This window comes from Conger conger, chromosome 5 (genome assembly GCF_963514075.1).
Source record: "Conger conger chromosome 5, fConCon1.1, whole genome shotgun sequence".
Lineage (NCBI taxonomy): Eukaryota > Metazoa > Chordata > Actinopteri > Anguilliformes > Congridae > Conger > Conger conger.
In genome coordinates, this window is record NC_083764.1 from 20,480,016 (window position 1) to 20,552,104 (window position 72,089).

General features: G+C 42.5%; 3 protein-coding genes across 3 annotated transcripts in view; all 3 read right to left on the reverse strand.

Moving 5' to 3' along the window:
• Positions 1-701: 701 nt before the first annotated feature.
• Positions 702-1,661, reverse strand: LOC133128815 (SAFB-like transcription modulator). The gene is made up of 2 exons (XM_061242623.1): positions 1,607-1,661; positions 702-1,036 (listed from the first exon to the last, which is right to left on the reverse strand). The coding sequence occupies exons 1-2, from the start codon at positions 1,659-1,661 to the stop codon at positions 702-704; spliced, it is 390 nt and encodes a 129-aa protein (XP_061098607.1).
• A 17,330-nt stretch (positions 1,662-18,991) lies between these two features.
• LOC133128816 (apolipoprotein B-100-like) lies at positions 18,992-45,471 on the reverse strand. Its single transcript, XM_061242624.1, has 30 exons — positions 45,417-45,471; positions 45,053-45,097; positions 44,439-44,551; positions 44,159-44,304; positions 43,850-43,997; positions 43,413-43,565; positions 43,038-43,162; positions 42,550-42,635; positions 41,911-42,361; positions 41,630-41,744; positions 41,380-41,526; positions 40,903-41,114; positions 40,607-40,805; positions 40,293-40,469; positions 39,951-40,154; positions 39,563-39,727; positions 39,239-39,441; positions 38,957-39,133; positions 38,122-38,249; positions 37,817-38,018; positions 37,532-37,704; positions 37,149-37,312; positions 36,910-37,019; positions 36,346-36,704; positions 30,604-36,066; positions 30,391-30,502; positions 29,727-29,883; positions 28,658-29,443; positions 28,289-28,521; positions 18,992-19,280 (listed from the first exon to the last, which is right to left on the reverse strand). The coding sequence occupies exons 1-30, from the start codon at positions 45,469-45,471 to the stop codon at positions 18,992-18,994; spliced, it is 11,097 nt and encodes a 3,698-aa protein (XP_061098608.1).
• Positions 45,472-48,719: 3,248 nt separating this feature from the next.
• Positions 48,720-72,089, reverse strand: part of LOC133128817 (apolipoprotein B-100-like) — a 32,292-nt gene continuing 8,922 nt past the window's right edge. The window contains exons 24-31 of the mRNA XM_061242625.1: positions 71,873-72,089; positions 66,131-71,593; positions 65,918-66,029; positions 65,254-65,410; positions 64,185-64,970; positions 63,798-64,048; positions 51,637-51,767; positions 48,720-48,985 (exon numbers count right to left, since the gene is read on the reverse strand). The exon at positions 71,873-72,089 is cut by the window's right edge and continues 142 nt beyond it. Coding sequence (XP_061098609.1) covers positions 48,720-48,985; positions 51,637-51,767; positions 63,798-64,048; positions 64,185-64,970; positions 65,254-65,410; positions 65,918-66,029; positions 66,131-71,593; positions 71,873-72,089 — 7,383 coding nt within the window. The remainder of the gene's footprint in view (positions 48,986-51,636; positions 51,768-63,797; positions 64,049-64,184; positions 64,971-65,253; positions 65,411-65,917; positions 66,030-66,130; positions 71,594-71,872) is intronic.

A 72,089-nucleotide genomic window follows, 5' to 3' on the forward strand; every position in this document is an offset into this window, starting at 1 on the left:
GAAAAGTGCAAGTTCCCCGCCTTTACGTTTGCCACTTTGTTTTGAGTCCCTGTCCGCTCTCACGTGTGTAATGCCGGCTAGCTCCACGTTAGTGTCCGGAATGTTGCTAGTTAGCCAGGTCTCCATGAAGCACATCAAGCTACATTCCTTGTACAACTTAACATTCTTCACCAGGGCAGCCAGCTCGTCAGTCTTGTTTGCCAGTGAGTTTACGTTCCCCATCACAAACGAAGGAATGGACGGCTTGAACCTCCACCTCCTCTCCATGTGCCTAGCCTTGATCTTGGCTCCAGCTCTGCTTCCTCAGAAATGTAGCCGCTTTACTTCCTCCGGTATATGATGGACTGTACCGGCGTGTCCTGTTGTCCTCAGTGAAAGCAGTTGTTCCCTTGAGTAAATGAAGTTTTTACTGCCGCGATGATGTTGAATAGTAGCCATATCCATAAGATAGAAGATTGCATATGTGCATACGCGATGTGCATAATGATAAAAAAGTTACAAAAGGAAAAAAGTTTTAAAAGACTAAAACTGACGGAGCTACAGAAAAGGCTGCCACTCTCGTTGGCGCCTGCGCAATAATGTTCTGCCAACAAACCGTTCTGCCATCATCAGGCAGTCTAAAATTTAAAAAAGGAAATATATTTTAAAAAGTTTTGTTTTCCTCATGTCTTTGCAAACTGTTTGGACATCTGCCGTGACCTCTAGAACCTCCTTGGGGCCCCCTTGAAGGGCTTGAATCCTCCGCTGCCTCCTGAGAGGGAGCTGTTGGTGATCTGCACTATGCGGTTTATCCCAGACGAGGAATGGCTGGAGTGCTGATCCATCATGCTGCCCCTGCACTCTCCGAGCCTGCGGCTGTCGCTGTAGTCCCCGCCCTGGGACCCCGGGCCATGCCAGTCCTTGCGGGGGCCCGTGTCCCTGCTGTGCCGCTCCACCACCACCTGCCAGCCCGTGCTGAAATGCTGTTCCCCTATCACCAGGGGCCGGCCCCCGTCTCGACCGCTGAAGCTGGACCTCCCCCGGCTGCCTGTATCACCTTACACAGTGATATTACATGAATTACATATTACTTATTATGCCAAGAGAGAAATGCAAAATATCGGATTCATCATCGGAAAGAATTTAGAAATGCAGCCTTTCTGTAATTTCGCCTGTACACACTAATATAGCTATGATTGTCAGGTAATTAAAATGAAAAAGGTTGTATTATGCCATTCTTCACATTACAGACGCATGAAAGAAAAATAATGAAATACTGTATTACAAACTACAATGAGAATAGCCACAAACAGATAAAAACAGAAATAAATACAGGAATAAATATTTTCCTGACGGTATAATAAACTTTCCTGCTTTTTACTGTGAACGAGAAGAGAAGGAATTTGACCGGGTGAGTCATGTGTGCTTGGAGAGAGTGCTAGGGAAAATGAACATTCCTGGCTCCCTCCTGCGCTGGACAAAATCTGTGTGACAGACACAACGGGCAGAGTGGTTGACAATCAGCAGCCCTCTGCCCAGTTCGATGTCAGGCAGGGGTGCCCTCTAGCATCTCTCCTGTACGTCATCTACCTGGAACCGTTCCTCCCGGCCATCAGGGCCAATCCACCTGGAGCTAGGGGGGAACGGCTAAAAGTGATGGCGTACATAGACGACATTGCCATCGTCGCCACAGATAGTCGTTCTATCGCTTGTGCTACCAAGGTGTTGGACGACTTCTGTGTGGCCATAGTCCTACTCATTCTGCTGTATGTGGGGAGGGTGTTTCCCCCAGACAAAGCCACTGGGAAGTTAATCACCCGGATGGCTTTCCGCTTTGTCTGGGGGAGTACCATGGAAAAGCTGAAATGCGTCACCCTCCTCAAGGAGGAGCGGAATGGTGGGCGGGGGGTCCCAGACATCGTAAACATCATTATGGTGCAGGGTCTGGCCACCCTTGTCCAGAACGCAGGGAAGGTCGGTAAGGCCAGGTAATATGCCACCCCCTTCCTCAGGGCAATGGGCTTGGGTGTGCTGGACCTCACCATACCCTATAGCTGGGACCCCCCCTATGTCTACCGAGCCCTAAAGGACTTTGCCTACAGGACAGGTCTGCCCAGGGCTGGCCCAACCTTGTGGAGCTACAAAATTATCATGGCTTATTTAAGATCTGGCCAAATTGTAATGCTCCCGTGGGGGTGGCCAGACCTGGACCCGCAAGTCATCTGGGCAAATGTGACACATAAATGTCTTACCAACAAACAAAAAGACATTGCCTGGATGTCAGCCTATAGGTGTCTCCCCACCAGGACATTTATGTACCGCCGGCACTTAGCCCTGACTGAATGCTGCCCCCACGGATGCACTGACTCAGAACACATCCACCATCTGTTCTGGGAGTGCTCCGTAGCGAGGCGGGTCTGGGGCCTTGTTTGTTCCTCTGTCTCCCTAAGCAGGTTCCTGCCAAGGTCCTCCCTGATGGCTGAGGGCATCCTCTACGGTCCGCCGGGTGAATGCAAGACCACCCAGCTCCAGCGTCAGTGGAGGATCATCAACACCGTGAAGCAGGTCCTGTGGGAGACGAGGAACATGAAGGTCTACCAGAAAACATCTGTAGACCTGGTCACTCTACGGAGGAGGGTCCAAAACCTCCTCCAGGACGGCATTCTGGTGGACATGCACAGTAACAAAAACCTGGCTAGAGAGAAGTGGGGGGTGGACCATTGGAAAGAGTTCATCATATAGTCCACCCCCCAAGGGACACAGAAGGGACATAGCCTCTCGGGACAGTAAACCTGAGCAAAATTGACTTTTTTCTTTACTATTTTTCAGTCTTTTAAATCCACCTTTGTTTCTTTGGATTAGATATTTGATTTTGCTAAATTTTGTAAAGTTTTTCTTATTTTGTAATCATTTTGAAATCACTTATTCTTAAAGTTTGTTTTCATTCATTTGATGTCTTTGTTTCATTAGTTTAATTGTCTGCTTAAATTATTATTATGTGTTATTGAGTGTGTTTTAAAAAAAGAAAAATGTAACCACATTTTTACTGAGAACGGTTGATCCGCTTCTTCACTGGGATAAAGGTAATTTTCCCATTCAAATTCAGAATTTACTAACAGTAAGAACATCAGACATTCAAAGGATAACTCACATGGCACAAGACCACACATGAACATGTTTTTGATGAAACACAGCCACACCTCCACCACAACCCTGAGATATAAGAAAGATCTGGGGGGTGTGGTATCATTTAGAACACAATAATCATCAGGCTTTAACCATGTTTCAGTCAACATACTATCAGTATCTCTGGAGGTAATACAATCATTGCAGATCAAATATTTGTTGTTCAGTGATCTGACATTCAACAACCGAATGAGGAGTTTCCATGAGAATGCGGTTACAGGGGTTAATTCTAGACAGAGGGTGTGTTTTTACCCTCCTGCGGTAGGAAATTATAGTAGATATAATGGCTGTTGGAGTAGGATTTGAGTTTCCTACCACATAGACACGTCAGGCTTTGAGGCAGACATCTATGTTTTCAGACAACATCCAAACCCCCTGCGATATGGGTGAAGGAAGAACAGCCTCTGTTGGGCCTTTTTAAGGATGCAGTCACGGTTGATCTCCCACTTCAGGTAATGGAATATTGTAGAACCCAGGAACATGAGGGACTCCACAGCCGACACAGGGCTGTAGTGTATGGTAAGGGCCGGTAGTGCTCGGTGATAACTCCTGAAATCCCTGATCATCTGCTTTGTTTTTAACGTGTTCAGCTCCAGGTTTTTAAAGCAGACTCATCAGCATCTCAGGTAAGACTGATGACCGTTGCTTCCTCTGCAAATTTCAGGGGTTTCACAGAGTGCAGTATACCTAAGTGAAAAAATTGTATACTCAAGTGTATTGAAAATACATATTAAAGGAGCACTGTCACGCTTGTTTCAGTCAAGCTTATTTGGATTAAATGGTTAAATGTGCAGGCATTTGTAAAATCACCATCAGTGTAGTCCAGTGACGTCACCATCCAGGCGATCACATGACACTCACACGCAAATACGGTAACATTAGCATACAAATATCATGGAACCTAGCTGGCCTGAGTGATATAGAAAAATACACGTCATTATTTTGTACTTCAGTGTACTTAAAATAAGTGTACTAAATCACATATACAGTGCACTCCATATGCATTTGGACAGGTATACTTTCTGTTCTTTTGGCTCTGTAATCCAGCACATTGGATTTGAAATGAAACAATGAAAAGATTAAAGTGCAGACTGTCCCCTTTAATTAGCAGGTATATACATCCATATCGGGTGATACGTGTAGGAATCACATTACTTTTTATAGACACCTGCCCCAACATTTTAGGGGACCAACAGTAATTGGATGGTCCCCTTCTCATCTGCCTCTGAATAATCAGGTGTATTAATCGCTTTACTCTTAATGCAGGTATAAGAAAGCTTTCAGTATCTAGTCTTGATTCTAGGCTTTTTATTGCCTTTGGAGTCAGTTATTGCCATTGGTCAACATGAGGCCCAAAGTTGTGCCAATGACAGTCAAGGAAGCCATTACGAGGCTGAAAAATAATAAGAAAAAAAAAGTTGGACCTCACAATTTAGTCAAACTTGTTCCCGAGTCAACAGTGTCTTGAGCAAAACCTGTGAAACCCCAGGTTTAATATGCACATTGCCTGTAGACTTCTCTGCATGTGTGTCAACCAAGACCCAGTTTGTTAAAAAAATAAAATAAAATTTGACCATCATCAAATCACTTGACTAATGTTAATTTTATTTCTGGTGAATACTGAGATGTAGGCCTACTGGTATATTATATTGTATTATCATTATACACTCAGTGAGCACTTTATTAGGTATTTATTAGACTTATTAGACTACTGCTGTAGCCTATCCACTTCGAGTTATGGTGCATTGTGTGTTCAGAGATGCTCTTCTGCATACCACTGGTGTAATGTGTGGTCATTTGCATTACTGTCACCTTCCTGTCAACTTTGACCAGTCTGGCCATTCTCCTCTGGTGCACCATTCTTTGTAAATACTTGTATGCGTCAAAGTCACTTACATCACATTTTTTTCCCATTCTGATGGTTGATGTGAACATTAACTAAAGCTTGTATCTACATGATTGTATGCATTGCAATGCTGCCACAAAATTAGATCATTAGATAATTGCATGAATACGTAGGTGTAATAAAGTGCTCGGTGAGTGTAAGTAAACATATCATCTCATTAAATATGAACTGTTTATAGACAAGTAGCATTTTTAATCATGAAAAAAATGGTTTAGGCAAGTGGTTTTAATGTTGTGGCTGATTGGTGTATTCCCAGGTGGGTGGCTGCCAGTGTCCCAGGTCTGCACGAACCTGCTGCATCAAGCTGCTGAACACAAATGGATGTGAGAAAAAAGTTGTCCAGATGTGGGCGTATCTCATGTAAGGCAGTTCGATTTCACTGTAGCCGTGGTTTCCACCCTTTGCACTTGCATTGGTTTCAAAAGCACTAATGCCGGTGCTCTGGTTTGGGCAGCATGCGCCAGTGAGCAACCAGCCACAGAAAATGAATGAGTGATGTCACAAGCACTTCATCCATATTTTTATAAGATATATGGTGTAAACACAAGCCACAAGAAAAGAAATCCTGCATAGGATGCCTTTAACCTTTGACTCCATGGAATGCTACCGCTGCATATCTACTTTGTGCCCCATATTGTAAACTTCATTATGCAGCAGCTACCACTTCACACTTCATTTTAGCCATAACCCAGCCTCACCCAGCCTGCTAAGCACTTGTCTAAGTATACTGCAGCCATGAGGATGCCCTGTTAGAGGCCCTCCATTGTTTGCTGAAACATGGCCGGAGCCAAAAAGACCCCAAAAGGCAAGTAGTTGTAAGTGAAGAGGCCTTTGTGAGCATTCACCGTGATACACTTTTTGGACTTCATCCACCAAAAATATGTGCATATACACAACTCGTGCAGTCTAATTGAGCCATCAATTTTTTAAATTGTAACCACTAGAGCAGGGGTGTTAAACTCCAGTCCTGGGGGACCACAGTGTCTGCTGGTTTTGGTGTGTTTCAGCACAAGAGATACATTTCAAAGTATTTAATTGGCTAAAGAGTCCACACAGAGGCCTTGCTCTCAAGGCCTTAATTGGCTGCTGATTGAAAGGAAACAACAGACACCTGTAGACACAGCAGCCCTCCAGGACTGGAGTTTGACAACCCTGCACTAGAGAGCGTTTGACTGGTGTGAGCAGCTCCTTCAACAGTCTGTCTCAATATTGGGGCACATAGCAAAATGAACAGATTATGGGCTGAAAAATCTGGGTTGTAAGGAGAGCAGGGATGGAGGACCAGATGTGACCGAGAAGGGAATCTTAAAAAGTTACCCACAAGACATGTGGTAGCCACTAATATGATCTAGGGGTCTCCCACGGAACGTGGGGAACCACTAGAGGAGAAAGTGAAAACTCTCTGGCGAAACACCAGCCGAAACTAAACCGTAAAATGGTTGAAGAGAGTATGTATAGACTAAACGAGGTACTCCTGAAGATGGAAGAGTATCTATAGAACAGACTTGAACATGGTTATTCCAATCAGACAGAAGATAACCCTGAGAAATTCTCTACCTCTAGCTCCTCACACACTGGAGGGCGTCAGGAAGAGGTGAGAGAGAATTTCAGGAGAGCTGATGCAGCTGCCAGAATATGGGGCAAAATGCAAGAACCCGACAAGGGCGAAGTCAGCAGTCAAACCATACTTTTGGTCCTGCGGGATGTTTCTGAATGTCTACAATATTAAAATATCCAGTCTTCCAGGCTGTCTTTAACCGACTAGGTGTCTGAAGAGAGATGCAACACTCAATCCCAGACCGGAAGGACAATGAGGCTTAAATAGAGTGGAGCCCACCTAGAGATAATAGGTCATTAGTCTAGTAATTAGTCTGCATGCAGATGCCTATTAACATGCGCAGCAATCCGCACGTGAGACAATAACAATGTAATAACGCCCTCTAGTGGCTCAAAAAATTTACTGCCTGGAAAATAAGGTGAGGAACACTGACAGTGGCATCAGGTGCGACATGGATGGTGACATCCATGATAAAATTTACTTTGGCTTCCTTGGGACTATTTTGGTAGGAAAGTAATTAATTATTGCCTATGTCTGTAACCTTCGTTGTTTTAAAGGTTGTTGAACAATGTCTTTAAATTAGACATGGATTTGTGTTGTAATTTAACAAATTCCTAGTTGTGAGTTGTGCATTTTGATGAAGCTTGAATGAATCACCTCAAAGAATTGATATTTTTGATAATAATTTCCAAATTCCAAAAAAAGCATTTTACTTATTCCTCGCTTCCCCGACACTATCTTTCCATAGACATTGAAATTTAGCAATCGATAATAAGATAAAGACACTGTCACCTTTGTGTGAGGGTATTTACATCCATATTGGGTGACATATGTAGGAATTACATCCCTTTTATACAGCCCTCTGTTTTAGGGGAACCTGAAGTAATTGGACAGCTGGCTTCTCAGCTATTTCTGATTATTTTGGTGTATTAATTCACTTCCTTAATGAATGTATAAGAAAATGTTCATTATCTTGTCTTGATTCTAGGCTTCTGGTTGCTTTTGGAGTTTGTCAACATGAGAACCAGAGTTGTGCCAATTACAGTAAAGGAAGCTAATATTAGGGTAAAAATAAGAAAACAGCCAGGGACAAAGGCCAACCAATACAATGCCAAAAACAACTGTTTGAAACATTACAAAGAAAGAGAGTACTGGTGAGCTCAGTAATTGCAAAGGGAGACCTTTTCAATAAAATTTCATACACTCAAGTTTCGTACACGTACTAAGAAATGATGAGCATAAACATCACGTGACTGGACAAGTTTCCATGACCAAAAGCAAAGTAAAACAAGTAAAGTACTGCTAAATCTTTCTAGTACCAGTGAATCAATGCAGGAATTTCAAACATACATCAATAGAAAATAGCTGTTCGGGCGCGACCGAGCTGAAAGGAAAGCTGAAAGCTACCGTTCAGGGTTTTGTTTTCTTTGCCTTTATTATTTTAATTTGTTATCGTTACCTGGATCTGATGAGGGTGAAAGAAAAATACTTTTAGTTTGTTTATCAGTCACATGTTCTCGCTCTCTCTTTCACTCCTCATGGGCAAATCAATCTACGGCGGCCCCTTCGGTACTCCTCGGAGTGTCTTTTGAGCTAGCCATCAATGTGTTGTTTTCATATAATGTGAGAGAACCTCGCAAATCTGTCTATTTTAAGGAAAAACGGTGTCCAGACATTTTTGAGGGACTTATTTTCCCAGAATCCAATGCACTGTCTGTATGGAGACCATAGATGTAAACATGTTTTGATTTGTTAGGAATTTGCATTACCCCCGCAAACTGCAGTGGTTACTGGATGTATTGCAGTTTATTAAGCCTCTTAGGAATCCATTCAAAACTAAGAATTTTTCCTGGCAAAAATTATCATATTTTGGACAGATCTACCTGGAAAAATTTCACACCAAAGTAATTGCTCTCCGGGGAAAAGGCGTATACTCTGGGGCCATGAAAGCCCTGGACATCATGAGTAAGTGCATTTATTCTGTGTCTACTGCAACTTCTCTAGCTTCGTTTCAATATTCAGCAATGTGATGTGTAGTGGCATAGCCAGGATTCTAAAACTGGGTGTCCTCGCACAATCGATATTAGCATACTGTATGTATGTTCGAGGAAAAAGGCAGAAATAACTGAGCTAAACAGACCAACTCCAAGAGCAAGTGTATTTCGTACGATCATATAGGTAAATAAGTGTGCTGTATTGCAACTTCTCTCTGTATTTGTCTGAATATCCAGTAATACATGTTTGTTCCGAATGTTCTGAATTTATGAACTATTCTAACCATTACACCTGAAAATAATACCTCTGAAGACGTGCATGCTCTGCAGGATGGACATTGGGAAAAATACAGGAAGTGCAAAGAGTGTGATGCCCCCTTGTGCTTGTAGCTAAATAGGAACTGTTTTAAAAACTGGCATTTGTGTGGTGATTTCAATAAATTACTGAATCAAAAAATGCATTTGTTTCTGTCTTCTAAATTGCTCACTGAGTATTACTTTGTGGAAAGGCTTTGTCTTAGAGGTAGGGAGGGGTCAGGCCAGGTGTGAAAAGCCTACTTACCTGGCAGGACCGCATACCACGTAAATATTCAATAGCCGTTAGCCCTCCCATTGTCAACTGGTGCTGAAAAATAGTAGTGACAACACTAGGCTTTTGTAATTTCTTTTATATTAGTAATTGGATTTGCTACAATATTTTGTCATGTCCTGATACCCAAGACCTAGATTAACAAATTTAAGTGAAATCAAAAAAATTCCTTACAATAGATTAGTATGTGTTTTTGCAGCATTTGTGCATATATTCAAAACTACTATTTACAATTTGTGTGATTCTAGAGCAATTTACAACCAACATATGATTCTGACCTACTTACTGTTGCAATAATATTGTGGCTGAGTTTGTGCTGAAAACGAAGATATGAAACACTTTGGAATCACTTTATATAAAGTTGATTAAAATGACTCAAATTTCAGAGCATGGCACAGTCAACAGTTTTCCTCATTTTGCCCACAGACCCCAGAGAGTTAAAAGTGAATAACTAAATAACAGGAATCACCAGAAACAATCTACATTGACAAAATGTACTACCTTCCCTCTTGCAAAAATAAAGTCCTTGTCCACAAAGTTGTGACCGCATCCTCCGTCCTTACAAATTTCTTAAATAGAATTTTTAATCCTGGATCATTTATGTCTAAAATCAGCTCTGTAGCATAGCTTGTTGGAAGCACATGGCTGTGTGTTTACAATGGGTCTTCCTGTCCGCAGCCAGTGTCTTTACATTCGCAAGAGAGAAGTGAGGAAAATAACAGCATGCAGTAGTTTTACTGATCTAATCTTAATTTTACACATTCGCGACTGCTTTATTTATTACTACTAAACAAATGAAGCAGGCCAATTCTTCATCACGGATAATTGAATCCAATTGCTCATACAATATTTGGATTTGGAAAAGTAAATAATCGTTACCAGTACCCCTCTGAAACGGATACTTGGATAATTCCTACTAGTTAGTGAGCTTTTTTATAGATTGCTGCAATTTTAATGTAGCTAGCTAGATAGTGAGCTTACTTGTTGTGTCCTAAGATTTTTGCCTGTGATCTGAAGTGGTCTGAACACACTGTAATGTGTAAGCACGTCTCAAAATCCTTAATGTCTAGGCATTTTTCACCTATGTTTTATTTGAATTTGAATTTGAATTTGAATTTATTTGTTTATAATGTCGTGGACAGTCCCCATTAATTAACTGTAAATGGAGCAGCTTTAGCCTATATGACTAATTTCCAGCTGTAGTCCCCGGCCAGTTGACAATAGGCTCCCTAAAATACATTAGTTAAAAAAATAATAAAATTACAGTTGCAGCAAGCACAAACAAATGGAGCAAGACATACAAACATATCAAGCACAATTGGAGCAAGCACAAACATGCGGGGATTTAATTAGTCAACACCTCCGTTTCGGGTTCTTCCTGTTAGTTAATCTAATAGTTGGTCTACTATAACATTAAATGCCTATATGGTGCACCCTGTTGGCTTATTACTGTTGCTACTACATGCATGTATAACACAGAATTCCATTTTAGCAACAGTATCTGCTGTACTGCAATCTGAACTGTTGGTATTGCACAAAGTAGGATTACTGCGCTGAATAAACCTATAACGCCCCAAATACTTCAAATCATTAATGGGGGCACAATGGATAGAGTGAGCTTTCTACTTGTGTCAGACATACTGCATTCTCCATGCATTAATGACCATGTCAATGAAAACATTTTTATCTCTTGAACTGAAATAAGCCTGTGAATTGTAACCTTAGTGGTTGGTAGCCTAGCCAGCTAGTTTAGGCTGACTGTACAGTAGTGTGGGTAGGGTTGCCACGTGTTCTGGTTTTCCCGGGATTGTTCTCTTTTTTGTGCGACTGCCCCGGAAAATGTAGGGGAAAATTCACAGAACGAAAGATCTCCCTCCTAAAATCATGATAACCAATCACAAGTCAAAATCAGACTCCGCCTTAGTGAGCAGGCTGGTTCCTCCAAAACTCTCGACGATGTGTGCTAAAAGTTTATCAATATATCTGTATTAAAGTATGATATGTACCCTGTATAGTTTCAAACTGATTAACTGCTAAATTGTGCTAGGATTACACAGTGAGCCCAGCCAGCTGGCAGGGGGGGGGGCCCGTCTTGAACTGTGTAGACCAAACTGTCAAGGACACGGGCAGAACGAGATATGACTGTACAGCTGATTTCTCCAGGACTCTCTGTGTTTTATGCCAGGAGTGTATCTATTTGACCTAGAACATTAATTATAGCTGAGCTTATGAAAACGCAAGAAACCACAGTGAAAACAGTTGAAATGAGAGCAAAGAATGCTACGTACATTTATTCCCTTAGAAGAGAATAATTAATCAAATGTTTAGTATGTCTGTAGATTAGAAAAGTATATTAGAAGTGAATATTAATGAAATGTTTAGTTTGTCTGTATATTTTCAATGATTACTGCTGCTTAGTTCGTCTTATAAAAGCGAAAGATACAGAGTGACGTGTATGGATGACGTGTTAGAGGGAGGGCATCCAGAACTTTCTGAGGTCTGGTAGTTTGCCAAGAGCAGGTGCGGGGTGAAGTGAGGACACGTAGTTGGCAGAATGCCCTGAACTTTGTACAGAGTTGGCAGAGCATAAGGACCGTTGGCAATTTGCCACAATGACGTTGTGGGAGGAGCGTTGGGAGGAGTTACGATAAGAAAAGTGTGGGTGATTTGCCAGAATGCGGTTTGAGGAGGAGTTGTAGGTGGAGTAACTGTGTATAAAATGGGTGTACAAATGCCAGTCGGGGTTCAGTTCTGGAGAGCTGATCCGGCTTTATGCACGTGTGCTAATAAAGTCTGATTTTCCTGAAGATCTTGCTGCCTGGTGTCGTCTTTTCCCTCGCGAAGATGTTTTTCGACAAATTGAAGATTTGGACTCTGTCGTTTCCTAGACACGACAAAAAGTATAGAATTGTCCCGTTTTTGTCCCGGAATCTTCTACTGCTATTCTGTTTTTTCTGTTTTTTAGACATCCAATCCCGTGTCTGTAAACTGGTAAAAATGAGTAAAACACAGCGACGTTTGGACATATGCCTATACTTCTTTATAATTGGTAGCAGAAATACGAAAGTTTACCTTATCACCTAGCAACTGCTGCACAGGCTGTCAGTCTGGCGCGTGCATTCACTTCAACACCCCACCGTGGGAGAGTTCAGCTAGCTACTAGCCTAGAGGTAATTGCCTAATACTTCTGATTTATTTTGTCGGTTTTTTTATAAAATGGGTGGAGAGACGGACAAGGAGGACGAGAGAACAAAATCAGACAAGCAACTAGCAGCTGTACTTATCAAAAAAACAATATACAACGCACAACTCAAAAAGAGAGCACTTTTCTGAATGGATAATGGCCTGTCAAATGTCCTGGTTTTTCACAAACCAAATGTGGCAACCCTAAGTGTGGGTGGTGGATAGTCACCCAAAATAGTAAGGTATGGGGCAGTTTTGTTCCAAAGTTACTTATTTTGAAACGTACCGATGATCCATGCGAGCCCAGTGTATTGGATGAGGTGTATTGCCTCCATTGCCTCTGTGTGTGGCTGTTGGTCACAAGTGTTTGTGATTTGCAAGGTATGTTATTTGAGTGATTTTGATATGCATTCTTTTATGTAACAAACTGTGATAATTTTGTTGCTTAAAAGTCCCGTCCTTTAAACAGGTTCCAGGTTATGCCATGCCCACTACGTCAGGCTTGCTTCCGAGTACGAGTAACAAGTAATAGATAATTTAGTTGGTTTAATGGATACAGAAACGGATACGAGTAATGCAGTACTCGCTCACCTAATAACCACAGTTGGTTGTCAATTTAAACCTGTTTCACAGACTGCCTATATCTGGATGTGTGATGTGGTCAGTGTCTATCACCTCAAAATGGCCAAGGTCAACAAGTAAAGCATGGTACTAACAGGTTCGATTTTCACCAGGGGTGATGTTGGGTTTGCTTCATCAAATATTCTGGCCAGCAGCCGCCACTGTTCCAGTGTCATACAAATATGAACGGTATGTACTTTAGAAAAAGCTGTAGAACCCAAGTTTGGCATATACTGTAGTTGCTGGTGGTTGTGAAATGATTCATAATTTCACTATGCATTGGTTAAAGGCCTCAGGATTCTAGCTAGGTTTTCCGATAGCATAATGTAGATGTGGTCACAAAGTCATCGCTTCCTATGATTTCAAATGCCATTTTTTTCATAAAAATATCTAGAACTCAGTTTCTTTTATTTATTGAAGTAAATGCTTAACACTTACTATTCATTACAAAATTAAAAAGTTAGACTATGTTACTAAACCAAAATTACTGGGTTTCAACACTAATTCCATTTACAAATTATATAAAAAGTTAGAATTATCATTATTAATCACAGATGCAGATAGGAGATTCTCCATACAAAGCTGCATTTAGTCCCTCAGAGACTTGAAACTTGAAACTCGGACTCAGACTTGAGACTCGGAACACCTAGTGATTATAGTTCCTACCAGAGAAAAATATAAGTATTTTTCTCAAATGTTCAAATGTGTTTGTGAACGGAAACAAACAAAAAATGTGTGTGTATGTTGATAAATACCAATCAATCGTAAACAGAAAGCGTGTGCCCAAAATGTATAATTAGCATAAACAGACGCGCATAGAATACCTTATAAGGACCTCGGAAATCAATTCCAAGCCATTGAAATAGATGGCAGAGAAAAGATGAAAATGTCATTTTAATATACTGTTTAGCCTACACATGATCAGATTAAATATTAGTAATTAGCCTACTTTTGTTTATATAGGCTACATAAATTATGTATGCACCACATAGAACTGGAATAAAAACAGTGTAAAACAGAAATGGTTTGACATAAAACTGGAAGCAAAGTTATACAATTATAGGAGAGACGTTACTGTCTGGGATTATCAAGGAGCACCATGTTCTGGAAGTAAACCATGCTTTAATGTTCTATTATCCATCCATCCATTCATCCATCATCACCCGCTTATCCGGAGTCAGGTCGCGGTGGCAGTAGGCAAAGCCAGGTATTCTAGGCGTCCCTCTCCCCAGCAACGCATTCTAGCTCCTCCTGGGGGATCCCGAGGCGTTCCCAGGCCAGGAGAGATATAATCTCTCCAGCGGGCTCTGGGTCTCCCTCGGGGTCTCCGCCCAGTTGGACGAGCCCAGAAAACCTCCAAAGGGAGGCGCCCGGGAGGCATCCTGATCAGATGCCCGAACCACCTCAATTGGCTCCTTTCGACGCAAAGGAGCAGCGGCTCTACTCTGAGCTCCCTCTGGATGTCCGAGCTCCTCACCCTATCGCTAAGGCTGAGCCCGGCCACCCTATGGAGGAAGCTAATTTCGGCCGCTTGTATACACAATCTCGTTCTTTCAGTCACTACCCAAAGCTTGTGAGCATATGTCAGGGTTGGGACGTAGATCGACCAGTAAATCGAGAGCTTCGCCTTCCGGCTCAGCTCCCTCTTCACCACGACGGACGGTCCGGTGCAACGCCCGCATTACTGCTGACGCTGCACCGATCCGCCTGTCGATCTCAGGTTCCCTTCTACCCTCACTTGTGAACAAGACCCCGAGATACTTGAACTCCTTCACTTGGGGCAAAGACTCGTTCCCAACCCGGAGGGAGCAATCCACCGTTTTCCAGGAGAGAACCATGGCCTCCGACTTGGAGGTGCTGACTCTCATCCCGGCCACTTCACACTCGGCTGCAAACCGCTCCAGTGCGTGCTGAAGGTCATCGTCCGATGAAGCCAGCAGAACCACATCATCCGCAAAAAGCAGAGATGTGATTCTGAGGTCACCAAACCGCACACTCTCCTCACCTCGGCTGCGCCTTGAGATCCTGACCATGAATACCACAAACAGGACCGGTGACAAGGGGCAACCTTGGCGGAGTCCAAAACCCACAGGAAACGTGCTTGACTTTGTGCCGAGAATGCGGACACAGCTCTCACTTTGGTTATACAGGGACCGGATGGCTCGTAACAACGGCCCCGGTACCCCATACTCCCGCAGTACACCCCACAGGGTTCCCCGGGGGACACGGTCAAAAGCGTTCTCCAAGTCCACAAAGCACATGTGGACTGGATGGGCAAACTCCCATGACCCCGCCAGCAACCCTGCCAAGGTAAAGAGCTGGTCCACTGTTCCACGACCAGGACGGGAGCCACATTGCCAACCGAAAGTCCTTCTCTATAGCCTCCCCGAACTCCTCCCATACCCGGGTTTTTGCTTCAGCGACTGCCGAAGCCGCAGCCCTTCTGGCCACCTGGTACCTGTCTGCTGCTTCAGGGAACCCCCGGGCCAGCCAAGCCCAAAAGGCCTCCTTCTTCAGCTTGACGGCCTCCCTCACCACTGGTGTCCACCAGTGGGTTCTTGGGTTGCCGCCCCGACAGGCACCGATGACCTTCTGGCCACAGCTCCTGCTTGCCGCCTCTGCAATGGAGGCTTTGAACATGGCCCACTCGGACTCCATGTCCCCAGCTTCCCCCGGGATGCGTGAGAAGTTCCTCCGAAGGTTGAAGACCTTGCGAACAGGGGCCTCTGCCAGATGTTCCCAGTTCACCCTCACTACACGTTTGGGTTTACCGGGTCTGTCCGGCAGCCTCCCCAGCCACTTGATCCAACTCCAGGTGGTGATCAGTTGACAGCTCTGCTCCTCTCTTCACCCGAGTGTCCAAGACATCATCCAAGACAGTCGATCATCGATCTTTGGCCTAAGGTGCTCTGGTACCAAGTACACTTATATGCTACCCTATGCTCGAACATGGTGTTTGTTATCGACAATCCATGACCAGCACAGAAGTCCAATAACAAAACACCGCTTGGGTTCAGATCAGACAGGCCGTTCCTCCAAATCACCCCCCTCCAGGTTTCTCCGTCATTGCCCACGTGAGCGTTGAAGTCGCCCAGCAGAACTATGGAGTCTCCGGGTGGCACCCTTTCCAGGATGCCGCCCAGTGACTCCAAGAAGGCCAGATACGTTTGGTGCATAAGCACAAATGACAGTCAGAGCTTTCCCCCCAGCGACACGTAGTCGCAGAGAGGCGACCCTCTCGTTCCCCAGGTGGAACTCCAACACAGTGGCGCTCAGCCGGTGGCTTGTGAGTATCCCCACACCCGCCTGGCGCCTCTCACCTTGAGCAACTCCAGAAAAGAACAGAGTCCAGCCCCTCTCCAGGAGTTGTTCCGGAACCAGTACTGTGCGTGGAAGTGAGCCCAACTATATCTAGTTGGTACTGCTCCGCCTCCCACACTAGCTCCGGTTCCTTCACCACCAGAGAGGTGATGTTCCACGTCCCCAGAACCAGTCTGCGATGCCGAGGATTAGCACGGCCGGATCCCTGCCTTTGCCTACGGCCCATTGGGCAAAGCACCCGACTCCGATGCCGACCCCTGCAGGTGGTGAGCCCACAGGGCGGCGACCCCACGCGATCAGTTCAGGCTGTGCCCGGCCGGGCCCCATGGGATAAGGCCCGGCCACCAGACACTCGCCGACGAGCTCCCCTCCCGGGTCTGGCTCCAGCAGGGGGCCCCGGTTTCCCTTTTCCGGGCGAGGTAACTGGGTCATTGTGTGGCCGTATCATGGAATCTTCATGCTTCTATTAAAGCAATACATTTAAACATAATGTAAAGAGAGTCTAATGTGCCTTCACGTCATATCGGAATGACAGAATTACCACCTTCCGATTGGGAAAAATTGTTCACATGAACCTCGGAAATTAAATGCGAGGCAAAAAACTTGAAAATTTGATTCTTAATTGACAATGTGTGTTAACATGCAGACAATCACGTGGTCAAAAATAACCTTTCAGACAGCCTCTGACCTTAATGTCTCTGCTTCTCCTGTTAGGGGGTAGCTAGCACATTCTGTCTTACAGCAAGGTCAACAAGGGGTATTCAGAAGACAAAATACTGATAAATGTTAGTGGCCAGCTTCATGTCTTTTTGTTTTGATAAAGCCACCCCTTCTGGAAAAGTGTGTATAAGAGTCTTACTACATCTGATTCAAATCAGAAAGCTAGTAAGCTTTCTCACTTTCTGTTATTTCTTTGCAAATAAGTACTAAAGTTAAACTCAAGTATAGCTATCGTTGTTTTTACTGGGATCTGTTTCATCAGACGATGCTCACCTGTGTTAAAAAGGGCATTTTTCCCGTGCCATTGCTATAGAATGATGTTTGAACGTGAACTCGCCATTATTGTTCGTTGTTTCTTCTGTGAGCCTCAGCAATCAGCTTGGTATCTGAATATGCGCTTCTACCAAAGTAGGCTACACCATGCCCCAAATCTTATAATAGGCTAAAGTAATGTAAAGAGAGGCCAGACATATAAATGACGGCCTTAGCAGGCTATGTCTTATTTATAACTTTTTACTTGTTTTATGGAATTTATATTAAACCCCACTTAAGCATGAATTAATCAGGATTACTGGAATTAAACTTCACCCATTTTAATGTTGAATCCTGTTGTGTTTTTATATGATATGAATAATTATAACATTCAATTGGCTTATTGAAATAATTTTGCCACTCAAAATAAAATATAAATGAATGGAATAATAAACATACAAAGGACACTTTACAACCGTTCATTTCTGCTGTGGTAACCCGCTGGGTGAGAGAGAGAGGGAGAGAGAGCAACACGGGTCAAGTAATTCAGTGCCGACAAGTTAGAGTTGGAGTGAACAGAAATTCTTTATTTTCTGTAGTGGTTTTCTGTAGTCATTTTCTGTAGGCGCCTTCAGAGCGCATAACAAATGTCCAGAACAGAAAAGTTATTCCTTTTTTCCTCTGTACTTAAACAAAAATTTGGTGGATTAACTACTGCCGCCTCTCCCTTCCCAGGCTTAAAAAAATAAGAATAACAAAAAAAAGGACCAGAATTCAAGCGACAGCGTCCGGCCGTCTTTGTCTGGGGCGGGAGCGTTCAATCTCCGCATTTCCCTGGCCTCAGTCAGGACCCTTTCTGCTATTCCCACCCGGCTAAACAGTAGGAAAAGCTCCTTTGTGACGCTTTTCCCTGTCGCGGCCCGTAATGGCACGGCCTCAGGGTAGCGGGTAGTCCACTATCACCAGTATGTAGCGACGGCCAGACTTGGGTAGAGGTCCCACTATGTCCATGGCGATCCTGCGGAATGGCACGTCTATAATGGGGAGAGTTATTAGTGGGTAGCGATACGTTACCTTTGGGCTGTGAAGTTGGCACACCGCGCACTGCTGGCAGTAGTCCTCCACGGCTCTCTTGACGCCCGGCCAGTAAAATCGGGACAGGATTTGTTCCTGCATCTTCTCGCGCCCCAGGTGCGCCCCCAACAGGTGGGTGTGGGCTAGATACAGTACTTTGGAGGTGTAGGTATGGGGTACAAGGAGCTGAGCTACTTCCTCATCGTTAATCTTACAGGAACGATAGAGAAAGCCATTCTGTACTTTGAAATAAGGTAAGGCCGGCCTACTCACCACGCCTGGTGGGATGCCCTCAATGTAGGCCGCGGTTTTCCAGGCCTGGGAGAGAGGTCTTGCAGCTGGGCGGAGCCAAAATCTGTTAGGGCCCTTTCTGACCCTGGCTGAAACTCAGAAAATTCCCCGATGCTACCACTTTTGGCCACCAGGGGTTGCGGTGGGTTCGGCCCCTCCGGGGCTGTGTCCGTGGTCCCCGTGGGGGGTTGCAATGTCAGTCTTCTCCATGCTTGGGGTGGGGTCTCCTCCCCGGCACTATCCCTGGAAGGGGCTACCCAAACTGGGTGTGGTTCCCGGGGTCCCTTACGGTGGGGTCAGGGGGTGGCGGCTGGCCTCTACGGGGTCGGCCTCTCACTCCAGTAATTGAGGAAGAGGGGACAGTCTCGTCCCAACAGCACCGCCACCGGTACGTTTTCAACCACCCCCACCTTTCCAGTGAATTGCCCCCTAGGGGTGGTGATGGTTACTTCAGTGGTGGGGTAGTGTCGCACATCACCATGGATAAATGTGACTGCTATGGCTTTGCCCCGTCTCTCTCCTGCTAGGGCAGGCCTCACCAGGGTAATGGCGCTCCCGGAGTCCAGTAGGGCCTCAGCGTCTTGGCCCCCAATCCGGATGGGCAGCCTTGGGGCAGCAGTGCCCTTGTGGGCCCAGCACGTGGTAAGGTAGTGGCAGGGTCGGCCAATCTCTGGTGCCGTGGCCATGGACTCCTCCCTACCGGGACAGTCCTCCTTCCATCTTGGTCTGGTTCGAGGCTTAGGTCGGACCGCAGCTGGGGGTCTTCGAGGGCTGTCGGTTCTGGTCATCCTGACCATCTTGTCGTGAGCCACGGACCCCTTGCCGAGCTCAGACCTCACGTTCCCACGAGCAGTACCTCACCATGAGGTGTCTCGGGGACGAACTCAAGTTCTACTGAACTTCCAGCCCAGTCTCAAAGTGAAGGGTGTGATGCAAATCTGGTAATCGATGTCCTGTATTCAATGTATTCCTCTAAAGACTCTTTATCACATATGATTATAGTAAGATATACTTTATTATAATCAATCAAAAGAATAGAGTTATACAGATTACAGTGTACATATCATCTTTTGCAGTTTGCTAATCACATGCAAGTTACATATACCCCTTTAGCTCTTTCTAATTTACCTTTCCACCATGATGTTTAAAAATCAAGGTACACCCCTCCAATATCCATCCTCTTTGGCCTTAGCCTTATCCTATAGCTCCCCCTTCTGGACGTTTAAAAAGAAACTATTTCTAGAATATTATATTTATCTAACTATGATAACTTCTCTACATTTTTCTACCTTATATAGTACCTTAATGAGAAATTAAAGATATTAAAATAAAAGGAAACTTATAATGTGTTACTTTTCCTACTTCTACAAGTAATATAGATTATAATTACCACTCCAGCTTGGTTATAGTTGTTCTGCGTGGCTCTTTCTTCAACAGCTCGTAGATATCTTCTGAAGCCAAATTCTAAGATCCTGCTCTAAGGTCTAAAAGCTTATTCCTTATATATCTTTTTTGCATACAAAAGTGTACCTTTTTTGATAAGAAAGGTCGCCAATATTTCAAGCGGGAAGACATTTATCTCTTATGTAACTTGTTTTTTAATGATCATATTAATTATTTCTGTTTTTCCAATTGTCATTTTCTCATACCTCAAAAGAAATGTCCCCAATATTTTATTTCATGGGCCCCTCTGGTTTGGGAATTTCCACCATCTTAATATACGAGTGGAAAAACACTAGCCCTTATGTTGTTTTTAATGAACCTATTCATCACTGGTGTCTGTGTCAGTTTCATAATCTCTCCTTGACTTCCTCCAAACTTTGATCTCATGCAAGCCAGACGTTAAAACCTGCCACCATCTCAACACCCTCTTCAGGTGCCCCTTTTTGTGGCGCCTTAAGGGATCTACAAAGGACATCCAGCTAATAGCTGAGTGTAATTCATCATTTAACTCCTCTACAGTCAGTCCTTTGAATCTATCCGATAAATTATTTGTGTTATAATCAGGAAGGCCCTTGAAGCCTCTTAATCTTCTTTCGGTATTGACATCCTTTCCATTTTCCTTATCTCTTTTACATTTTTCAATCTCCTCCTGCTCTTTGATCTCCCAATTATCTTCATTGTCTTTCTCATCCTGTTGCTTTAACCAGGCCTCGTGCTCCTCCCCTGTAGGAGCCAGCCCACACGTGTCAACCAAGTATGTTATCACATCTATCGTCTCCTTGAATGCAAAACTCCCTGGGTCTCCAATTTTCCGTTCTGCGTGTTCAGCATCTTCCATGGTCATGCTAGAACACATTCTACGCATGGCCTCAGTCAGGCCTTTAGCCTTGCTCTCTAAAACCCTGAATCTAAGTCCTCTGACTTCAGACTCCTCAGTATCCATATACGGTTGTACATTTATCTTGTACCATATACTTCTCCTCTTACGGGAGCTTTTACTCCTACCCCATTGGCGTGTGCGAGGGGTTAACAATGCATTCCTGCCTAACCCATCTTCTGTCAATCTCTCATCAGGCGGCCTAGGGCCGGGTCCTCGACAATCTCCTGTGCCATCTGGTGGTTCTTGAGGAAATTGACGAGGGAATCAATGGTACCTGGTCAAGTAGGGGCGGCCTGTCGCCATCTATCAGCCAGCAGTAGTCATGGGCTTCGGCCGAGGGTAGGCCTCAGTAGGCTTTCTGGGCCTCACCACTGAGGAATGGCGCAAGGATGTGTCGAGGACCCGGCCCTAGGGCCCCCTGATGAGAGATTGACGGGGGATGGGTTAGAAAGGAATGCATTGTTAACCCCTCGCACACGCCATCGAGGTGGTAGTAAGAACGCCCGTAAGAAGAAAAATATGTGGTTCAGAGAATGAGCAGCCATACTTGTCAGTAGAGGAGTCTGAAGTCGGGGGACTTAGATTTAGGGTTTTAAGGAGCAAGGTTCAAGTTCTGACTGAGAATACCCCAACCCTACAGGGGAGGGGCACAATGCCTGGCTAAAGAAAAACAAAAATAAGGAAAACGGAAGGGATGTCAATACCGAAAGAAAATGAATGATTAATGGCGGATGATTTACACTCAGCTATTGGCTGGATGTCCTTTGTAGATCCCTTAAGGCGCCACAAAAAGGGGCACCTGAAGAGGGTGTTGAGATGGTGGCAGGCTTTAACGTCTGGCTTGCATGAGATCAAAGTTTGGAGGAAGTCAAGGAGAGATTATGAAACTGACACAGACACCAGTGATGAATAGGTTCATTAAAAACAACATAAGGGCTAGTGTTTTTCCACTCGTATATTAAGATGGTGGAAATTCCCAAACCAGAGGGGCCCATGAAATAAAATATTGGGGACATTTCTTTTGAGGTATGAGAAAATGACAATTGGAAAAACAGAAATAATTAATATGATCATTAAAAAACAGGTTATATAAAAGATAAATGTCTTCCCGCTTGACATAATGGGGGCATTTCTTATCAAAAAAGGTACACTTTTGTATGCAAAAAAGATATATAAGGGATAAGCTTTTAGACCTTAGAGCAGGATCCCAGAATTTGGCTTCAGAAGATATCTACGAGCTGGTGAAGAAAGAGCCACGCAGAACAATTATAACCAAGCTGGAGTGGTAATTATAATCTATATTACTTGTAGAAGTAGGAAAAGTAACATATTATAAGTTTACTTTTAAATATCTTTTATTTCTCATTAGGGTACTATATAAAGTAGAAAAATGTAGAGAAATTATCATATTTAGATAAATATAATATTATAGGAATAGTTTCTTTTTAAACGTCAAGAAGGGGGAGCTATAGGATAAGGCTAAGGCCAAAGAGGATGGATATAGGAAGGGTGTACCTTGATTTTTAAACATCGTGGTGGAAAGGTAATTTAGAAAGAGCTAAGAGGGGTATATGTAACTTGCATGTGATTAGCAAACTGCAAAAGATGATATGTACACTGTAATCTGTATAACTCTATTCTTTTGATTGATTATAATAAAGTATATCTTACTATAATCATATGTGATAAAGATTCTTTAGAGGAATACATTGAATACAGGACATCGATTAGCAGATTTTCATCACACCCTTCACTTCGAGACTGGGCTGGAAGTTCAGTAGAACTTACCAGGGCTCCAGGACGTTCGGAGTACTTCAGTTCGTCCCCGAGACACCTCATTGTGAGGTACTGCTCGTGGGAACGTGAGGTCTGAGCTCGGCAAGGGGTCCGTGGCTCACGACAGATGGAGCCCCAGGCATCTTGGGGCCATTTTTCCAGATGTGCCGTCCGCTCAAACATCTCTAGGGTGCCTCAACCTAGTCATCCGGAGTTTGTTTGAGCAGCACATCCTTTGGGGCTCTGTGGCGTGGCGCCAGACTAGTTTTCTGGCACAGTTCGGCCACGGCCTTCTGCAGGGCGCCTTGGGAGCACAGTAGGGCCTCCATGTTCAGGGGGTGCTGAAATTACTCTTGCATCGGGGCTCTCTCTCTGTAGCTTGGTTCAGAGTGCCCGCATTCTCCACCATATGTGGTAACCCAGTGGGTGAGAGAGAGAGGGAGAGAGAGCAACACGGGTCAAATAATTCAGCGCCGACAAGTTAGAGTTGGGATGAACAGAAATTCTTTATTTTCTGTAGTGGTTGTCTGTAGTCATTTTCTGTGGGCGCCTTCAAAGCGCATAACAAATGTCCGGAACAGAAAAGTAATTCCTTTTTTCTTGTGTACTTAAACAAAAATTTGGCGGATTAACAACTGCCGCCTCTCCCTTCCTGGGCTTAAAAAATAAAAGAGGCCAAAAAATAAGAATAACAAAAACAAAAGGACCGGAATTCAAGCGACAGCGTTCGCCCATCTTTGTCTGGGGCAGGGCCGTTCAATCTCCGCGTTTCCCAGGCCTCGGTCGTCCTCCTTCCAAGACCGGTCGCCCTCCTTGGGTAATTCTGTCTATGATTAGAAATATAGAGGTTAGCTGGCTTATAGCCGGAGAGATATGCTCACGTGAGTCCGGGATTTAGGTTTCGTTCGTTGGGTCTCTTCCGCAAGCACAGGGCTCTCTCTTTGTCCTCCCCGGAATTCCTCCACGTTTTTCTGAGTGCGGGTTCGCTCGTCTTTAGGCAGGTTTCTTGGAATGCACTAGCTTCGAGTCTCTCCGCCTCCGTCGTAAGCCCCGCTCAGTTCTCCAGCTCTGCTTTTTGTAGGGCGGTGCTCTCTTCCTCTAACTCGGCCCAGCTGCGCCTGTTCATTTAGAAATTATTAGTTGTGTGTGTGGTTGCGTTCCACACGCGCCTCGCCCCGGTGGTGTTGGCCTTGGTACTGACTCTCCCCCGGGCTCTCTCCAAGGTGCGGCCCTATTGAGATACGAAACAGGGAAATATTCGCTGTCAATCAATTCCCCCAGCTCCTGGTGCCGGCGCACTGGCCGTTCCACTCCAGTGGTGTACCGATCCCGGATCGGGCCACAACATCGCGCACAGTACGAACAGCTGAGACCACTTGTGAAGTTCTTTCAGCTCCTATGAAAGAACTGACATCCAAAAACTTTGATGAATCCCGCATTATTTGTGGAAATGCATTTCCGATGGATTTACAGTGAATTTCGTTCAGCTCACATTTGATAAATGAGGCCCACTATGTTCCGAACAGAAAAACGGGGAAGTTAACCCTTACAAAATAAACTGGTGAGTAGATGGGATCATTTTGGAAGCTAAAATATCACAGAGTTTAATGCGCTTAGAATGTTTCCTCTTTTAGCAAAATTTAGAAAAAGGAAGACCACGACTGGTGGTTGGGACATGTCCCCTGTGCTGGCACTAGCAGGGTGACATCCAACTTATTTCACATCCAACAAAAAAATTACAAAGGAAATAAAACCTCTGGAGGATAACAAGGAAATAACTAGGCATAATTATTTCTACATAACTACGTACAGAGTGTTACCAATATTGTGGACAGCACTTTGTGACCGGACATCCAAATGAGGAGTTCAACAGCATAATGTAAGGCTTGCTGTCAGCTTGAAGACATGGTATCTGATTTCCAGCAGAGTTAGCTCACTATGTTCCGAACAGGGCAACGACCAGTGCAACGGATTATTTCCAGATCAGTATTTGTTTTTGTGTTTGTAAAGTCTACGAGTCACATACACGATCCATTTCAGCATATAATGACATGGTAATGGTGATCCACTGTGACATTGTTAAAGGGAAGCTGTTCCTACCAGGCTGGCTTATACAGCTCAGCCTGCATAACAAGAAGTGAATAGGCGTTCGGACCATTGTGAGCTAACACGGTCTTCTGAACAAAGGGACCTAACGTTCTGCAGTTATTTATCATTTACTCTATGAATCTTGGTCCAATTCACATCAAGTTTCTGGGATAGTCAATAAGTGTTTAAGTGTCTGGGATAGTCAATAAGCAACCATAAGCATAAGTCACATTCCTCAGGAGAAAAACTGCCATTGGACGGACGTTAACTTCTGGTGGAAGTGGCCGGTTCCATGTGTTCTTTTTTTTGGAACACAGTGAGTTTACGTTATGGGCAGAGTCATCTTGAAGGAATGTTTTGCCCAAGGTTGCTAGAGTGACTTAGGAACAGTCAATTAACATATGCGTAAGTTTCATCACCACTTAATTTTCAAAGCTGCAGCTGATGCACCTGTAAAGAAGAATATGGAGGACCAACAGGAGATGTGACCACGCTTGTTTGGATTTTGTACTTTTTTTTCATATTTTCTCATTGTGATGCGTCATGGATTAAAAACTGACAAGTATTTGAAGATTTCAGATCTGTGATCTCAGTTTTCACCAAAATCAAATCTGAAGCAGTTTTCCAACTCTTCTGTCAAACTGAGAACTGCACGATGTTACCCCCTTGGCCATGCAGCCTCACATGTTTACTGTTAGTGACTGTGTGGTCTGCTGATTGAAGCTGTAGGCTATTTAGGCCTGTCAATAACGTTGTTAGCCTCTTTCCGTGGTGTCACCGGTTTTATGCTATTAATGCATAAATCAACAGTATTAATAGGATTTAAAGGTATAGCTAACTAGGCTAGGTTTGAACTGAAGTACAGCTGGTGCAGCCGACACGCAGAGAGTTACTGCAGTAGTGCAGCAGTGCAGTAGTGCATTTCCCCTCTAAGATATTTATTTTCTTCTGTTACAGATCTACCATCCTACCTTTATATGCAAGCTGATATTGACTGGGCACCATCAAAATTATTTTTAATGGATGGCATCTCATATAGGCCTAGTTTAACCCCTGTGCTTGACCATAAAAATGAACGGGTTGCTATGTCTGCTTGTCCTCCAACATGTCATTGTCAAGGAAATTGTCATGTGATTAAGAATGGTCCATATGACACAATTTAGCCTACATATGCACTATGCAACCATTGCTCTGTTAAAACTAGCTTTCAATTAGGACGTCTAGTACAGAGCGAATAAGTTTGGACTGCATGCATAATTCCTTCCATCCATCTATTATCTAAACAACTTAATCCTAGTCAGAGTAATTGGGGGCAAGTGACCTTTCCAGCAAGCATTTGGCAGGAGGCAGAAATTGACCATGGACAGGTTGTGAATCAATCACAGTAGTTCCTGACTTTGCATAAATATGTTTGTTAATTGCAACATTTCCACAGACAAAATCTGGATTTGATGGACAGAGAAATTTCATGAAAGGTTTCTGTATTCTGCAAGTTGTCATCTTTTTTGCTTTGTGTTTCCTGATTTTCTGTCTAAGTCCCTAGCGTTTTCGCCTCTTGTTTCCCTCTGTGACCACCATAGTCTGTTTTCATTGCCTCATTCATTTGTTCCACCTGTGTTTCATTTCATGTCTCCGCCTCTCCACTCCTTATATGTACTTCCTGTCTCTTGTTATTCAGATGACTTGTTTTTACATTACATTACATGTCATTTGGCTGACGCTTTTATCCAAAGCGACTTACAGTTGGTAAGACTAAGCAGGAGACAATCCTCCCCTGGAGCAATGCAGGGTTAAGGGCCTTGCTCAAGGGCCCAACGGCTGTGCGGATCTTATTGTGGCCCCAACCTTGCGGGTCCCAGTCATGTACCTTAACTACTACGCTAAAGGCCGCCCACAAATTCTCATTGTCTGTCAGTCAGTCTATTTAAACCTGTCCTTTTCAGTTTCTTGTTGCCAGTTTCTTTCTGTATTTCTGTTCCCAACCCCGGTTCTAGCTTCCCCATACCTGTGCCCTGTATCAGTTTTGCTCTGCTCTGTTTTGGATTTTTTGTTCATGACCCCTGCCTGCTCTTTGGCCTGCCTCTTTGTATTACGATTTCTGTACCTCTTGCCCTGGTTGGACTGACCACTTGGTTTTTGAACCCTGCCTGTGCCTCGGATAACGCTCTGTCTGCCCCTCATCTAACCTGCTATTTTCCTTTTACCCAAGTCTGCACTTGGTTTCACTTGTCCCCCATTCCTGATGAAAAGTATGCAAGACTATTGACTGTTATATTATAATGATGTATTAACAATTAGTAAATTAGGAACAAGCATTTGCTAAACCAGACCTCTTGGAGAACCCAAATAATCTACACCCAAATAATCTTGTCCACAGCCCTGTGAGCAAGGAATTTGGTATTGAAGCTCTCTATTAAGATCTCTTAGTACAGCCTAATCTTGTCCATATCCTTATTCTTTAAGTGAATATTGGTATTACAGTACTACAACTTCGGAGCTTGGGGGGTATTTCATTGTGATTACAGTGGTTTACCATTTGCCATTGAGGCCTTTTTCATACAGAGTAAGTGTAACTGATACATTCTACCAATATGATAATATTTGGTGCCCTTTAAGCTGCCACAATGATTCTCCCATTTTTGTATATGTGGTGATGTAGCAGTAGGGGTAGTTGCAATCAAATTCCTTATATGCAAACTCTCTAATTATTTTCATGGCACAGCACATCCAACATGTGCTGAATTATAATTAAATGAAGATTTCACTTTTTCTTTTTTTATATAATGTTAATTTGTGCAACAGGATTTATTGTAGACGTTCATCAAAACCATCAACTGGTAAGTGCAAGGAAAAAATGGTAGACATAAATGAATTTTTCACAGCATTAGAACACTGTCTAGAGCTCAGGAAATATCTGCAAGCCTGAAACATTTTGTTTTGTAATTACAATCTGATACATGGAGTATCTAGTGATTAAAACTCATGCAAGATCTGTCTAGATTCATGAAAGGCACACGTATCCAATGACCATTATACTGGTAATAACATGAATGCTACTGAATCTTAGTTTTTAGCCACACAGTGGTTATTATTGTGGTTGATTAGCATTGTGTTTTATGCACTGGATGTTGATACTCCTCATTAGCTGCATCTAGATATTAAGACATCTCAGGAAATAATTTCAATGCCTTTCATGACAAACTGAAATCGTGCACCAGCTTTTGATTACTTGCATACAAAATAAGAGGTTTAACAAGGTGCATGTTGGAATTACCACTTTAGATACAGTTTGACTGATTTCATTGTGTACATTTTTTGGTTTCTAGGCAAGTATACAATTCATTGGCAAATATTCCAATTCAGGTGGTAGTGTTTGAGAGACTCAAAGTGTTCATCTGGTGTGGACATTTCACACATATCAGCCAACCAGTTCCTCAGCTTCGGGCACTTCCTCAGCTGCTGGCACTTCCTCAGCTGCTGGTACTTCCTCTGCAGCAGGTACTTCCTCAGGTGCAGGTACTTCCTCTGCAGCAGGTACTTCCTCAGCTGCTGGCACTTCCTCAGCTTCAGGTACTTCCTCGGGTGCAGGTACTTCCTCAGCTTCAGGTACTTCCTCAGGTGCAGGCTCTTCCTCACCAACTGGTGCTTCTTCAGGGGCCTCTACATCCACAGGGGCTGGCACATCCTCAGCAGCTGGTGCCACAACTTCGGTTGAAGTGCCGGTGATCTTACTCAAGGGGGTTCTGATTGTTTCAATCAAGTGCTGCAGATAGTCATTCAGTTGTTCCAGGCTCACGTTGGCATAGACCTTGTCATATGTTGTCTTGATCCAGTTGAAAATGGTATTTACATAGGCAGCAACTGCATCCAGAACATCTGACTTCAAGGAACCAGTGAATTCGTCAGCCTTCTTGGCACAGTTCTGGACCAAGTCAATCATCTTCTGCAGCATAACATCAGGACTCTCAAGATGCCGCACCATACCAACAATTGTATTCTGGATGTTCTTTATGGAGGATTTGAGGTTTTCCAGGACTTGACTCGCAGGGAAGGCCTCGTCAGAACCAGGCATGGTTACTTGTATGGTGCTCAAGTTGGTAATGATGGCATCAATGTAGGGCTCCAGATAGTCATTGATCTTTTGTACAGCTTGTTCAATTACTGCAGAAACAGAGCTCATAACATTGTGGGTGAGCACTGGTAAAGTGGGCTTTCCTTCCAACCCAGGTACCTGGAACTCCCTCAAGAACTGAATAACTTTGTCTAGCACCGTCGTGATGGTATTTTGGTACTGTGTGATGAGGTGCCTAAAGAGAATGGTAAACTCGCTTGTTTCTGGGAGGTCAACCGGCTCAAATAAGGCAGAGATTATATTCTTAAGCTCTTGTGAAGCACTGCGGATGTCCATGTCAAAGAGTTCACTGTGGTACTTGTCGACAGTACTGTACAGGGAGGCAGTGATGTCTGGCAACCTCTCCTTCAATCCCAGGAATATGTCTGTCATGATTTCCTTGTTCCAGTCAGTTTGAAGGCTCTGAGACGCTTTGACATTCAGGATATCCACATCAACCTTAGGTTCAGACTGGGATGTAAGAGAAACACAATCATATAACACATTTCTTTCTTTACCTATATTTTAGTTTTTCCTTACATTTTGCTATCCATATTCTGACTTAGCTAAATGCACTTGTATTTTTTGAGCATTCATAACTTGTGACTAGAGTACCTATATTTCATATGGGGCGCATGTCCTAAGTGTAATTGTTTAATGCTTAAAATTAATTCATTTAAAAATGATGTATTTGTATTATATGTTTCGTGGAAGACAATTCTACTCATATGTTCATACTCAAAATAAATCTCACCGGATATCTGCCATACAGGCGTGCAGACATATCTGCCATCTGCAATCCAAGAAATCCAGTGGTTGGGGCAGAGATGGTAGCACTGATACTGTCCTTTCCCGATACATAGCGGAAGCTCATGTCACTCACGTCGATGTTCAAAGTGTGATGGGTAGAGCTGAAAAATAAAGATTAACAATAAATGTCATTTTTATATTTTAGTACTCACAAGTTATCACAAGTGATATAAAACATAATATGTACATTTTATAATTGGTTTACTTATTATATACTTAGAAACCCGGAAACAATGCAAAAGCTAATAAAACTGACAAACTAGAGCATAGTGTTCGGTAGGTGTACTTACGGGGCATCAGGAGCATCTTGAAGTGTTTTCCTGAATTAATTTAAGGGATAGAAATCAGATGAGGTATTCAGATTTAAACACAATGTATACACACATAAAAATTGCATCTACCCTTTCAGGCAGAGTTTATGTGATATGTATTAATCGAGGGGTGATGTGTTTCACAAAGCCCCATTTCATTGAATGTTTTGAAAATTACCAGTGATCTGTCTGCTAATCAGGAATAATTACAACACTAACACTTAAGTGGATTATAACAATTGTTGAGATAATAAATGGGGAAGGCCAAAAATAATGTTAACAAGCAAGTGGTGTTACCTCAAAACATTGGGAAAGTGATGTTCCAAGTCCATTTTCAGGTCACTCTGGCTGAAAGTAGCCCGATTTTGCAGGCTCAGGGCACCATCCTCAAGGCTTGCAGTTGAAGAGGCTGTACCATAAAAAGCAGTATTGGGTTGCGTGAGTACAGACTAGGACATGTAGCAATTACAATACATAAGTAATGTAAATGGGATGAAGGTCAGAACTTACCATCAAGATCATATGCCAGGAAAGCCAAAGTAGAAGTGCAAGAGGACATAAGTGAAGCAATGTAAGCAGATGCACTGTTCTCCAGGCTTGCGGTCAGTGTTGTGCTGTAAATGGGAGAGGAGACCTTCACAGTGGTGGACAGAGCAGCAGGTATGTATCCATCCTGGTTCTTGCTGCACACTGCAATGACTGCGCCATTGACAGACTGCAGTTCTTCTTCACTGGTGGCCTTGTCAAATTTCAGCACATCCCAAAGGCTTTTCTGGTAGATGGGAAGCGTGATAGCTTTCAGGATTGCAGCATGACCGTCAATGGATTCACTGACCTCCATTCGAATTTCTGCCAGATCATTGGACAGCAGCAAATCGTATGTGTGCAGAACAGATACAAGTTGTTCTTTGCCTTTCAGGCTGAGCTTCTGCTTCTCTGTAGTAATTTCAAGGGCAACATTCTGAAGAATGCTAGCCTCTCCCAGGCTGCTTGGCTGTGACATGTCAATATCCAAATTTGCAGTCAGTGTTACAAGAGGAATGAACTCAAATGTTCCTTTAGCAACATGCTTCCCCTTGGTGTTTAATGATTCCACATTAGCTTCGTTGTTGCAGATCAATTCCAATGTAGCATTCACATGGCTTAGAGATGCGTCAAGGGTCAGGTCCTCCTTCATGTCCATACTCCAGATGTTAGTCTCCCCAGAGTTACCATTGGAGTTGGCATCAGTCTTCAGAGTAGAGTGCAGGCCATTGGCATCCAAATACATATTAGCCTCATTATTCAGAGCTCCAGCAAAATTACCACTTGCCAGGATGGTTCCCTCAATCTTTCCTTTAGTAGATAAGTGACCAGAAAGTCCCTCCAGGGCCAGGTTCTGTTCAATATCTCCTTTGCCTTGAGCATCAATCAGTGGAAGGTTAAAGCTGTACTTCAGCTTTGTCTTAGAGTCCACGTTAGTCTTAGCCTTAGTGCTTCCAATTAGTTCTTGGTTGATTTCCAGGTTCAGAAATTGGAAGGAAACTTTCGCCACAGTTGACAGAGAAGCCTCCATAGCTCTCCTGCTAAGATTGATGGTGCTATCATGGGTTCCCTGAATATTATCGTGCTCCAAGGACAAAGCTGTGGCAACTTTGATGCCCCTCTTCTTCCTAGACAAGCTAGTGGTTCCATCAAGTTTACCTTTAAGAATGTCAAATAGAGAGGTTGAGGAAACTTCAAATCGGGCAGTGATATCTTCCTGGTTTTGTAAGGCTGCATTGGCATTCAGAGAGATCACAGGAGACTTTAGTCCAATATCAAATATCAGGTTGCCTAAGGATGGGATTGTGATAGAATCAATGCCAATAGAAATCATGTCTGGGCTCTTCTCATACTGAAGCTTGAGATTAATGTCAATTGTCTGTTCAGTGGTGGTCAACAGGGTCTTCAGACCAGTGTTTTCCCACAGAGATACTTCATGGAGAGCTGGGGTTCGCACACCAATAAATGGAACAGCTACCTCAGGAATGTCCACTGGGAAGGTCAAAATGTTTAGATTAGCCTCACCATTCACTGTTGCAAAAATGGAAGTTTCCTTATTATTGTTGTCCATTGTAAGATTGTGGAAGTATTTGTACTGGTTGAATCGAGACAAAGCCACCCAGTTAATCTGTTGCACATCTGCATTGACAGTAATGGCATAATCGTTCTGCAGATCAACCTTTCCACTCAATGAAAAGGGGAGAGTAGCCTTAGCATTTCCCTTGTTCTGTAAATCAAAAATAATTTCAGAGGGATTAGCTAGAAGGTTGACTGAGTTAGAAATTGTTCCACTTACTTCCCCATCAAGCTCGGTGTCATGAGAACCTTTCAGTTCAATTTTCAGGTCCCCCATGTCAACCTTTCCACTCACAACTGCAAGGCTGCTCTTAATGAAGGGAGCTTCTGTCTCAGCACGGCCGTTAAGAGTGATGTCCCCAAATAAAATGCCATCAGCATTTAGAGTTTGTCTCATTTTTAGGTTTTTGCTATCTGTGTTTCCTGTAAAGGTCAGCTTAGCAGAGTTGATACTGATGGTGAAGTCCAGGTTACTTGTGTGGGTCATTTCATCAGTGTCCTCTGGCATGGTAAACTTCCCATTTCCGGTGGTTTCAATGGCCAAATGCATGGCGCCACCTTCCAAACGACTACCTGCCTTCTGGGTTATAGTGGCTTCACTTGACATGCCAAAATATGGGAGGTTAGCAAGATGGTTGTAGCTGGTTTCCAGAGAAGCAGAGAATCCACTTTCCAAGGCAAAGAATGCATTGTTGGCCAGTTCTGCAGTATATATTGCAGTTGTCGCTTTGGCAGTAGTCTTGGCTGATGCCTGAGCTGAGAGACCATAGATGGTGACCGAACCCTGGTGCTCAACTGATGCAGCAGAGTGGGTGAATTTAATTGTCTCAGCAACAACAACACGGCTCAGTTTTGGGAAGCCAACACGTGTAGTGACATCCAGGACATAGTTAAGAATATCCACAGTTGATGTTGCCTGTGATGAGAGGTAAGCTGTTATCTGTGGAGTCGCTGGGTTGGTTGTGGAGTTCTGGAACTCAGCAGCGGCCCTGAAACTGTAGTGTGGAAACTTGAATCTCATCTCTCCATATAGTTTACCAAAAGCAGGGACTGTTATCTCACTGGGGATTGGGGGCAATGTGAACTCAGGGATCTGAAGGGCTGTGATATCAAAGTTCTCCAGACTGAGTTTTGGAATTGTGATGACAGGGAGGCTGATTTCAGGAAGACCATTCTCTGGAAGGGAACTCTGGATGTCAAGTAGAGATGACTGAATCCATATGACAAATTCCCTAACAGCTTCAGTTTTCTGTGGGATCTCATATGCTTGAATCTGCTCATTCACAAAACTTGTGACTTCACTGATTTTTGGGTTTACGTCATCAACAAAGGCATTGTAATCAAATGACTTCAATTTCTTGACAATGATGTCAATGTATTCACTGAGCAGGTCAATTATTTGCTTGAATTCAGATGTTTTCAATTGGTTCACTGCATCATCCAGTAGCTGCAATGCTTTGTCAGACAACACTGGCAGATCAATGGATTTTACATTGTTAATTACTGCCAGAATTGTGTCTTCAATTTTGAATTGCTTCAGTAGTTCTACAACCTTTTCCAAGAGTGGTTCGATTTTCTTGTCAACTTCATAATTAGCCATTATTTCTCTGACTTTTGTGTAGGCAGCATTGATTTGGTCGGTGATTTGTAATTCGTTAAGAATGCGAATGATAATGCCTTTGATGGAGTCAACTGTTTTGATCAGTATTTCTGTTGGCATTTGTGCAACAAGCTTTTCAATGTACCCTCCAACATTGAAGGAGGAGACAAAGTTTTTCAGATCTTGGATGAATGCTGCCAAGTCAAAGCTTTCAATCGCCTGCTTCAGTTCGCTTACTCTCTCCTGAAGCTTAACTTTGATTTCATATTCCTGCAACCAAGCAATGCTACTGTCCTTGAGTTTCTCCAAATCGGCCTGCCCAATGATATCCTCAACAGCAGTTACGATGCTAAGAATAGTTGCAGTGATCTCATACTGATCATCAATTTCCTTCAGTGCATTTCCAATGCGCATAATAATGTCTGTGAAGTTATCAGACCAGGCTTCACTTTCTACTATGCTCTTAAGTCTGGCTGCCACATTATCCAGGATGGATTCAATGGCATTCTTCATGCTCTCTAGATAAGCCTCCAAGTCTTCCACAGTGACAGCATTCTCCTGCAGTAGGGCAATAATTTTCTCCTTTACTGCAATGACCTTGTTCTCCAGATCCTGCTCTCTAACAAAGTCACTCACAGCCTGAGGCAGATTTTCAAGCCTTGCTCGGATTTCATCTCTGTTGATGTACTGTTGCAAGGATTCTAGAGCATGAACAAAGGATGCTTTCATCTGTTCCAATATGGCAGGCAAGGTCTCAAATAATGACAGCTCAAGGACATTGCTGTCGCTGCTCTTGTCATACTTCAGGGAATTGGAGATGCTAAATTCTTGGATCTCAGGATGGCTCAGAAAGTCTGTGAGGACTGTTCCTGACAACTCCACTCCGATCCTCTCAGGTTGGTTGTAAATGTCAATTTCCTGGGTGTATTCATGCTTGTTCAGCTTGGATTTCATCCTCCATGTTCCCTTCTGCTCCTGAGGGGTCAGGAGACTGTCAATCTTGTTGTCAAAGTGTGTCTCAACAGAAGCTTCAATGTCCAGTTGATGTGTGGTGGAAGCTCGGCAGTCATGTGAAAAGACTGCAGCCAAGGGCTCTGCCTTCAAGAGCAGTTTGCTATATAGCTGACCAGTATGCTTTCCAAACAAGGTCATATCACCATCAGCATTGAAAATGGAGTCAACACTAATGCTAAAAGGTACAACAAGTGCACGGACAGTATTGTCAACACGGAGAATCTGAGAGTTAAAGCGAGCCTCACTGTTCAATTTGGAGGTGAATCCAGCAACCTCAAAGTCAGTGTTGTGGATCAGATGAGCTCCCAGTATCTTGCCATTTGTGCTACATTTCATTGTTGCAGTAAGGTCAGCATAATTAATTTCATAGGTATGTCTGAGCTCCTCATTTCCGAAATTCCCCTTCAAGCTTCCAGTTAAGTCAATCTTGTAAGGTTGGAGTTTTAGTACACCTTCATTGTTCAAGCTGATGTCCAAGAGTCTGAGTTCATTGTTCACATTAACAGAAGCTAAGTAGGGCTTAATGTCAACTATGATGTCATGTTTATACGAGTTGCTGTCACTGACAAAGCTGTCCGTCTGTGAGCGGAAGGCTAATGTTGAAAGAGTAAGAGCCAGAGAGTTTGTATTTTCAATCTTCATGTCCAGCATTGATCCCTTGGATATAACTGAGAGTGTGGTACCAGTGGCATCGATTCCCCCATTGAAGACATTCTCTAATGCCAAGGGGCCACTCTGTAGGGTGGTGGTGCCACTTGTTGCCAGGTTACCACCACCAATAGTTAAGAAGGCCTTATGGGAACCATGACTTACACCAACAACAAGGGAGCCTTCAGTGTTCACTTCCAGGCCACTGCTACTGGCAAACACACCCTTTATTGTGTTCTGGGTCTGGAGGAGGGGTGAGTCTAACTTGAATGTTGACTCTCCTTTCAGCTCTCTGCTGAAGGGGTTGATCATGAATGACTGCGAGGAGGAAGCTTTTGCATTCACAGAACCTATTCTGACAATTCCATCCAGATGTCCTTCACCAGAAAGCTCTTCAGGAGTAAATTCAGAATGGGCAGTGTAGTCAAGTGATGTCTGCAGACCCAGAGGGCTTGAAGCTTCTATCTTGTTAGTAGTTTTTATGTTTACTTTGTCAGTGATGCTTCCAATGCCCTCAAGACTGACATTGACATCTACAAACTTGTGGCTCAGAGAACTGCTGATGATGGCCTTCAAGGCTTCTTCAGGTGTTGTGGTGAGTGCTCCAGTGCCTAATAAAAAATAAATATGTGTTTATGTAGATTAGTCAGAATAATCTCCTCAATCTTAATTTTAGACATTGCAATTATATGGGAGATTATTAACATGGTTAGCTCATTTTACATACATTTTAGGTTAACTGGCTACTTTTTGGAAGCTGAAATATTTTTTTTTCCAAAAACAAATGTGTCATGAGAGGCACAAGGCATTGCAATATTATTCTTCAACAAACACCTTCATTACAACATCTGCATACCAAAGAATAAAGGTAAATAAAATAAAATGTTTACCATCAATTGTGTAAGATAGAATTTCCACAGGACAGTCACCCACAGCATTGTATTTGGCAGTACGAGCAGGAGCATCAACTGAAACCAGGCCCTCCCAGTTGTAGAAATTGCTGTTCACTTTGGCGGATACTTCAGCAATTCCAAGGAGGGGGAATGAGAGCTCATAGCTGGGGGGTATGATGAAGCTGGGGATGCTGACCTCCGTGGATGCGATCATCAGGCCAGTCAGGGGCACAGGCAGGTTTGGAGTGGTCAGGGTGGCGGGGATATTCAAATCCTCTGATGACTTTCCACCCAGAGGCACAGGAATAGTGACTGTGATGTGATTGCCATTGAATTGGTATTTGACTGCACCTTCACTGTTGGAAACAGTTAAATTGTTGGTTAAATTTAGTTTTTAAACATGAATTGAGAGTATAGTTTTTGCTGTTGAATAAAACTGAATAAAAATAAAAGAGGCGTATAGAGTGCACATATGCAGTCATTTGTGATACGTTACACACTACCATTGTGGCATGCTTGCATCAAAGCAAAGAAATGCTCTCGCATTTAAAGGCCACTTACGATTTCAGGTACAGTTTCTCAGGCAGGTGTAATCCTAGGATTTGTCCCAGACTCTCAACGGAGGGAGCAGGGGCATCAGCAAAAGCACTTTCCAGCCAGATATTGGTTGCCTGGAGAAATATATGACTTGTAAGGTCGGGGTACTGCAGTTTACTGAATTTTTACTCAAAATACAAATATATAAATTACACAAATTAGACACCTTTGCAAGATAAAGAAATATTGTTTTTTCTTAGTACCTCAATTGATTTAGACACAATATTGCGCACTGTCATGTCAGTATGTGTCACTGTCATGTCCAGAATGTCCTGGACGATCTTCTGGTATTCATCTACATTCTGGAAAAGCTTATGGACCTCAGAGCTCATGTCAGACTTCAGCTCAACCTCAATCCTGTTTTCATCTGTAATTGAAATGCATTCCCATACTTAAGTCATTTGAAAAATATTTAAGAACCACGTTTTCATGGCTATATCGCAGGTTACAAGAATTCTAATTTAATCTTACGCAGTTGCTCTCCAATAATTGTTTCAATTCACAAACTGATTACTCAAAATTGTAGTATCCTTACAAAATCCTGATGTTTGTAAATAACATTGTGAAAAATAGCAGAGGGATATACCATATCTGACAATGACTTTCTGCAGTGAGGAAGTCTCAGGGATGTTGATGATGCTCTCGATCTCCAGAATTAGGTCCTCAGCTCTCTTCAGGGCAGCAGTGACAGTAGCATCGGTCTTGAGTGAGGGTATGGCCAGCTGGACCTGCAGCATACCATCCTTCATTGCCTCAAGTCTGTAGGAAGGAAAAAAATGACTGAGCATGGCTACAGCTCATGTCAGACAAACTGCATTCTAATACAAGATTGTACAAAAAGAAGGGATTGAGGGGAACAGGGTTAGCTTACTTTGCATGACCAATCAGAGAAACCTGAGGGATGTTCTTGTGGGTGATGTCAATCATGATCCCCTTTCCATTGGCACTATCATCAGTGATGCCAAGTCTGATTCCAGCCTCTATGTCACAATCAGGAATTTGGACATCAGTGGTGAGAACATTTGTGTTCCTGTTGTACTTCATAACTGCTGTAGCTTCCGTGGGCTCTGCACCTGCGACCAAGAAAAATGGAAGTCTGTTACTGCTAGTAACAAAAAATATGCAGTATGTTAATGCAAATACATTCTGAAAATCAGTACCCTTTCAATGACTTACCCTCTGCCATGAGTGTAATCTTCAGGGCATCCACCTTTTCTGGAACCTCTCCCTCCATTAGGTGTTCATAGGCAATGGTGGCAGTGTATTCAGTCACCTGACCAGTGGGCTCAATCTCCACAGCAACCCTAGGAAAAAGTAACCAAGATTTTAAAATGTTTTTATGCATAGATTTTTACAGATTCTGCTATCAAAGTATGAAATCAATCTGCAATTTAGTTATATCATACATTAAACACCAAATAAAGCAAATACTATGACCTTTCCAAATTGTATTCTCATTCCAAAAGCAAAAAACATATTATGTTGCCAAGTGCTGAAGGATTTTGTACAGTTTTGCTCCTAGTATACCATGTTAATATTGTTAATATTGCGATACACTTAAAAAAAAAGGAAAAGTAGTGAAAAGTAGCTCATTATATGAATATGTGAATGTCCCTACTTGTAATTTTACCAGTAATAATTGCACCATTCCAAATGGACATCATGGTTATATAAGAGTCTGTGGGGCATGCCAAAATGTAAGAGTAATGTAAAAATACAATAAAATTGTGCAATAGGAACACATCATTGTTCTGCTGGTTAATGTTTTGCAGTGTTAACATGGATAAGGAGATCAGATTTTTAGTAGCCAAATATCTATCTGCATAAATATCTATCTACATTATGCCTGCCTCTTCTAGTTTCTTGTTTAGAAATGTTTGAAATCAATTGAAAAGGACATTTCACTTTTCTGTTTTCTGTTAAAAGTTTAAAAGTAGCAGCACATTCTTTTTAAAATAATGAAACTATGTAAATAAGATGATAATACACACTGCAGAAATGTAACACTTACTCAGAATCTCCAGTGAGTGGGAAATAGGGAGCAGCATCAGTCGAGCCAGGGTATTTTAGGGTGATACAGGACTTCATGCCAGGTAAGACTGGGATGCACTTCACTAAGTCAGTTCTGTCTTCTGATATCGGTGACGGGCTCTTGGACTTGGTGGTGGTCACTGACAGCAGTCTGTTGCTGTAATTGGAAAAGGACAGGGGTTATTTTATTTCAACACAAGAGAAACTCAAAAGAGAATTGTCAGTAACAAAAATTGTAACCTCAGTAATGATTGAGTCCTACCTAATTTCAAAGAGACGGGAGGTACCCTGAGGAGCTGGGACAGTAATCTTGAACTGGCTGTTGCTTATGGCAACCTTGGCATTGAGGGCACTCTCATGGTAGATGTTGGTGTGCATGGCAATACTGGAGATGAGAAGCTCAGGAATGTGAACACCCATCTCTGTCACAAATTCCACACCAATGGAAGGCATGAAAGCAATGTCCTGGTGTAGATAAATTGAGGGCAGAGTTAATGGCATGTTGTTTAAAAGAATAGCATTCCATGTATCTACATTGGTAATATCTTCATTATAATGGATTGTGGAACACAACTATGATACTTACCAGCCCAGGGGTTAGGTGCAGTCCGCCTTTGACTCCAGGGGCAAAGGTACCAGAAAGAGAGACTTTCAGAGGCATACCAGACCCAGTTGGCAGGAAGAACTCATTGTCCATGAACATGTAGTGAACAAATAACTCATTTTCAGTGCTGGAAAGAAGCTTCATGATCTGAAAAAGAGAAATGAAAATAAATTAAATTGTATAATTGTAATCTGATTTCTACAGTTATGTATCATGTTGAAGTATGGGTGACAAAATATGAATATTAACAGTTACTGACACATTTTAGTTTGCCTCCTTGCTATATAAACAATTTCATGTGTAAATGTATTTATGTTACATCTGAATTTCATAGTGTTTTTACAGGTTTTCTGTGAAATACCATACATACATCAGTAGGAAACATCTTGAGAAGATTATCAGCTAACAGGGCAGCAGAGTACGCCATCTCTTCCATTTCTGAAGTCTTGATGAATCCAAGCTCAGATCCCAAGAGTTTCAGATAAACCAGGGCATCGGGAGACTGCTGGGTCTTAAGTTCGCTCATCAGTTTGTTGACATTGTGACTTATTTCTCTCAGGATGTTCTGAGGCACCTGCAGGGAAGGCATAGCAAAATAATCATTTGAAAATGTTTTTAAATTGAACAAAGATGCCTCCCATAAGATGTATGAACCTTACATTCTATCTTAAAGCCTCAGCTGAGACCAACAGAGAATGGCTGCACAAAATACCTGTCTCCTCATTCTCCCATTCTCAGGTGGAATCATCTTCTGTAAAAGTGTGCTCACTGAGGCTGGCATCTTGCCTCCAGCCCAGTAAATGGCCTTTGACAAGGTGTCAGGGAAGAATCCATCATGTCCAAATAGGGCCTCAAAGGTTGGTTCTAATCCTTTTCCATCCAATCCAACCTTAAATAAGAGAAGAGATCACATAGTTTCTTGAATTCAAATAGTTTACTGAAAATAGATTATTATATTTCGCTCTGAAATGATTTTTGCCAGGTTGATTGTTCTGCACTGATCAAATGTGTTGATATGATCTATACCTCCAACACATCAAGTTCGTATCCAAAAGCCTTCAGTGTAGTCTCCAGCATGATTTCTTTAGGGAGGTAGCCAGTGGAGTCAAAGATCACATTTCCTTCCAGGTTGTTACTCATCTTGTAGTTTCGGGAGATCTTGCTGAATTCCCTGACAGCTGGCACCTCATTTCCATGAAGAGCCTCTGCAATCTTGTCTTTCATCCTGTCGGGAGAATTGTGTGAAGAACACGGTCTTGAGGTCACGATGAAAACTATGTAGACTTTTGGTGTTCTGATCGAGGTATGAAGTTTCTACTTACGGGGCAGATGCAGGGTCTGTGGAACTGAGAATGTTGGCCAGGTGGGATGCAACAAAGTTCTTGGCCTGTGGATCCTCCTCTTTTAGCAGAGCGCTTATCACCTCAGCCAAGTCAGAAGGCTCAGGGTTCTTCATCAGCACCAGGTAGGCAGCCACACGTTTCTGAATGGGGCTTTCCCCATCCAGCACAGTCTGCAGGAGTACACCACGAGCCTGGAGGGATAGGCATTGTTCAATCCACTGTGCAGTCATGTTTCCCTTTACACTGTATCTTTGAAGCAGTATGGAGTTGCAGTAATGATCTAGGAATAGCACTACAGTAAGACTTGTTCTATTTCATTCCAAGGTACAGCTTAATTTCTAACTAAGTACGGGGGCATCTGTACTATGTTAGTCACCCTAAGCAAATCTGTTAAATACCCAATGTGTACAGTCAGATCATATTTTGAGTACAATAGGATGATGGTACTTCAGTTACCTCCTCAGTGACGGTCAGCTTTCTGAAGGCCTGGATGGCAGCTTGTTGGACAGTTGACGTGGCGGCAGGCTCTGTCATACAGTGCAGCAAGGCAGACTTCAGAGCAGGGTTAGCAGCCTCCATTGCCTCTCCCATGTTACCAATAACCTGGAAAAAGAAAGATGCAAATTTGCAGCTTCACAGAGATCTCAGAAAAAGAAATTGAATTGTCAAATACATTATCCTCCTCATTGACAGTTAAGAGACATACCCTCAGGGTCAAGAAGGTCTGATCTTTGTCACCAGAGCAATCACCCAGCAGGGAGGCCATGTACTCAGATACTGCAGTGATCTCAGGGGTGACCTTGCCCTCAATCTTGTAAACTCTGGAGGTGAATTAGGAAGGGAAGACAAATAACAAGGAAGAGTCACTCCTCTGCAGACTGGTCCACAATTTGACAGTCTTATTCGTGATTATTCCCAGGCAAACATCTTCAACAATCTTCTTATAATAGAGAGCATTACTTGATTTGAGAGGGAAATTGCACTTACCTCCGAACAATGTTGCTAAGGCCATATAGAATAGGCTTGCTCTGTTTGTACTGGGCCATGCTCAACATGTCTTGGACCAAGTGGTTGGTGGGGTTGGGCAGGAGCCCCATAGCATAAACGGCAGCATCAACCTCCGGAGCAGTTTTATCCATGGTAAGCAGGATCTGTAGGATGGCACTGCTGCATTCGGGTGTTCCACACTGGGCCAAAGCCTGCCAAGTCAGGAGTCCAGACACCTCTACCATCTCTGGGACAGCTGGGCTCAGGGCTTCACTCTTCAGCCCTCGGATCTCAGTCACCAGCTTCTGGAACAGGTGTGCCCGCCGGTTACCCTGGCTTGTCTGAGACAGGGTGCTTAGTTCCCTCAGAGTGGCCAGAATAACATCCTTAGTTTGAGCAGGGGATTTATCTTCAACAGCCTCCATAGGCAGGGCCTTCAGGTTAGCCTCATCTGCACAAAGATAAACAAAGGGCTGTGTTATACAGATATAATAAAAGAGTATACTCTTGCTGTTGCTTTGGAGAAGTTGTCTGGAAATAAAACCACTCCATACATAGTCTAGATAAGTGGATCTCTACTATGTCATGCCTTCATTCAGAATTCATCACAATCATGAATCATGAAGTGAAAGTACTTACTGTGGTCAAAGACTCTATCATTGATCTTGCTTGTCTCCTGCAGGGCCAAGGTCTGTTTAACCATGGTTAAAACTCCACTCTGCTCTCTGAGTAGAAAGAACAGAAGACAACTGGTGAGAATATGGTACTGATAATAGCCAGAAACCTATATGCAGTTACACTTTAAGAGCAAAAGAGCAGAGACATTTGTAACAATCTTTCACAGAAGAAGTAAAACTAACCTTATTCACCTTATTTGGAAATGAGCAGGATGTATTGTAACAAAGTGATGATTTGCTTGTAACTGGACTGCTTAATGTAAATATGAATGATGTAAATGCTCAGAGGGACTGTGCCTCTGTGGGATTTGGACAAACAATTTTATTGTGTGGACTGACTTCCATTAAATACATTTTAAATAATAAAGAACATTTAATGTTTTTACTTTGTGTCCTGTTTCCTACCTACATTTGTGTACAACAAGGTAACTTCTGGGGCGTGGGACTAACCGGTGAGAGAAAGGCAGCAAGATGTGTTTCTCAGTGCAGGTTCCTTCAGTCATGTGCTTCTTCTCATTGTCAAATTTGTAGTTGCAGGTCTGGGTGCTGCTGATCAGTTTGGAGAGTGGAATGTGCTACGGACAAGGAGTCACAGACTCAGAATTTTTAACATTATATAATGTCAAAATATTGGCTATGGGATTTTAAATAGCTGTTTTATAAACCATTTTATTACCATGTCTACATAGTAAGTACAGCTGTAATATGAACCATTTCGGTAAATATTGACTGAATATGCTGATGAATGTAAAGTATATGTGGCCATGTGTGAATTAATTTCCTGGGGATCTGCTCTTCAAGTTCCCTTTAGGCTGGCAGTCTTACCAGGCCAGAGATGAGTGCCAGGGGGCTGGCAACGTCTTTCTTGGGAGTGAAAGCATCACAACGGGACAGGTCTCTTCTGACAGTGACATCGGTAGCAATGTCCTCCCTGGTGTTGACAGCAAAGTCAGTCTTGCAGATACCGTGCAGAGTGGCCTGAAGGAAGGGGGCAAAATAGTCAGCAAACTCCAAAGAAACATCATACCTACATATTAAATACACATATAGTTCTCACCACCTGGTTACTGTCCTGGTATTGGATGATTAACATTGACTCTGAAGGCCTCATATTCACAGTTGTGACAACTAGTAGAGTACTAATAACTTGGTTGAGTTTGAAGACACGAATTAGAAATGCAAAACACTGGCATGGAACAATTCTTGTAATGAGATTGAATTGTTATTTGCTCTTGGTATTGTCATTTTACATGCATCCTTACCATGTTTTTGTTGTTATCCTCCTCTAACACAGGCACCAAGAGGGCAGAGATGATTCCTCTCTTGATATTCAGGATGTTGATGGGCTCATCCTCTTCAGGGAACAGGCTGACGTGGGATTCCCCCTCCACAGTCAACTTCAGTGAGTTCCTAGTCCATGAGAAGAGATCATTAGAGTTCCACACACAACACACAACAGACAGTATTTTCCCATCATTATTTTGACATTTTGTTTGCTTTGGGCATATGGGCAGATGGATTATGTGCTAATGAAAAGCAATGGGCCTTTGAGTGCTGAAAGCTGTACGTACTTTGCCATGGCAGCCTGGAAGGCATCAGCTCCAGCAGCAGGTCCATATACAGGCAGCCCCTCTGGGTCGATGTTGGACACCTCGCTCAGTGTGCACTCCAGGGTGCGCACGATGTAGCTACATGTCTGAGGCACATCGATCTCGACCTGTCGTAGAAAGAGAAGGAGTTAGAGAAATGCTCGCTAGAGACGCTAACTGCAGCTAGATAAGCATTGCTTTATGTGACATTAATATTTCTTTATGTTCACCTATAGGGCTCAGAGTGAGGCATCATACTTACCTTACAAGTTGCTTTGGCACCATTCCTGAGGTTTGACGTTCCACTCACTCCATTGAGGGCTTCGGTTTCATACTGGTACACATAGTTCCTAAAGCTTTTAAACCTTTTTGCCACTGAAGAGAAAACAATGAATGTTACACTAAGGTTCTTTTTTATACTATCTATTTACTGTAGCATGACCTTTTTTTCGGTCCTATGTCGCAATACCTGACACATAACAGTAATTTTTCCTGGCTGATTCCACTGTCTTCATACAAATCTGTTTGAATTACAAGCTTAAACTTGTCTAGTGTGAAAAAAGATTAGTGCACATTTCTGACAAATAATCTTTTTAAATAACATTGTAACATAATTTATATAATTATCCTCCATGCTCTGATGTGCAGTTTTCTTAAACATGTTTGTTAGAGGCCTATTTCAAACTCTAAAACCTAAATTATTCTCATAAGTTTGCTTTCTACATGCAATTGTACATTTTTATCCAAAATGTCTTTTCTCTCCGTATATTTTTTCTGCTTTGTAGCCATCATAGTCTGTGACAAAGTATTGAATCAAGCAAGCAAGCCCTCTCCAGGTAAGAGTGAGAGTCAACATTTTCTTAAAAGGACACTTACACAAGCACGGTGGTGATTCTTCTTCAGCACTCTCAACATCCTCTTCTAAAGAGAGGCAAAAATAAAAATAAGACAAATTAAGTATCTCAAGCAACTGTTGATTAATTGAATAATTCATTCAAACATCTCAGATGGCATAATTGGAGTAATACTTAGAAATATTTGAAAATACTGAAAATGAATTAGACAGACAGGTTAGACAGACAGTTTATCTAATAGAACAAAAACATATCTTCATTCACATAACCATTATAGCTATCACCCACGCTGACCAGAAATATTTGAAATAAAACATGTCAAACGTGTCAGAAGTCGCCCACTGTAGCAGACTTCCTCAGTTTAATACATGAAGCCAGGTACTTACGGGCAAAGGCAAAGGTGCACAGAAGCAGCAAAAGACAGAGCTTTGTGTCCCCCATGATGGGTTCGATGAAGCTCTGTTCCTTCGTTTTGCGAGTCTTCTTTGAGTCAAGACTGATTCCACAGTGTCTGCACCTGTCTTTTATACCTCAGCCAGTCCAGCCCATCCAAGTTGCAAAAGCCCTGCAGCAGCTCCAAAGGTCAGACCGTCTGTGTGGCAGGACAAAAGCCAACTAATTTCATAAAAAAGTTGAAAAGAAGTTGAAAAAAGGGTTGTAAATCAGCACTGGACTTTATAATCTGATTGTAGACCTTTTTTTTTTCTTGAGTGCAGTTTAAAGTTGGCTTTTGAGATACTTTCAGACAAGGTGAGATTCTAGCAACCTACGTAATTTTATTCTGTGTAGAATTTTGTAATTAACCATTTTTAATTTACAATACAATTTCAATCCAGTTAATATTATAAAACCTGAAGAAGCATCATTAACTTGCATTTATATTATTCTGATATCCTATACATTTGCCCCTATACTGTCTTAAAAATGTAATTGGCTGTAACTTAATAGAGAGCATTGATAACTCATGAAGCACCTTTGAGCTGTGGATTATTATTCATTGATATGATATATTTTAGAATATTCAGATTACACCCGTCACAAAATGTATTGATTATATTTTTAATACTTTTTTTGTAATTGTTTTTTATAATAAATCCTGTAATCAATAACTTGTCAGGCAGTTTCTATCTGCATGAGTAGTTTTGTGATATTGAGCTTCAAAGATTCCAAAGTGAATAGGTTCCAAGCAGATACAATTTAGATTTTTTTCATACTTTTAAACAGCATTTTTGTATAAATGTGTTTTTGTCATTAGTTATGTTATGTTAGTGCCCTATAGACATATTTCGTAAAAACTATAAGTTAGAACCTTGCTTGGGAAGTGTAAATATACATTACCTATACCATATAAGTCATCACTGCTTTAGTATTTGTTGGTGAACAACAAATCACAGATAAAGTGGGTTTTTTTTGTAATGTCAGGAAGGTTTTTATGCCTCAGCTTCTTTGCTGAATACACTATTTAGGTAAACATATATAGTAATGTTATTGTACATTCAACTTCAGAGAGGAACAGGAAACTGTGCCTACAGTAGGTTGGTCAATATATATGTTTGTTTCATTGAGGTTATCATGCTGCCACGGTAGCCTAATACATAAATACAATGGCTCATACTACATCAGCTATGAATGAAATACTATTCTATACTTTCCCCTTAAATCTCTCAAATCACCATATATAGCTGTGTCAGCAAGATTGAAAACTGTTAGTACAGCAAAAAAGTGAGTGTCTTCATTGTGTCTGTTTGTACTGCAGATTGTGTGTACTGTAGTTGCATGCGGTTTTGAAATGATTTATAATTTATCTATACATTGGTTAATGGCATTCCTTAGGATTCTAGCTAGGTTTTTCCATAGCATAATGTAGATGTTGTCAGGAATTGTGGGATAGAGGAACCTCGGGGTAACGAGAAAATAGCAGGTTTAATAAAGTAGGCTGATAAGGGGCAGACAGAGCGTAATCCGAAGAACAGGCAAAGTTCAAAAACCGGGTAGTCAGTCCAACAGGTCACAGTATAAAAACGTGATCCAGAAACAGTCAAATCAAATCAAATTAAAGTTTAATAACAGGCAGAGTTCCTTAACAGAAAATCCAAGAACCAGAAAAAAACAGAACAGAACCGATAACAGCATAGAACAGCATAAACCTAACACATGGGAACAGAACTGACAAACTGGCAACCAGAGAACAAAACAGGCATGCTTAAATATACAAACAAATTAACTAAACGATTAAAAAGGTGTGGGAGCTGGTGAACAGAAAATGAGGAGTAGGTGAGAGGAATTGATGAATGATGTCCAAATAGGGAGTGGATGGCAGAAACATGTAATAAAGAGAGAGGGAAAAGAAGGACTGGAGTGAGAATACAGAGAACATAGAAAAGGGAAAAACAATAGAAAGGCACAGGCGTGACAGATGTAGTCACAAAATCATAGCTCCCAATTTCTTGCATAATGGTGCAGTGGGTAGCACTGCCGCCTCACAGCAAGGAGGTCCTGGGTTCGAATCCCCGTCGGCCGGGGCCTCTCTGTGTGGAGTTTGCATGTTCTCCCCGTGTCTGTGTGGGTTTCCTCCGGATACTCCTCCCACAGTCCAAAGACATGCACGTTAGGCTGATTGGAGAGTCTAAATTGCCCGTAGGTATGAGTGTATGAGTGTATGAGTGTGTGAGTGAATGGTGTGTGTGCCCTGAGATAGACTGGCGACCTGTCCAGGGTGTATTCCTGCCTTTCGCCCAATGTATGCTGGGATAGGCTCCAGCCCCCCTGTGACCCTGATCAGGATAAGCGGGTTCAGATAATGGATAGATGGATGGATGATTTTAAATGAACATTCCATTTAATTTGCCACCAATGCATTTGGAATAGATCTAACAGTGCCAGCTAGCTGATTCGTATTTGATTCTGCAGCCAGTGTAAGAAATAAGCAAATACAGCAGGCCAATTCTCAGATCACGGGTAATGATCCAATTATTCGTACAACACTCATGATCGGATAAAATGCAATAATCGTTATAAGTACTCATCTAAAACGAGTACTCGTTATCCCTACTGTAGTGTAATTGCCCTTGTCTCTGATGTGAGAATGTAGAATGCCCGCCCACAGGATATTTCTACTGTGAACACAATTTAAAGGAGGAGGAATACCCAGGGTAACAGAAAATAATCATCTTTATTATTACAAGTAATTCATACAGTTCATACAACCCCTAGCCTTGCACACAGGTATATCAGTCACTGTCTATATACTCCCCCTCTATGCCACCCACATGAGCCAAACACAAGTGTATGGGCACTCGCCAGACTATACCACCACATACAGAATAACACCCCCTTAGGGCACCACAACATCATACTGCACTGCAATTCACAGCAGGTTTATACCCCCTCAGGGCACAACACACAAGATCCCACCGCAAGCGAAATCACTCCACTGCAAACACATATGTGCTATAACGGCACACAGGAAGTGACACAGAAGGATATGTCTAGCTCCCTCAGCTGTTCTCCCCACCCCGGTACTGCGGCTATAAGCTGCTAATTTTAAATCTATCACATTTAACAAACTAAACATGACATAGACAAAGACAAACATAAAATGAGTCTTTTATTAAAAGCACTTAACTCTCCTGGGGCTTGAGACCCTTCCCTGGCTGGGGCTCGATGTACTCTCTTGCTATGTTGATCCTCTACACCGCACTCTCCACCCCTGGATCTGCTGGTTGTTGGAGGTTGGATGCTGTTAATTCTTCCAGCCACCTTTCTTCTTTCACCACACCCTGGCTGGGGCATGCTACGCTATCTGGCCCTGAAGGTGTTGGGCGGGGGACCTTTCCCTCTCCAGACCTCCCAGCAGAACCTGGGGCTCGCCAACCAACCCAGCCAGTGCTGTTACTTGCTTCTGGGCATGGAGGCACAGTCTGCTGTCTCTGTGTAGCCTCCAGGTTGCTTGCTTCTGATACCGGGGAGAGAAATGGTTTGAGTCTGTTGTAATGCAACACCACCTCAGTAGCTCTCTCCACTAACCTTCACCTATATAAGACTTCTGTTATTCTCTCTATAACCCTATAAATCTCCTTTGCAGTTTAGTACAGACACCCCTTTTCCTCACCCTAGAGTGAACCCATACCAACTCCCCCTCTGAGTAGTACTGCCACTTGACCCTAACATCAAAGGCTTCCTTCTGCCTACCAGAGGCCCTTGCCTGATGGCCCCTTACAGCACCCACCACTGTTGATAGTGTGTCACCCAACCTAGACATGTACTACGTATCTGCAAAGAATCTCTTCCCGCCCTCCAAGACCCAACATGACATCTACTGAGAGAACTATCTCCTGTCCAAACATGATCTTATCGGGCGTAAACCCTGTGCTCATACTGCTTCTATAAGCCAACATCACATAAGGAAACAGCACATCCCAATTGGCCTGGTTCTCTTCCGCAAACAAAGACAACATGGACAACAAGGTCCTGTTAAACCTTTCCACCATCCCATCAGGTCTTATGAATGTTTAATAGTCGGCACACTTCTTTTAAAAAGTTGGACTCAAAATTTTGCCCTTGATCGGTGTGAATGGTGCGGGGGGCCCCTTCGGTTCACTTTGAGAAATAATCCCCAATAACTAAAATGTATTTGTTTCGATCAGAGGTTCCCGGCAGTGGCCCTACCATGTCTAATGCCACCCGCTCGTATGGCCTTGAAGCTACTGTCAGCTGAAGAGGGGCACACAACTGCTGCCCAGTTGTCATTCGTGAGCCACAATCTATACATTCCCAGAACCAACAGTACTGAAAACTGGCTAACTGTCCCTCTAGCCCCTGGAAATTATGCAACCACCTCAAAGAGTTATGGTCCGTCCTCAGCACAAACTCTTTGCCCAACAAGTAATGCTTTTAGTGAAAGTGTCCATGTTCAGCAACTCCTTCTTGGTGGTAGCATATTTCCTTTTCTCTTTAAAATAGAATTTTCCCAATAGAATTTTCTACTCTGCAAATCATGATGGCTTCATTGCGGGGGAATGACTGCGTCAGCAGAGCTGGTGACAGCTTGTGGCTTCTCCACATCTGCTGGCACAATGAGGGGAAATAATTAACCCATGTAGGGACTACAACTTCCACATTCCCACAGGAAAATTCCGCGACGTCCACCACGAATGACGTCTAACTTGGTTCAGCCAATCCCGTAATGGCGGGAGCAATAAACGGTCCCGTATAAGAGCAAGACACGTTCTTGGGATCTCTCTTCTGCCTCTTCTGCCTCTTCTGCTTCTTCTGCCTCTTCTGCTTCTTCTCTTCGACGCACCCTTTTTGGCCATTCGCTTCAGCTCATCTGCTCCGAGACTCGGACAGAGGCTGAATGCTGCACAGTGCACTACCAGGCCTATGGACACACCCAGTTTCCTCGCGGTAACTTTGTGGCCTATAGCAAGTGGAAACTGGTGTACGCGGAACGCTACATCAGTTTACCCCTGCAAAGCTCACCAAAGAACAACAGCAACGAACTTTTCCAGCCGGAAAAGGGACCAACGAACATCCTTCCAGCAACCGAGCGGACCAAACGACAACGCGCGGCTAAGACGCCCCAGCCTGCACATCTCTCCAGGACACACATTCACAACACCATCGCGGCTCCTACAAGGACAGCACGTATTTTGGATCCAATGCGTACGGACTCAGTAAGAGAACAAACATTCAGGCATAGCCAGTGTTTAGTTTAGTCTTAACTGTGTTTGTGAATCTGTGTTTCCATATTTGCCGTCTTATCATTGGAATGTATTTTGTTAGCTATATATGTACGTGAATTGATTCGCCATCTTTTGAGTAAACTACGCAAGTAGTCTTCTCACAGCTAACAATAACTAACACACCCAGAACTCTAGCTTACTCAAGCTAGCTACTCCCACTTTTACCTTTCCTTTGTTCAAGCGGCACGCGCGCTTCCGCGCGCCACACACACGCACACACACATACCCAACTAAATTTCCTTACTAACTTCCGGTTTATCTGTTCTGTGTTTTACGTTTGTTTAATAAATATATTTTATTAAACCCCGGTGTCCGTTTTGGAATCACATAGACATGAGAGCCGAGTTAAAGCAGTCTTTCGAAGAACTTCCAACCTTCAGGTTATTGGTATGTTTAATCATTAATATTGGTTATTTTAATTATTAATTAAAATACTAAATTTGTGGTTAGATATTTCTGATAATAGTAATTTTATGAGACTGATTACTTTTTGCAGTTATACTGCTACACAACGTTTAACTGGCGCCCCGGTTTCGTAGAGAGTAAAATCCCTGTGTTATTTGGCATCCCGTGCGAGGACCCCTACACCCACCAGTCTACATTCCTTTTTCCCAAAGTCTTCCACAGCCCCAACCCCAAGTAATATCTCTTGAGGTGGCACATCAGCCACAAAAAACTCAGCAACTAATGCCAGAGAGTCGAACTGACACACAGTATGTCACTTTCCCAGGATTCCCATCCCCTCACCATTTGCAGCCGAAAAGCAGTTCTGACCTCTCCTTATTGATAGCTAACCAGACCTGTTTCGGAATCACTGATAAGGCTGCCCCACTATCTACGAGCAACAGTGAGTCGCACCCACCTACTTTCGGCACAATGTACCCAGAACCTCCATGGTTAGGTGCAGAGTCCACAGTTATATCAGTGTGCTCGGGGGCAGGCAATTCGTATTCGCATACTTGTTCAGATCTTGTTCTGATTTTTCTAGTTTCCCTGCAAGTACGGGCAATCACGTCTAAGGTGTCTGTTACACCCACGTTCCCAACATCCCCCTCCTGTTTCTCTGAACCCGTGACTGGTTGCCCCACTAGGTGGCACACTAACCCTGCAGTGTACGTCTGGATTGTCAGTTGGTTTAGAGGGGTTTGTACCTCTGGGACTAATTGGATGTTTGCAACCGTGGATTGAAGACACTGCACCGCCTGTCTTAACCCCTCAACCACCCCCAAAAGCACTCCCATCTGCTCAACACTACTAGACTTAGCCACTGACACCACATCATTTGGCCTCAGGGGTCACATGAGTCTGCTCTTGGTCTCTAAGTAACTCCATTTCCGAAGAGAGATCAACTGTGTTTTTTTTAGTAACAGTGTTTCTGAGTAAGAGTATTTGCAAACTTGTTCGGAAACACCAACGAGTGATCATTGTTAAGATATATTATACGTTCTATGGAATATTTTCCATAGTTATTGTATGTTTGTCTTATGTATTAGTATTGACACATAATATGACTGAATATATATATATATATATTCTCACTGAGCACTGGAACCACCAATATTTCTTAAGTCAAAGTATTAGAGGGAGTGGTTAAGCAAAAGGGAAATCCATCATACTATTTCAGCTGACCAATTAGAAGTTGCACCAAAAGTATATGAATACGAATGTGTAAGCCAATCACAATATAGGGGTGGTGACCAAAGCCAATCAGTAGCAAGTAAACAACTGTGGCGTGCCTGGAGAAGATGGGGCTGCGCCCAGGAGGAGGGAGGACTAGAAGCCAAGAAAGAGTATATAAGAGACTGTGTTACAATGTGATTTTTGGGTTGCTCCGCAGTTCACCGTGACTTTTGTGATTGGATCTGATGGAATGAAAGTCTATTATTCAACACTTTGCTGCAAGACTCCTGATTATAAGAATTGGATTGTATTCTTTGAATTTGGATGAATACTTTCTCGGCCTGGGGAACCAAGACAGTTCCTCACAGTAAAAGCGAGTATAGGCATATACTCGCTTTTTTGTGGAAAGGTAGTCGACTTCAACATGATGTCAAGAATATTGTTAAAGAAGCTACATTAGCCCCAATCATGATTATGATCAATGACTTTAACATGTCTTTTTGCTATTCAATCCATATAATTAAGGTAGATGAGAAGAAACAATGTGCTAGTTATTGTTGCCTAAATAATAATTGTCATATAAGCTGCAGTCTAACTCGCTGGGCCTTATTTATCAATGTACAGTACCAGTCAAAAAAGGACACACCTTGCCCTTTTCTGGCTTTTTTGATTAATGGTTTATTTCCACTGTTTGTAATCAAGCAATTCATATGTGGTCAAAGTGCAGATTCTCATATTTTATTAAACTGTGTTTGCATAAATTTGGGTTGCACTATGTAGTAATTATAGTACTTTTTATACATAGCCCCCCATTTCAATGTAAACAAATTAACATTATGTCAAATAAAATACTCATGTTTTATATTTGGTAGCATATCCATTGCATACCATGACTTTGTGGTGTCTGTGACCTATCAACATCGCCAGAGTCTGGATATCTTCTTCTCAGGTTGTCCTACAAGTGAAACTATAACTCTTTGCATTTTAATGGATCTCTATGGGAATTGGGGGGTGGGACTAGATTTTTCGATGAGAAGGTCACAGACATCCGCAGATCCCTTGCAACCACTGCCCCCTCTCTGTGCCCCTGCCCCCTCTAGGCCCATCCCTTCCTTTTCCATTTTCTCTCCCCTTACAGACTCTGATGTTTCTCAACTCCTGTTCTACCACCACCCTACAACCTGTGCCCTTGACCCTATCCCCTCTTCTCTCCTCCAGACTATCACACCTGACATTCTCCCATTTGTCACTTCCCTTGTCAACTCCTCCCTGTCTTCTGGCTGTTTTCCATCATCCTCTAAGAGGGCCTACATCACCCCGCTGCAAGAAAAGCCTACCCTGGATCCCTCCATCATCCAGAACTACCGCCCTGTATCTCTTCTTCCTTTTCTATCTAAAACAGTCAAACAAGCTTCTAATCAACTTTCTTTTTTCTTTTCTAAAAACAACCTGTTAGACCCCCATCAGTCTGGCTTCACTCAACAAAGACCGCACTCCTCTCCATCAGTGAATCACTCCATGCCGCACAAGCAGCCTCCCTCTCCACTGTCCTCATTTTTCTAGATCTCTCCGCTGCCTTTGATTCTGTGGATCACTCCATCCTCCTGTCCTCCCTGTCAGCAATGGGGATCGGTGGCACAGCCCTGAACTGGATCGGGTCCTACCTCTCTGGTGTCCAAGGTGTCGATACTGGACCATATCGACACCTCGGCCTATAGCCACAGGAGTTCCCCAGGGCTCAGTCCTTGGCCCACATCTTTTCTCTCTTTACACTCATTCCCTTGGCCCTGTTATCACTGCACATGGTGTATTCTACCACTGCTATGCGGACGATACCCAACTCATCATCTCATTCCCACCATCTGCCCGTATCTCTGCTTGCCTGAATGACATCCAGAGCTGGATGGACAACCACCATCTAAAGCTCAACCCAGGTAAGACTGAAATGATATTCATTCCTACCATTACCTCTCCCCATCTGGATCTCTCTTTTTCCCTAGGGGATACCTCACTGATGTCATCACAACATCCGGAGAATCTGCCCCTTTCTCACCCCCTACTCGACCCAGCTCTTGGTCCAAGCAATAGTTTTGTCCTGCCTGGACTTCTGCAACTCCCTCTTGGCTGACCTCCCAGTGCCATCAGACCCCACCAACTTATCCAGAATGCAGCAGCTCATCTGGTCTTCAACCTTCAACCTTCCCCCATTTCAATATACTCTAATATAACACACGCATCTAACCCCCCTGCTTACTTCCTTCCACTGGCTGCCTGTCATGGCTCGCATCAAACCAAAACATTGGTGCTAGCCTTCCAAGCAGTTAAGGGGTGAGGTACTATGATTAAAATAGTAATAATAATAATAATAATAGTAATAATGGTAAATGGCAGGCATTTATATAGCGCCTTCATCCAAAACGCTGTACAATTGATGCTTCTCCATTCACCCATTCATACACACACTCACACACTCACACACCAACGGCGATAGGCTGCCATGCAAGGCCCCGACCAGCTCGTCAGGAGCATTTGGGGGTTAGGTGCCTTGCTCAGGGACACTTTCGAAGAACTTCCAACCTTCAGGTTATTGGTATGTTTAATCATTAATATTGGTTATAAGCCCGGGCTGGGGATCGAACCAGCAACCCTCCGACTGCCAGACGACTGCTCTTACTGCCTGAGCCATGTCGCCCCAGCAAATAAAAATAATTATAATTATAATTATATTATATATATATATATACAGTGGGAGCAATAATTATTTGATCCCTTGCTGATTTTGTAGGTTTGCCCACTTACAAAGAATGGAACTGTGTAGAATTTTAATCATAGGTACATTTTAACATTGAGACAGAATATCACAAAATAATCCACCATAACAACATCATATGAATTTTATAAATTTATTCTCGTATTTTTGCATGAAATAAGTATTTAATAAGTATTAATTATTGCTCCCACTGTATATATATATATATATATATATATATGCTCAAATAGGCCCTGTGCCCGGTTGCATAAAACACCTTACGTGTTTCCCTTAACTCTGATACTTAAGGGTTGATTTCCCCTTAGCTAAGGGAATTACCTGAGGGTGTTGTATATAAACGCTTAGATGTTTTTCTTAGGTAAGGGAAACAGCTAAGTGCTTTTCTGCAATGGTGGATGTTTTACTGTAGCAAAATCTGACTAAACATGGAATGCGTTCTCATTGGTTGCGATCATTGACTGTAGGCTATACAATAAGGTTTTGACCACTAACCTACGATAACCTAGCTATAATTTATTTTGCGAAAATGGGAAATACAGAAAACAAAAACGGAAACCAAATTGGACAGATGAGGGTAAGTGTATACTGTTGGAGAAATATGTGAAAATAAAAACCATTTTAAAATGCGAACTCAATCCGACTGTTACCAAAAACAGATGTGGGAGGAAATAACAGATTAGATTAACGCTAAAATATAGCTGTGAAGGGAGGTCGTTAAAAAATACGAGAATATGCCTATCTGCGAAAAAAAGAATTGAGCAATTAGCTATAGGAGGGAATCCAGCAAAACCAATGAGAACTAAAGTAGCCGTATAGCTAGCTAGTCAGCAACCCATAGATAACTATAGCAATCCATATTCGATCAAGTCACGTTAAAATTAATTTTTGTAACATTTGAAGCCCAAATTATTGGCAACAATTCTACGGTGCTGTTGAAGCCAAACTATTTGGAAGTGGACCACCCCCAGCCGATATATCAGAGTCCACGAAAATGGTCAAATACATTTTAGGGATGAGACGGGTGCGTGGGGGTTGGACCCAAAATGCACGATTCAGAAACAATAGTTAGATAAAGTCCCGCCAGGGCTTTATTCGGGACGAATCCCAGGAGCGTAGTCAAAACAAGCAAAGTCCATACACATAGATCCAGCCAAACAAACAATAAACAAACAAAAAGCACGGTGCTGAGGGAAGAGGCAAACTCGTAGTCGGTAGACGTGCAGGGAGGTCCGGTAGCAGGAGAGCTGTCAGCGGGGCAGTAGTAGTACAGGCGGACGGCAGGCAGGGTCGTAGTCGAGGGCGATGTGGAAGTTGAAACCATAAAACAAACAGCGAGGCAAAGGTACAGAAACGGTAGGCGAGGACGTGGTCAAAAACAAGCGATGGTCAACGAAACGGAAATCAATAATCAGTGGTCAGTGGTCAGTGGTCAGGAGCTTAACATGTAATCAATGACAGTAATGCTCAAGAGTTGCTTTGACGTACAAGAGGCAGACAATTTCGCAACAAACAGAAGCGTGACTGGGCTATAAATGCAGGTGTAGACAGGTGTAGACAATTAGTTAGAGAGCAGCAAGGGAATGGAAAACAGGTGCGATGGATGACAAGTTTAACAAAGTAATTAGTAATCGTTAGTAATAAACCTATCCTGCCCTAGCATTAGTAAATTAGTAAATGACATGCACGAGAAACGTAAGGTAACATGAACACATCATTAGTCTGTTAGTTCTACCCAATCCTGATCTAGCGTTAGTAGTTTTAGTAAATAGAAACAATTAGGGTGTGAATGACAGAAAGAGAGAGAGAGAAAGCCGGAACGCAAGGTTTGCGGAAAGACATGTAAAAGTGTATGTTTAAACAATGACCAGTCTGCGTAACAATAAACATAAATCAAAACATAACACTAAACGAACTAAGACGATAACCACTCAACATAACAAGGTAAAATAATCGTAACGAAACATAACGAGACATGACAAGAAAATAAATCGTAACAAGAAACAAACTAAACAACATGACGAACCTAGACTAACATAATCCATGATAAGACAAATAGTGACTAAGACAAATGATAAAACATAAAAACAAGGCAAGACAGACCTGAAACGTGACAAGGGAAGGACTCATCGAATCTGGCTGGTATACCAGGCGGTTTAGAGAGTGGACTCAGACCACCTGAGCCGATGGAGTAGCAGAGTGAGAGTCATTTAAGAAGTAGCTAACTATGAAATATGAAATAAATGAATTTGCCAAGTATAATCACTCTCTTCTCTGTAGACCTAGCACTGCTTTGAGAATTTTAGCAAAAAACCGCAGTGCAATTAAAAGTATTAATATTGGGTGATCGAGTTCGCCTTTCCAGGTTGTTTGTGATCAAGTAAATAGATTGACGAGCAAATCTATGTTCAAGAATGAACTTTTCATCTGTCATGTAGTCTAGAGCATTTTCTCTATCATGAAAAAGGGATATTTTCTTCCTCCAACGGCTAACAAAAATTCCTTTGTTTGCTGAGACTTAAGGTAATCTGTAGCTAACCTTAAATTTTACTGAGCGAAATTGTTGTTAAGATGTTTTATGCAACACTTTTATGCATCAGTTTCTGATATTTCACTTTAGGAAAGCCTTAAGAGACACTTAAGGGTTTGTTGTGCAACTCTCTTAAATTTATGGGAAACTTAAGGGAAACCTTAAGGGGAAATTACACTTTAGGTGTTTTATGCAACCGGGCACCGATCCTTATCTTTCTTGTGCTGGTAGCAGTTAAAATTGTACTTCCCTCTAGGGTCTTTCAGCGTACTTATCCTTGGTTGTGGGTTTGCACTTTGCACTTTGTTGTACGTCGCTCTGGATAAGAGCGTCTGTCAAATTCCATTAATGTAATGTAGTGTAACTCATCATTCTTATATAATAGTTCTTTTTTTTCATAAGCCTAGTAGGGTACACCATGCCCCTTACGTGTTTTATGGAATGTATATTCAACTCCACTTAAGCATGAATTAATCAGGATTACTGGAATTAGACATCACCCATTTTAATGTTGAATCCTATTGTGTTTTTATATGATAAGAATAATTATAATATCCAATTGACATATTCAAATAATTTAGCACCTATTTTTATAAATAATTAATAATAATAAAAAAATATTTAAATAAATAAATAAATATAACTTTGACGAATCCCGCATTATTTGTGGAAATGCATTTCTGATGGATTAACGGTGAATTTCATTTGGCTCACGTTTGATAAATGAGGCCCACTGTGTACCGAACAAAACACGGGGAAGTGACTGCTTATTAAATAAACTGGCGAGTAGATGGAATAATTTACTTATTTTTGAAAGCTAAAATACCATAGAGTTCAATGCACAGCAGCTTTTATGGCCTAGAGTGGCTCCTCTTTTAGCAAAATTGAGAAAAAGAAAAAACATGACTGGTGGTTGTTACATGTCCCCTGTGCTGGCATGAGCAGTGTCAGGATCTGTGTTTTTCATTTTCTTGTCTTCTGTCTATGCGCTTAGCTTTTCTGTGTTTTGCTACCCTTTGTGCACACCGTAGTCTGTTGAGTTCGCTCCATTCATTCGTTTCACCTGTGTTTCACTTTTTGATTGTTTTCCACACCTGATTACCATTTCCCTCTTGTTACCTGTGTATAAAAACCCCTTTGTCTAGTTCGTCAGCAGATTGTTATGTTATTATATTACATTACATTACATTATATTATATTATATTATATTATTGGCATTTGGCAGACGCTCTTATCCAGAGCGGCGTACAACAAAGTGCATACCCATAACCAGGGCTAAGTGCGCTGAAAGACCCTAGAGGGAAGTACAATTTCAATTGCTACCCGTACAACAAAGATAAGGACCAGGGCCTATTTTTTATTTTTTTATTTTTTTTTATACAACAAATAAACAAACAACAAAGCAAAAGTGACCAAACTTAACTATCCAAATACTGCTTACCTAGCCAACTAAAAATACCGAAACACTATGTAAATCACAAAGACAACAATTAAGGATCACAGGGAGGTAGGGAGGGATGGGGAGAGGTGCTGCTTGAAGAGGTGCGTCTTCAGTTTGCGCTTGAAGGTGGGGAGAGATTGTACAGTTCTGACCTCAACGGGGAGTTCGTTCCTCCACCTCCCCAGTGTTTATTTATGATTGATACCCGTTACAACCTGTTTCGTTTTCGACTTCCGCGTTTAGCTTTTCCCGTCTAGTTTTGAACCGTAGTTTATCAATCTGTTTTTTTATTTTTTATTATTTGTTCTTTGGATTCTGTTTTCGTCTTCTCTACCCACTCGTTACTGAACCTTTGCCTGTGACTACGACTTCACTTTTGATTACCCTTGATATACTGTATCTGTTTGCTGGAATATTGACCAATTGCCTGGACACTGAACAACAAACTGCCTATTCCCTGCTATTCCTGTTTGCTGTCTATGGAACCCCACCTGTTTGACCTCTTTGAATAAAGATTCTGAACTCGGGAGCCACGGTGGCGCAAGGCTACGATGCAGCGGACTTGCAGTTGCCTTTTGCTGCAGTTGCACACCGAGGACCGGGGTTTGATCCCTGGTCCTGCCAAAAGCCAAGTTTGGTCGGCTCTCGTGGAGCAGCATAATTGGCTCGCTGCTCAAGAGGGAGGGACTTGGCAGGGTTAGCTGATCACTGCACAAGAAGCACCTTGGGCGCCTCAGAATCACGGCCATGAGCATGAGACGCGATGGCTTGAAGAAGGCTTGTCACTCTCCTTCAGGCCGCTAAGGGATGGGGTGTGAGCGGTTTATCTAACACTAACTCTAATTGGACTTGATGGGGTACAGTTGACTTCCAAAAAAAAGAAAAAAGAAAAAAAAGATTCTGAACTGAACTTCTCTCTGGATTTTTGCGACTGGGTCTTGTTGTTCTGCAGACCAGATAAGCAGGGCAACATCCGATTTATTTCACTTCTGACAAAAAAATAATAAAAGTAATGAAAAAAATTACCTGGACATAACAAAGCATAATTATTTCTACATAACTAGGTACAGAGTGTTACCAATATTGTGGACAGGACTTTGTGACTGGACGCCCAAATGAGGAGTTCAACAGCATAATGTAAGGCTAGCTGTCAGCTTGAAGAACTGCTATCTGATCTGGCTTAATGGTTACATAAACTGTGTTCCAAACACCAAGTTAGCTCACTACATTCCAAACAGTGCAACTTTTATGACGAATGAATAAAAAAATTACTTTGAGTTCAGTATTTGTTTTTATGTGTGTATAAAGTCTAAAAGTCACATGCACAATCCATTTCAGCATACAGTGACATGGTAATGGTGATCCACTGTGACATTGTGGTAGGGAAGCTGTTGCTAACCGGAGACTATGAACCACGCTGACTTATACGGCTCAGCCTGCATAACAGAGTGAATAGGTATTCGGACCATCGTGAACTAACACGGTCTTCCGAACAAAGGGACCTAACATTGTGCAGATATTTGTGTTTTTTTCTATAAATATTGGTCCAATTCACATCAATCAGTGTTTTAATGTCTGGACTACTCAATAAGCAACCATAAGCATAAACCACATTCCTCAAGAGAATGTTATGGGTAGCCATCTTGAAGGAATGTTTTGGCCAAGTTCTCAAGAGTGGACAGGGCTTAGGAACAGTCAATGAACATATGCAAAATTTTTATCACCACATCATTTGCAAAACTACAGCTGATACACCTGAAAAGAAGAATGTGGCCAGACTCCAGTGGATTTTATATTTTAACTTTTTTTTTGTGACACGTAATGGATTTATAGTTGAATGATAAACAAATATTTGAAGATTCAAAATTTACCGTTAGTAAGTGACTGTGTGATTACACCTGCTGATTGAATCTGTAGGCTATTTAGGCCTGTTAATTATGTTGTTAGCTTATTTTCGTGGTGTCACCAGTTTTATGTTATTAATGCATAAATCAACAGTATTAGTAGGATTTAAAGGTATAGCTAACTAGGCTATGTTTGAACTGAAGTACAGCTGGTGCAGCCGAGTCCTACAGAGGGCACGCAGAGAGTTGCTGCAGTAGTGATTTTTCCCTCGAAGATATTTATTTTCTTCTGTTACAGATCTACCATCCTACCTTTATATGCAAGCTGATATTGACTGGGCACCATCAAAATAATTTTTAATGGATGGCATCTCATATAGGCCTAGTTTAACCCCTGTGCTTGACCATAAAAATTGCTATGTCTGCTTGTCCTCCAACATGTCATTGTCAAGGAAATTGTCATGTGATTAAGAATGGTCCATATGACACAATTTTGCCTACATAGCCAGCTTCTCTATTTTGTGCTGGTGATAGCTAGCCACTATGCACTATGCAACCATTGCTCTGTTAAAACTAGCTTTCAATTGGGAAGTCCAGTACAGATCGAATAAGTTTGGACTGCATGCATAATTCCTTCCATCCATCTATTATCTAAACAACATAATCCTAGTCAGAGTAATTGGGGGCAAGTGACCTTTCCAGCAAGCATTTGGCAGGAGGCAGAAATTGACCATGGACAGGTTGTGAATCAATCACAGTAGTTCCCCACTTTGCATAAATATTTTTGTTAATTGCAACATTTTCACAGACAAAATCTGGATTTGATGCACAGAGAAATTTCATGAAGGGTTTCTGTATTCTGCAAGTTGTCAGCTTTTTTGCTTTCTGTTTCCTGATTTTCTGTTTAAGTCCCTAGCGTTTTCGCCTCTTGCTTCCCTCTGTGACCACCATAGTCTGTTCCATTGCCATTTCCATTCATTTGTTCCACCTGTGTTTCATTTCATGTCTCCGCCTCCCCACTCCTTATATGTACTTCCTTCCTGTCTCTTGTTATTCAGATGACTTGTTTTTACATTACATGTCATTTGCCTGACGCTTTTATCCAAAGCGACTTACAGTTGGCAAGACTAAGCAGGAGACAATCCTCCCCTGGAGCAATGCAGGGTTAAGGGCCTTGCTCAAGGGCCCAACGGCTGTGCGGATCTTATTGTGGCCCCAACCTTGCGGGTCCCAGTCATGTACCTTAACTACTACGCTAAAGGCCGCCCACAAATTCTCATTGTCTGTCAATCAGTCTATTTAAACCTGTCCTTTTCAGTTTCTTGTTGCCAGTTTCTTTCTGTATTTCTGTTCCCAACCCCGGTTCTAGCTTCCCCATACCTGTGCCCTGTATCAGTTTTGCTCTGCTCTGTTTTGGATTTTTTGTTCATGACCCCTGCCTGCTCTTTGGCCTGCCTCTTTGTATTACGATTTCTGTACCTCTTGCCCTGGTTGGACTGACCACTTGGTTTTTGAACCCTGCCTGTGCCTCGGATAACGCTCTGTCTGCCCCTCATCTACTTGTATCATTAAACCTGCTATTTTCCTTTTACCCAAGTCTGCACATGGTTTCTCTGTCCCCCATACCTGACGAAAAGTAAGCAAGACACAAGGCTATTGACTGTTATATTATAATGATGTATTAACAATTAGTAAATTAGGAACAAGCATTTGCTAAACCAGACCTCTTGGAGAACCCAAATAATCTACACCCAAATAATCTTGTCCACAGCCCTGTGAGCAAGGAATTTGGTATTGAAGCTCTCTATTAAGCTCTCTTAGTACAGCCTAATCTTGCCCATATCCTTATTCTTTAAGTGAATATTGGTATTACAGTACTACAACTTCGGAGCCTGGGGGGTATTTCATTGTGATTACAGTGGTTTACCATTTGCCATTGAGGCCTTTTTCATACAGAGTAAGTGTAACTGATACATTCTACCAATATGATAATATTTGGTGCCCTTTAAGCTGCCACAATGATTCTCCCATTTTTGTATATGTGGTGATGTAGCAGTAGGGGTAGTTGCAATCAAATTCCTTATATGCAAACTCTCTAATTATTTCCATGGCACAGCACATCCAACATGTGCTGAATTATAATTCAATGAAGATTTCACTTTTTCTTTTTTTATATAATGTTAATTTGTGCAACAGGATTTATTGTAGACGTTCATCAAAACCATCAACTCGTAAGTGCAAGGAAAAAATGGTAGACATAAATGAATTTTTCACAGCATTAGAACACTGTCTAGAGCTCAGGAAATATCTGCAAGCCTGAAACATTTTGTTTTGTAATTACAATCTGATACATGGAGTGTCTAGTGATTAAAACTCATGCAAGATCTGTCTAGACTCATGAAAGGCACACGTATCCAATGACCATTATACTGGTAATAACATGAATGCTACTGAATCTTAGTTTTTAGCCACACAGTGGTTATTATTGTGGTTGATTAGCATTGTGTTTTATGCACTAGATGTTGATACTCCTCATTAGCTGCATCTAGATATTAAGACATCTCAGGAAATAATTTCAATGCCTTTCATGACAAACTGAAATCGTGCACCAGCTTTTGATTACTTGCATACAAAATAAGAGGTTTAACAAGGTGCATGTTGGAATTACCACTTTAGATACATTTTGACTGATTTCATTGTGTACATTTTTTGGTTTCTAGGCAAGTATACAATTCATTGGCAAATATTCCAATTCAGGTGGTAGTGTTTGAGAGACTCAAAGTGTTCATCTGGTGTGGACATTTCACACATATCAGCCAACCAGTTCCTCAGCTTCGGGCACTTCCTCAGCTGCTGGCACTTCCTCAGCTGCTGGTACTTCCTCTGCAGCAGGTACTTCCTCAGGTGCAGGTACTTCCTCAGGTGCAGGTACTTCCTCTGCAGCAGGTACTTCCTCAGCTGCTGGCACTTCCTCAGCTTCAGGTACTTCCTCGGGTGCAGGTACTTCCTCAGCTTCAGGTACTTCCTCAGGTGCAGGCTCTTCCTCACCAGCTGGTGCTTCTTCAGGGGCCTCTACATCCACAGGGGCTGGCACATCCTCAGCAGCTGGTGCCACAACATCGGTTGAAGTGCCGGTGATCTTACTCAAGGGGGTTCTGATTGTTTCAATCAAGTGCTGCAGATAGTCATTCAGTTGTTCCAGGCTCACGTTGGCATAGACCTTGTCATATGTTGTCTTGATCCAGTTGAAAATGGTATTTACATAGGCAGCAACTGCATCCAGAACATCTGACTTCAAGGAACCAGTGAATTCGTCAGCCTTCTTGGCACAGTTCTGGACCAAGTCAATCATCTTCTGCAGCATAACATCAGGACTCTCAAGATGCCGCACCATACCAACAATTGTATTCTGGATGTTCTTTATGGAGGATTTGAGGTTTTCCAGGACTTGACTCGCAGGGAAGGCCTCGTCAGAACCAGGCATGGTTACTTGTATGGTGCTCAAGTTGGTAATGATGGCATCAATGTAGGGCTCCAGATAGTCATTGATCTTTTGTACAGCTTGTTCAATTACTGCAGAAACAGAGCTCATAACATTGTGGGTGAGCACTGGTAAAGTGGGCTTTCCTTCCAACCCAGGTACCTGGAACTCCCTCAAGAACTGAATAACTTTGTCTAGCACCGTCGTGATGGTATTTTGGTACTGTGTGATGAGGTGCCTAAAGAGAATGGTAAACTCGCTTGTTTCTGGGAGGTCAACCGGCTCAAATAAGGCAGAGATTATATTCTTAAGCTCTTGTGAAGCACTGCGGATGTCCATGTCAAAGAGTTCACTGTGGTACTTGTCGACAGTACTGTACAGGGAGGCAGTGATGTCTGGCAACCTCTCCTTCAATCCCAGGAATATGTCTGTCATGATTTCCTTGTTCCAGTCAGTTTGAAGGCTCTGAGACGCTTTGACATTCAGGATATCCACATCAACCTTAGGTTCAGACTGGGATGTAAGAGAAACACAATCATATAACACATTTCTTTCTTTACCTATATTTTAGTTTTTCCTTGCATTTTGCTATCCATATTCTGACTTAGCTAAATGCACTTGTATTTTTTGAGCATTCATAACTTGTGACTAGAGTACCTATATTTCATATGGGGCGCATGTCCTAAGTGTAATTGTTTAATGCTTAAAATTAATTCATTTAAAAATGATGTGATTGTATTATATGTTTCGGGGAAAACAATTCTACTCATATGTTCATACTCAAAATAAATCTCACCGGATATCTGCCATACAGGCGTGCAGACATATCTGCCATCTGCAATCCAAGAAATCCAGTGGTTGGGGCAGAGATGGTAGCACTGATACTGTCCTTTCCCGATACATAGCGGAAGCTCATGTCACTCACGTCGATGTTCAAAGTGTGATGGGTAGAGCTGAAAAATAAAGATCAACAATAAATGTCATTTTTATATTTTAGTACTCACAAGTTATCACAAGTGATATAAAACATAATATGTACATTTTATAATTGGTTTACTTATTATATACTTAGAAACCCGGAAACAATGCAAAAGCAAATAAAACTGACAAACTAGAGCATAGTGTTCGGTAGGTGTACTTACGGGGCATCAGGAGCATCTTGAAGTGTTTTCCTGAATTAATTTAAGGGATAGAAATCAGATGAGGTATTCAGATTTAAACACAATGTATACACACATAAAAATTGCATCTACCCTTTCAGGCAGAGTTTATGTGATATGTATTAATCGAGGGGTGATGTGTTTCACAAAGCCCCATTTCATTGAATGTTTTGAAAATTACCAGTGATCTGTCTGCTAATCAGGAATAATTACAACACTAACACTTAAGTGGATTATAACAATTGTTGAGATAATAAATGGGGAAGGCCAAAAATAATGTTAACAAGCAAGTGGTGTTACCTCAAAACATTGGGAAAGTGATGTTCCAAGTCCATTTTCAGGTCACTCTGGCTGAAAGTAGCCCGATTTTGCAGGCTCAGGGCACCATCCTCAAGGCTTGCAGTTGAAGAGGCTGTACCATAAAAAGCAGTATTGGGTTGCGTGAGTACAGACTAGGACATGTAGCAATTACAATACATAAGTAATGTAAATGGGATGAAGGTCAGAACTTACCATCAAGATCATATGCCAGGAAAGCCAAAGTAGAAGTGCAAGAGGACTTAAGTGAAGCAATGTAAGCAGGTGCACTGTTTGTCAGGCTTGCTGTCAGTGTTGTGCTGTAAATGGGAGAGGAGACCTTCACAGTGGTGGACAGAGCAGCAGGTATGTATCCATCCTGGTTCTTGCTGCACACTGCAATGACTGCGCCATTGACAGACTGCAGTTCTTCTTCACTGGTGGCCTTGTCAAATTTCAGCACATCCCAAAGGCTTTTCTGGTAGATGGGAAGCGTGATAGCTTTCAGGATTGCAGCATGACCGTCAATGGATTCACTGACCTCCATTCGAATTTCTGCCAGATCATTGGACAGCAGCAAATCGTATGTGTGCAGAACAGATACAAGTTGTTCTTTGCCTTTCAGGCTGAGCTTCTGCTTCTCTGTAGTAATTTCAAGGGCAACATTCTGAAGAATGCTAGCCTCTCCCAGGCTGCTTGGCTGTGACATGTCAATATCCAAATTTGCAGTCAGTGTTACCAGAGGAATGAACTCAAATGTTCCTTTAGCAACATGCTTCCCCTTGGTGTTTAATGATTCCACATTAGCTTCGTTGTTGCAGATCAATTCCAATGTAGCATTCACATGGCTTAGAGATGCGTCAAGGGTCAGGTCCTCCTTCATGTCCATACTCCAGATGTTAGTCTCCCCAGAGTTACCATTGGAGTTGGCATCAGTCTTCAGAGTAGAGTGCAGGCCATTGGCATCCAAATACATATTAGCCTCATTATTCAGAGCTCCAGCAAAATTACCACTTGCCAGGATGGTTCCCTCAATCTTTCCTTTAGTAGATAAGTGACCAGAAAGTCCCTCCAGGGCCAGGTTCTGTTCAATATCTCCTTTGCCTTGAGCATCAATCAGTGGAAGGTTAAAGCTGTACTTCAGCTTTGTCTTAGAGTCCACGTTAGTCTTAGCCTTAGTGCTTCCAATTAGTTCTTGGTTGATTTCCAGGTTCAGAAATTGGAAGGAAACTTTCGCCACAGTTGCCAGAGAAGCCTCCATAGCTCTCCTGCTAAGATTGATGGTGCTATCATGGGTTCCCTGAATATTATCGTGCTCCAAGGACAAAGCTGTGGCAACTTTGATGCCCCTCTTCTTCCTAGACAAGCTAGTGGTTCCATCAAGTTTACCTTTAAGAATGTCAAATAGAGAGGTTGAGGAAACTTCAAATCGGGCAGTGATATCTTCCTGGTTTTGTAAGGCTGCATTGGCATTCAGAGAGATCACAGGAGACTTTAGTCCAATATCAAATATCAGGTTGCCTAAGGATGGGATTGTGATAGAATCAATGCCAATAGAAATCATGTCTGGGCTCTTCTCATACTGAAGCTTGAGATTAATGTCAATTGTCTGTTCAGTGGTGGTCAACAGGGTCTTCAGACCAGTGTTTTCCCACAGAGATACTTCATGGAGAGCTGGGGTTCGCACACCAATAAATGGAACAGTTACCTCAGGAATGTCCACTGGGAAGGTCAAAATGTTTAGATTAGCCTCACCATTCACTGTTGCAAAAATGGAAGTTTCCTTATTATTGTTGTCCATTGTAAGATTGTGGAAGTATTTGTACTGGTTGAATCGAGACAAAGCCACCCAGTTAATCTGTTGCACATCTGCATTGACAGTAATGGCATAATCGTTCTGCAGATCAACCTTTCCACTCAATGAAAAGGGGAGAGTAGCCTTAGCATTTCCCTTGTTCTGTAAATCAAAAATAATTTCAGAGGGATTAGCTAGAAGGTTGACTGAGTTAGAAATTGTTCCACTTACTTCCCCATCAAGCTCGGTGTCATGAGAACCTTTCAGTTCAATTTTCAGGTCCCCCATGTCAACCTTTCCACTCACAACTGCAAGGCTGCTCTTAATGAAGGGAGCTTCTGTCTCAGCACGGCCGTTAAGAGTGATGTCCCCAAATAAAATGCCATCAGCATTTAGAGTTTGTCTCATTTTTAGGTTTTTGCTATCTGTGTTTCCTGTAAAGGTCAGCTTAGCAGAGTTGATACTGATGGTGAAGTCCAGGTTACTCGTGTGGGTCATTTCATCAGTGTCCTCTGGCATGGTAAACTTCCCATTTCCGGTGGTTTCAATGGCCAAATGCATGGCGCCACCTTCCAAACGACTACCTGCCTTCTGGGTTATAGTGGCTTCACTTGACATGCCAAAATATGGGAGGTTAGCAAGATGGTTGTAGCTGGTTTCCAGAGAAGCAGAGAATCCACTTTCCAAGGCAAAGAATGCATTGTTGGCCAGTTCTGCAGTATATATTGCAGTTGTCGCTTTGGCAGTAGTCTTGGCTGATGCTTGAGCTGAGAGACCATAGATGGTGACCGAACCCTGGTGCTCAACTGATGCAGCAGAGTGGGTGAATTTAATTGTCTCAGCAACAACAACGCGACTCAGTTTTGGGAAGCCAACACGTGTAGTGACATCCAGGACATAGTTAAGAATATCCACAGTTGATGTTGCCTGTGATGAGAGGTAAGCTGTTATCTGTGGAGTCGCTGGGTTGGTTGTGGAGTTGTGGAGCTCAGTAGCGGCCCTGAAACTGTAGTGTGGAAACTTGAATCTCATCTCTCCATATAGTTTACCAAAAGCAGGGACTGTTATCTCACTGGGGATTGGGGGCAATGTGAACTCAGGGATCTGAAGGGCTGTGATATCAAAGTTCTCCAGACTGAGTTTTGGAATTGTGATGACAGGGAGGCTGATTTCAGGAAGACCATTCTCTGGAAGGGAACTCTGGATGTCAAGTAGAGATGACTGAATCCATATGACAAATTCCCTAACAGCTTCAGTTTTCTGTGGGATCTCATATGCTTGAATCTGCTCATTCACAAAACTTGTGACTTCACTGATTTTTGGGTTTACGTCATCAACAAAGGCATTGTAATCAAATGACTTCAATTTCTTGACAATGATGTCAATGTATTCACTGAGCAGGTCAATTATTTGCTTGAATTCAGATGTTTTCAATTGGTTCACTGCATCATCCAGTAGCTGCAATGCTTTGTCAGACAACACTGGCAGATCAATGGATTTTACATTGTTAATTACTGCCAGAATTGTGTCTTCAATTTTGAATTGCTTCAGTAGTTCTACAACCTTTTCCAAGAGTGGTTCGATTTTCTTGTCAACTTCATAATTAGCCATTATTTCTCTGACTTTTGTGTAGGCAGCATTGATTTGGTCGGTGATTTGTAATTCGTTAAGAATGCGAATGATAATGCCTTTGATGGAGTCAACTGTTTTGATCAGTATTTCTGTTGGCATTTGTGCAACAAGCTTTTCAATGTACCCTCCAACATTGAAGGAGGAGACAAAGTTTTTCAGATCTTGGATGAATGCTGCCAAGTCAAAGCTTTCAATCGCCTGCTTCAGTTCGCTTACTCTCTCCTGAAGCTTAACTTTGATTTCATATTCCTGCAACCAAGCAATGCTACTGTCCTTGAGTTTCTCCAAATCGGCCTGCCCAATGATATCCTCAACAGCAGTTACGATGCTAAGAATAGTTGCAGTGATCTCATACTGATCATCAATTTCCTTCAGTGCATTTCCAATGCGCATAATAATGTCTGTGAAGTTATCAGACCAGGCTTCACTTTCTACTATGCTCTTAAGTCTGGCTGCCACATTATCCAGGATGGATTCAATGGCATTCTTCATGCTCTCTAGATAAGCCTCCAAGTCTTCCACAGTGACAGCATTCTCCTGCAGTAGGGCAATAATTTTCTCCTTTACTGCAATGACCTTGTTCTCCAGATCCTGCTCTCTAACAAAGTCACTCACAGCCTGAGGCAGATTTTCAAGCCTTGCTCGGATTTCATCTCTGTTGATGTACTGTTGCAAGGATTCTAGAGCATGAACAAAGGATGCTTTCATCTGTTCCAATATGGCAGGCAAGGTCTCAAATAATGACAGCTCAAGGACATTGCTGTCGCTGCTCTTGTCATACTTCAGGGAATTGGAGATGCTAAATTCTTGGATCTCAGGATGGCTCAGAAAGTCTGTGAGGACTGTTCCTGACAACTCCACTCCGATCCTCTCAGGTTGGTTGTAAATGTCAATTTCCTGGGTGTATTCATGCTTGTTCAGCTTGGATTTCATCCTCCATGTTCCCTTCTGCTCCTGAGGGGTCAGGAGACTGTCAATCTTGTTGTCAAAGTGTGTCTCAACAGAAGCTTCAATGTCCAGTTGATGTGTGGTGGAAGCTCGGCAGTCATGTGAAAAGACTGCAGCCAAGGGCTCTGCCTTCAAGAGCAGTTTGCTATATAGCTGACCAGTATGCTTTCCAAACAAGGTCATATCACCATCAGCATTGAAAATGGAGTCAACACTAATGCTAAAAGGTACAACAAGTGCACGGACAGTATTGTCAACACGGAGAATCTGAGAGTTAAAGCGAGCCTCACTGTTCAATTTGGAGGTGAATCCAGCAACCTCAAAGTCAGTGTTGTGGATCAGATGAGCTCCCAGTATCTTGCCATTTGTGCTACATTTCATTGTTGCAGTAAGGTCAGCATAATTAATTTCATAGGTATGTCTGAGCTCCTCATTTCCGAAATTCCCCTTCAAGCTTCCAGTTAAGTCAATCTTGTAAGGTTGGAGTTTTAGTACACCTTCATTGTTCAAGCTGATGTCCAAGAGTCTGAGTTCATTGTTCACATTAACAGAAGCTAAGTAGGGCTTAATGTCAACTATGATGTCATGTTTATACGAGTTGCTGTCACTGACAAAGCTGTCCGTCTGTGAGCGGAAGGCTAATGTTGAAAGAGTAAGAGCCAGAGAGTTTGTATTTTCAATCTTCATGTCCAGCATTGATCCCTTGGATATAACTGAGAGTGTGGTACCAGTGGCATCGATTCCCCCATTGAAGACATTCTCTAATGCCAAGGGGCCACTCTGTAGGGTGGTGGTGCCACTTGTTGCCAGGTTACCACCACCAATAGTTAAGAAGGCCTTATGGGAACCATGACTTACACCAAAAACAAGGGAGCCTTCAGTGTTCACTTCCAGGCCACTGCTACTGGCAAACACACCCTTTATTGTGTTCTGGGTCTGGAGGAGGGGTGAGTCTAACTTGAATGTTGACTCTCCTTTCAGCTCTCTGCTGAAGGGGTTGATCATGAATGACTGCGAGGAGGAAGCTTTTGCATTCACAGAACCTATTCTGACAATTCCATCCAGATGTCCTTCACCAGAAAGCTCTTCAGGAGTAAATTCAGAATGGGCAGTGTAGTCAAGTGATGTCTGCAGACCCAGAGGGCTTGAAGCTTCTATCTTGTTAGTAGTTTTTATGTTTACTTTGTCAGTGATGCTTCCAATGCCCTCAAGACTGACATTGACATCTACAAACTTGTGGCTCAGAGAACTGCTGATGATGGCCTTCAAGGCTTCTTCAGGTGTTGTGGTGAGTGCTCCAGTGCCTAATAAAAAATAAATATGTGTTTATGTAGATTAGTCAGAATAATCTCCTCAATCTTAATTTTAGACATTGCAATTATATGGGAGATTATTAACATGGTTAGCTCATTTTACATACATTTTAGGTTAACTGGCTACTTTTTGGAAGCTGAAATATTTTTTTTTCCAAAAACAAATGTGTCATGAGAGGCACAAGGCATTGCAATATTATTCTTCAACAAACACCTTCATTACAACATCTGCATACCAAAGAATAAAGGTAAATAAAATAAAATGTTTACCATCAATTGTGTAAGATAGAATTTCCACAGGACAGTCACCCACAGCATTGTATTTGGCAGTACGAGCAGGAGCATCAACTGAAACCAGGCCCTCCCAGTTGTAGAAATTGCTGTTCACTTTGGCGGATACTTCAGCAATTCCAAGGAGGGGGAATGAGAGCTCATAGCTGGGGGGTATGATGAAGCTGGGGATGCTGACCTCCGTGGATGCGATCAT

Coding starts and splice junctions, on each gene's coding strand:
- LOC133128815 (XM_061242623.1), bottom strand. CDS start 1,661: ATGGCAATGTCGTCTATGTACGCCATCACTTTTAGCCGTTCCCCCCTA. Junction 1,037..1,606: donor CCGTTCCCCCCTAGCTCCAG/GTGGATTGGCCC, acceptor TCACTGTGTAAG/GTGATACAGGCAGCCGGGGG.
- LOC133128816 (XM_061242624.1), bottom strand. CDS start 45,471: ATGGGGGACACAAAGCTCTGTCTTTTGCTGCTTCTGTGCACCTTTGCC. Junction 39,442..39,562: donor TGCACCTAACCCCTGGGCTG/GTAAGTATCATA, acceptor TATCTACACCAG/GACATTGCTTTCATGCCTTC. Junction 39,134..39,238: donor TCCCGTCTCTTTGAAATTAG/GTAGGACTCAAT, acceptor TTCCAATTACAG/CAACAGACTGCTGTCAGTGA.